At 52.7% G+C, this 60,948-nt stretch overlaps 3 protein-coding genes and 1 pseudogene across 6 annotated transcripts; 2 read left to right on the top strand and 2 right to left on the bottom strand.

Annotated features, from left to right (window-relative positions):
* The first annotated feature begins 7,935 nt into the window (after positions 1-7,935).
* On the top strand, positions 7,936-9,269 carry LOC311585041 (farnesyl pyrophosphate synthase-like; annotated as a pseudogene). The gene is made up of 2 exons: positions 7,936-7,980; positions 8,361-9,269. The product of its transcript is annotated as a farnesyl pyrophosphate synthase-like (transcript).
* Positions 9,270-13,352: 4,083 nt separating this feature from the next.
* CIB3 (calcium and integrin binding family member 3) lies at positions 13,353-22,177 on the top strand (the record flags this gene model as incomplete). 2 transcript variants are annotated; one of them, XM_084759264.1, is made up of 6 exons in its annotated part: positions 13,353-13,403; positions 13,602-13,636; positions 16,589-16,700; positions 19,358-19,505; positions 20,622-20,817; positions 22,156-22,177. In XM_084759264.1, 6 exons carry the CDS (start codon positions 13,353-13,355, stop codon positions 22,175-22,177), a joined length of 564 nt encoding a protein of 187 aa, XP_084615390.1. The 2 variants fall into 2 exon arrangements, with proteins under 2 accessions (XP_084615390.1, XP_084615391.1); XM_084759265.1 differs by lacking the exons at positions 13,602-13,636; positions 16,589-16,700.
* A 2,332-nt stretch (positions 22,178-24,509) lies between these two features.
* HSH2D (hematopoietic SH2 domain containing) lies at positions 24,510-32,518 on the bottom strand. 2 transcript variants are annotated; one of them, XM_084759206.1, is made up of 6 exons: positions 32,381-32,518; positions 31,500-31,646; positions 29,194-29,283; positions 27,628-27,793; positions 27,186-27,317; positions 24,510-25,443 (listed from the first exon to the last, which is right to left on the bottom strand). In XM_084759206.1, the coding sequence occupies exons 2-6, from the start codon at positions 31,622-31,624 to the stop codon at positions 24,940-24,942; spliced, it is 1,017 nt and encodes a 338-aa protein (XP_084615332.1). In that variant the 5' UTR covers positions 31,625-31,646; positions 32,381-32,518; the 3' UTR covers positions 24,510-24,939. The 2 variants fall into 2 exon arrangements, with proteins under 2 accessions (XP_084615332.1, XP_084615333.1); XM_084759207.1 differs by having other exon boundaries at positions 24,512-25,443; positions 27,195-27,317.
* An 8,952-nt stretch (positions 32,519-41,470) lies between these two features.
* On the bottom strand, positions 41,471-59,990 carry RAB8A (RAB8A, member RAS oncogene family). Its single transcript, XM_084759250.1, has 8 exons — positions 59,832-59,990; positions 52,988-53,048; positions 50,364-50,424; positions 46,685-46,762; positions 45,313-45,402; positions 44,835-44,900; positions 43,644-43,694; positions 41,471-42,632 (listed from the first exon to the last, which is right to left on the bottom strand). Exons 1-8 carry the CDS (start codon positions 59,953-59,955, stop codon positions 42,540-42,542), a joined length of 624 nt encoding a protein of 207 aa, XP_084615376.1. The 5' UTR covers positions 59,956-59,990; the 3' UTR covers positions 41,471-42,539.
* Between the last annotated feature and the right edge of the window lie 958 nt (positions 59,991-60,948).

Genomic DNA, 60,948 nt, shown 5'->3' with positions numbered 1-60,948 from the left:
GGGATTAACGGCGTGTGCCACCACGCCCGGCTTTGATCCTGCTTCTTTGGGATTCCAGCATATACTGAAGACCAGCTGAGACATCCAGCCTCATGGACTGAACAACTACTGGATTCTTGGACTTTCCATTGTCAGACAACCATGGTTGGACTAGCCGGACCACAGCCTGTGAACCACTCTAAGAAATCATAGATACATATAAATATATACATATACATGGATTCATTCCATCAGTTCTGTTCCCTGACTAATACAATATATATGTTAACAGTTCCCCAGAACTTAGCACAATTGATGCCATGCTGAAAGCATTGCTCTAACCTTAAATCTCGCACAGAGGCACCAACACCTGGCAGAACAGGAACAAAGCCCTACTCCATCAAAGCCTGGCCCGTAGTTCCAGGATCCAGGAAAGTCCCTAAATGTACTAACCTTGCTCTTTTCACTTCTGTAGTTTTGCTGCTTGCTGTTCCTGCTAACTGAAGTGTGTCAACCAGGAGTGGGTTTTTTTGTGCATAAAATATAAAGAATAGTGAGACTTGGGGCTGTATGCAGCCTTCTTGCCAGCAACACTTTCTTTTTGGCTTTAAGAGTGCTTCTGTGCGTACTCTCTGGTTTTATATATAAAACATATATATGTATGAGTGTTTTGCTTGCATGTGTGTAAGTGATGCCCAGGGAGGCTAGAAGAGGGTGTTGGATGCCCTGGAAGTGGAGTTACAAATAAATGCTTGTAGGCCGGGTGTGGTGGCGCACGCCTTTAATCCAGCACTCGGGAGGCAGAGGCAGGTGGATCACTGTGAGTTCCAGGTCAGCCTGGTCTACAAAGTGAGTCTAGGATAGCCAAGGCTACACAGAGAAACCCAGTCTCGGGGGGGGGGGGGGGGAGGGGGAGGAGAACAAAAACAAACAACCAAAAATCCCAAATAAATGCTTGCGAGCTGCCATGTTGGTGCTGGGAATCAAACCCAGGTCCTGCAGAGCCATCTTTCCAGCCCCATGGTGTGTGTGTGTGTGTGTGTGTGTGTGTGTGTGTGTGTGTGTGTGTGTTGAGAACCCTTAAAATCTCTTAAATCTCTTTTAAAAAAATTTTTAAGACTAGAGGCTGGAGAGATGGCTCAGCACTTAAGAGCACTTCTTGCTGAGGACCAGGGTTCAGTTCCCAGCTCCCATCCCCATCCATGGCCGTTCTCAGCCATCCGTGAGCACACAGGCGGTGCACATCTTAAAAAGTAAAGCAAACCCAACAACATGCAATAAAAATTTCAAAAGTAGCCAGGTGTGGTGATCCTGGCCTGCAATCCCAGTATTCAGAGGATCAGGAAGAAGCAGGAGAATCAGGGCACACTCACCAACCTGGTCTACATAGCAAGTTCCAGGCTATAAAGGACTACAAAGTCTGGGCGTGCTAGTGCACGCCTTTAATCCCAGCACTCGGGAGGCAGAGGCAGAGGCAGGTGGAGTTCTGTGAGTTCGAGGCCAGCCTGGTCTATAAAGAGAGTCCAGGACAGCCAAGGACACACAGAGAAACCCTGTCTCGAAAAACAACAAAACCCTGTCTTAAAACCTCGAACAACAAGTGTGGAGGTGTGTACCTTTAATCCCTGCACTCCAGATGTAAAGGCATACAGATATCTCTATAAATCTGAGACTGACCTGGTCTATGTAGCAAGTTCTATGTCAGCCAGGGCTACATAGACTGTTTCTTTCTTTCTTTCTTTCTTTTTTTGGTTTTTGAGACAGTCTCTCTGTGTTAGTGTTGGCTGTCCTGGACTCGCTTTGTAGACCAGGCTGGCCTCGAACTCACAGCAATCCACCTGCCTCTGCCTCCTGAGTGCTGAGACTCTGTTTCAAAAACAAAAGCTAAGTATCTATTGTCATCAACTTTAATCACACATTGTGCCACGGATCTTCCCCTCACCCACCCCCGCCTCATTGTTGTTGTGGTTTTTGAGAGAGAGTTGTAAATGCTTTGGCTGCCCTGGAACTTGTTCTGTAGACCAGGCTAGCCTTGAACTCACAAAGATCTGCCTGTCTTTGCCTCCTGAGTGCAGAGATTAAAGGCGTACATCAACACTGCCTGGCTGCCACAGACCTGCAACGTTGAGACATTTAGACTCTCCCTAGATCCTCCTCCTCTTCCTCCTCTTCCTCCTCCTCCTCCTCCTCCTCCTCCTTCTTCTTCTTCTCTCTGTCTCTCTCTCTCTCTGTCTCTCTCTGTCTCTCTCTCTCTCTCTCTCTCTCTCTCTCCTGCAGCCTTTGCTGTCCTGGACTCCCTTTGTAGACCAGGCTGGTCTCGAACCCATAGCGATCTGCCTGCCTCTGCCTCCCAAGTGCTGGGATTAAAGGCATGCACCACGTTCCAGGCTCAGATCCTTCTTCTGCTGCTTGAAGGAGTTCAACGTCTCCCTCTGTTACCTTTCTTTTCTTTCCCTCAGTTCCCCAAGTTGGGGCTGGAGAGCTGGCTCCACAGTTAACTCTGTTCCCAGTCCCCACACGGTGGTTTGCAAGCACCTGTAACACCAGCTCTAGGCGGCTGGGGAGATGGCTCAGTGGTTATGAACATAGCTTGTTCTGGCAGGGAACCAGAAAACCCGAAGATCCAAGTTCGAGTCCCGGTGTCCACATGGGTCTCAGTGGATGCAATCTCTCAGAAATCCAGGGAAAACAAACAAACAAACAAACCAATGTACAGAAAAGGAGGAACAACACCACCAGCTCTAGGTGATCCAACACCCTCTCCTGGCCTTTGCAGGCACCTGCATGCACACACACTTAAAAATAAAACACACCTTTAATGAGTAGACCCTTACGAGAAACTGCAGCACAAAATGAGGAACTTTTCTGATGATTTGTTCAGAGCTGTGAGCCCAGGCTCAGCGAGGCCTGGTGTCTTACGGGTCTTCAGCAAGTGAAGGCAGAAACCACAAATGGGGAACTGGGTAGTGTGGGGCATTGCGGAGGTGTTTTGTAAGGTCAGTTGGGTCATTTAAAATATATGTTTTAAAGCAGTTTTCAGAAGTGGGGCGGGAGGAAGAGAGTCAACCACTGTGTGGGGAGGAATGGGGCCTGTCTGTGTGTGCTGCATGCTTATAATCCTAGTGCGGAGGAAGCTGAGACAGGAGAATTCTGGGCCGTTCCAGACCAGCCTGGGTTACAAAGTGTCTCAAAAGCCAAAACCAAAGAAAGTAGGAAAGTGTGGGCCTGGGGCTTTGTTGGTGCCACACAAAATAGGGAGAGATACACAGGGTTTCTCTGTGTAGCCTTGGCTGTCCTGGACTCTCTTTGTAGACCAGGCTGGCCTCGAACTCACAGCGATCCACCTGCCTCTGCCTCCCAAGTGCTGGCATTAAACGTGTACACCACCACGCCCAGCTTAAGTCTATTTTATTTTGGATTTCTTATGTCTCTTTCTCCCTTCTCTACCACAATCTTTTCTGACACCCGAACACCAGGTAGAATTCAGTTATTCGTGGCTACTTAGTGCATTTGAGGTTAGTCTGTACACCTGGTGTGTGTGTGTGTGTGTGTGTGTGTGTGTGTGTGTGTGTGTGTATGTCTTCATAAGTATTTTATATTGGGTATGTTGTTACAGTGCAGGAAAGTAACTGAAATACTGAGTTGTGGTTGATGGCTTAGCAGTTCAGAGTTCAGAGCACTGGCTGTTCTTCCAGAGGACCCAGGTTCAGTTCCTGGCACCCACATGGCAGGCAGCTGACAACTCTCTAACTCCAAGATCTTATGCCGTCATGCAGACATTGATGCAGGCAAAACACCAATTCACGTAAAGTAAAAATAAGTAATTGTTTTAAAAGAGAGAGCTTGTTGCTCAGCACCCACATAAACTCCAGTTCCAAGCAATCCTGAAGCATATATATTTTTTAAAGATTTATTTATTTATTATTTATACAGTGCTCTGCTTGCATGTACACCCGCAGGTCAGAAGAGGGCACCAGATCTCATTACAGGTGGTTGTGAGCCACCATGTGGTTGCTGGGAATTGAACTCAGGACCTTTGGAAGAGCAGACAGTGCTCTTAACCTCTGAGCCATCTCTCCAGCCCTGAAGCACATATTTTAAAACCTATGTTATTGGGTTTTTTCTGCCTTTTTCTCCCTCACAACTTTTCCAATTGTTCAACCATTCTCCCAACCTTAAAAAAAAAAAAAAAAAAAAAAAAAAAGGAATATAGGAGACAGAATAAGGAAAAACAATCTCCCCTGGGAGCAGCGGGAGAAAACCCAGGGGTGGCAGCTGCAGTATAAACCTTTGTCTGACAACTGGAAAGAGTGTGTCATTCTTTCCTCTGTGGCATGAAACTCAGGTTTTCCATGGTTCCAAGCCCTACGTCTGGGCGCAAGTTGTTAGCACCTTTATTTATTTATTCATGGTGTTTTGAGACAGGGTTTCTCTCTGTAGCCTTGGTTGACCTGGGTGCCTTTATTTTTTCAATTTTTTGTGGATCAGGGTTTTTGAGACAGGGTTTCTCTGTTTAGCCTTGGCTGTCCTGGACTCTCTTTGTAGACCAGGCTGGCCTCGAACTCACAGCGATCCACCTGCCTCTGCCTCCCAAGTGCTGGCATTAAACGTGTACACCACCACGCCCAGCTTGTCTATTTTATTTTGGATTTCTTATGTCTCTTTCTCCCTTCTCTACCACAATCCTTTCTGACACCCGAACACCAGGTAGAAGAGAAAGAAGGGCATAGGTCTCTTAGCTACTTCCTGCTGGTTAGGGTCTTTGGGGCAAGTCCAATCTTTGATTCAGGATATCTCTGACTTCCTGTCAAACTGCATCAACAGCGACCAGGAGCAGCAGGGGGAGCACCAGCAGCCTTCTTTCTTTCTCAGAGTCCCCCCTGCCTCCCCCTTCTGGGCTCTGGCATTTCCCCCCCCCCCCTCTCCAGAGTCCTCATCTGCAGCTGGCAAAGAGCCCCTCTCAGATCCCGCATAAAGCAAATAGTTTGCTGCTGTGGACAACCTGAATCAGCCCCATATCCCACACCTGGGATTAAAGCAAAAAAACATGCTTACATAACATAACTGAGTTTTTAAAGACAGGTAAACTTTCCACTGCAGAATGCAGCTCCCTCTTCTGGCCTCCATGGGCACTGCATGCAAATGATGTACATTCGCATGCAGACAAAACACCCATGCATAGAGTAAAAAAGTAAATATTTTTGTTTCTTGGTTTTTGAGGCAGGGCTTTTCTGTGTAGCCCTGGCTGTCCTAGCACTAGCTCTGTAGACCAGGCTTGTTGGAGGATGGTCTGATGGTTTTTTGATGCTGATTTACTGCTTGCTGTCTCTGTGACCTGTCTTTTGACCAATATGAGATAGATGTGGCTAAGGTTCCTGGGCCTTGGAGAGACAGAGGGAATCTTGGGAAGAGGAAGAGAGGCCCGGAGGAAGAGAGAGGAGAAGCAGGCTGCCATGGGTTAGATGGAAGAGAAGCACATGGCCGGCATGGATGCAGATTTGGCCCAGATGAAGAACATTAGCAAGTATATGGGATTATGGATGGGAGGGAGCTTGACAGAAATTATTAGAAACAGATGGCATGGGATTGAGGCAGGTATGGGATACCTGCCCCATTATAGGAAGTAGTTTAGAGGATTGATGTCTGCTCTGTCCCAGGTTAACTAAGGCTATTTCAAAATATAACAGGTGGTGTCTGTGTCTTAATTGATTGCTAGCAGGCTGGGCTGCTGTAATAATATTTATATGCCTGATAATTAACATTATTAGGCCATACTGGTAAATTAAATAACAACAAGTGGTGCCCAACGTGGGGCAATTATTAGGTAATGCTGGCAAATTTAACCATAATAAATTGACGCCCATCTAAATTCAGGTATCTATACCCTTAAAAATCATATTTTGTCATAGTCTGAAAGGGGGAATAGCTCCCAGAGAGCGCCCATGGGCAGGGCATTTCACAGGCACCGTGCTCCCGGCTGCCTGTGGGGCTCAACTCTTACAGAGCAGGGATGGCTGCAGACATGTGGCTGGCTGAAGGAGCAGACCTAGGAGGCTGGTAGTCTTCTAAACTGGTCTAGGGAATGGAGTTAACTGCCTAGAAAAATAATAAAATAAAAACCGCCATGGCGCCTTGGAAAGAAAATACTGTGAAAGGAAATGTCGATGTTTTCCTTTATGTAGTCTTTCCTTTATCCCTGTCTCCCTGCTTTCTTCTTTTCCTTTCTTTTCTGGTTTTTTTTTGGGGGGGGTTGTTTGGTTGGTTTGGGTTTTTTCCCTTGGTTTTTTTTGAGACAGGGTTTCTCTTTGTAGCCTTGGCTGTCCTGGAACTCACTTTGTAGACCAGGCTGGCCTCGAACTCACAGAGCTCCGCCTGCCTCTGCCTCCCGAGTGCTGGGATTAAAGGTGTGCGTCACTACTGCCCGGTGTTACTTTCTTATTTTCATTACCACTTATTATGTTTTTACAGTGCTGTAGAGTGAATTTAGGGCTTCTTGCATGCAAGGCATGCAAACTATGTCCTGAGGCTTTTTACAAACAAAACAAAACAAACACAAACCCAATCATTACTTCTCACTAGTGTGTGTGTGTGAATGAGTGTGTGTGTGTGTGTGTGTGTGTGTGTGTGTGTGTGTGTGCTGTTTGTCTACTCCCACCTTTATGTATATCCTAGAACTATAACTCAGGATGTCACACCTAGTAATACTGTAACTTGCTTAGCCTGCTTAAACTCTATCCCCCCTCTGTTGAGGCTGCTTTAGTTCCTAGCATAACCGCAGTTTCTCTGTTGAAACCTGTCAACTTTAGCCAATCCGAAGCCTTTTTGCCTTCAAATCTCCATTTGGATCATAAGGAGAAATTAAGTTCAAGTCCTCAGGCCCTACATCCCTAACACCCGCAGAGTTCGATACTTGTTGCTTAGGATAAAGCAATAGGTGATAAATGCACGTTCTGCTCGAGTTGGAGATAGATGTGTGCTCTGTTAGAGCTAAGATGGAAACATCCTGCTTTGTTCCCTTCTCTTGGAATGGTGGGAACTGGAAAGTCCCCAAGCCCATGTCCCAGCCCATCACCTTAAAATGCTTTGCTGGCCACCTGGATGCATCGCGCTCAGAACAAAATTGATTATTCTTATGTTTAGCTAATCAAAATGACATAATGCTGCCCCCCCCCTTGCTTCCCACCTGGTTACCTGCTTATGGTTTCTCTTATAAAAAGCCTGCTTTAGAGCCAGCCATGATAGCACACGCCTTTAATCCCAGCACTTGGGAGGCAGAGGCAGGTGGATCGCTATGAGTTCGAGGCCAGCCGGGTCTACAAAGGGAGTCCAGGACAGCCAAGGCTACACTGAGAAACCTTGTCTCAAAACAACAAACAAACAAAAATAAACAAAACCCTGCCTTAGAAACAGATCAGCATCACAGTCTGGCTCCTGAGCCCATATTATGGCCCTGACCAGTCAGTTTTTGTTGAGCTTTCATAAACTTCCACTAGTCTGAGTCTGGTGGTCGAGTGGTCAGTGTGTGGCAGCTCCTGAACCCATAACTTTAGCACCTTCACTTGCTGTGTCACTGGCTGGCTTCTTTCAGGCCAAAAAGCAAACAAACAAAGCAGATTCTTAGGTAGCCCTGGATGTTCTTTACCTCCCTAAGTAGAACAGGTTGGCCTTGAACTTGGAGAGACCCACCAGCCGCTACCTTCTGGGTTCTGGGTCTAGAGGCGTGTGCCACCGCCAGGCCCCACTCCCTTTCTTGGTTTCTGATCTCACTGAGTTGTTACTCCTGGACTGTCTCTGCGTCACAGGCTGGCCATGGACCTGCCATCTTCCTGCCTTTGTCTCCCAGCTGCGGCAACGACAGGCACACAGCTTCTTTCACACTCGGGTAGCTTTGCATGGTGGAGAACAGAGACCACATCTACAGGAGGGAGGCAGGGCATCTACAGGGCGCCCGGGCTGATGGGGCCCCAGGGAGGACTGGAGATGTCGCAGCTGGCAGGATGGGTAAGTAAGTGTCACACTTGCCACCAAGGCTCATGACCCGAGTTCCATCCTTGGGAGCCACGTGTTGGCAAAAGAGAACCGACATTCTGCTAGTTAGTTTTTGTCAACTTGACACAAACCAGAGTCATCTGAGAGGAAGGAACCTCTATTAAAAAAAAAAAAAACCACCCCAAGAGTACACATTAAGAAACAAAGCATGGGGCTGGAGAGATGGCTCAGACGTTAAGAGGACTGACTGCTCTTCCAAAGGTCCTGAATTCAGTTCCCAGCACCCACATGGTGGCTCACAACCATCTATACTGAGGTCTGATGCCTTCCTTTGGCCTGCAGGCATACACGCAAGCAGAACACTGTATAAATAAACAAATACATCTTAAAAGAAAGGAAGAAAGAAACAAAGCATTTTGCTCCTCTCTCAGAATGAATGGGAACCAGAAATTGGAAGCTTCTCCCAGATCACCAAGGTGCTGACCGTGGATGAGATAGGACACCGAGAGACGCGGGATGCTATTATCCGGCCTAAGGAGGTCCTGGAGTACCGTGCCGTACAATCGCGAGCAGTCACGGAGCTGGTGCAGCCAAGGAAGCAGGACGCCTAGAGTCTCCGGCGGGCTGTGGAATTGCTCCAGGCCCTTCTTCCTCGTGTCAGACGACATCATTTTAGATTCTCCCCTCACTCGCCAGGGGTGCGGGGGGTGCGGGTTAGATCTGCCGATATCAGAAGCCAGGCATAGGCTGGGGCTCTATCAACGATGCCCGGCTTCTGTGCCCCTGCATCTACCACACGCTCAAAGTTCTACTGCAGGGAGCAGCCCTGCAACCTGAACCTGCTGGAGCTTTCTTGCAGAGTTCCTGTCGGACCGAGACTGGGCAGACGCTCGACCTCATCACGGCCCCCCAGGGCTATGCAAATCTTGGTAGATACACAGAAAAGAGGTACAAAGCTGTTGTCAAGTACAAGACTGCTTTCTATTCCTTCTGTCCACCCCCGCCACCCCCACCCCGGTTGCCACGTGCGTGGCAGGCATTGGTAGGGAGAAGGAACATGCCAATGCCACTGAGATGCGGCTGGGGATGGCCGAGCTCTTTTAGGGTCAGGACGACCACCTTGATCTCCTTGGAGACCGCAGTGTGACTGGAAAGTCCCCCATGACATCCAGGACAACAAACGCAGCTGGCTGCTGGTTCAGTGTCTGCAACGAGCCACTACTCCCCAGCAGCACCGAGTCTCAGAGGAGAATTACGGAGAGAAGGACCCAGAGAGGGTGGCGCGCGAAAGCACTGTATGAGGCTTGGGGTCTGCAAGCTGTGTGCTTCAAGTACGAGGAAGAGAGTCACAACGCCTCAAGAGTCTCATCGAGAGCCCAGCAGCGTGGTGGCGCAGGTCTTTAACGCCAGCACTCCGGAGACAGAGACAGGTGGTTCGCTGTGAGTTCAAGGTCAGCCTGGTCTACAAAGCGAGTCCAGGACAGCTAAGGCTACACAGAGAGACCCTGTCTTGAAAAAGGAAAAAAAAAGTCTCATCCAGCAGCACTTGGCGCCCCAGCCCCCTACCATCTTCTTGGAACTAGCAAAAAAGAACAACAAGAGGAGAAAGTGACCTTGAGATTGCCATTGCTAAGGCCTGGAGGGCGGGATCTCAATAAATTATTGTTCAATAACAACAACAACAAAACAACAACAAAACCCACCTCTGTCAGACTGGCCTGTAAACAAATCTGTGGGGTGTTGCCTCGATGTGAAAGGACTCGGCCCATTGTGGGTGGCGCCAGCTCTGTGCCACAGGACCGCAGGCTCAGGCGTCAGGAGCACTTGTTCTTTCAGAGGATGGCGTTGAATTCCCAGCGCCACACAGTGGCTCACCGCCATCTGTAACTCTAGTTTCAGATAATCCGATGTCCTCTTCTGACTCCCATGGGCACCAGGCCCACACACATAGTGCATGTAAATATATACACATTATAAAATAAATCAGAGGGGGAGGAGGAGGAGGAGGAGGAGGAGGAGGAGGAGGAGGAGGCAGAGGCTGAGGAAGCCCAGGACCGAGCCAGAAAGCTCCATCCCTCCACTGTCTTTCCTCCAGTTCCTGCCCCTGAGCTCCTCCCTCACTTCCCATCACGATGCACTGTAGCTGTGAGATGAAATAAACTGTTTCCTCCCCAAGTTATTTTTGGTCATGGTATTTATCACAGTTGTGAAAAGGGCAGACCTCCCCAAACAGACCCTCGAGTTCTCTCTCTCTCTCTCTCTCTCTCTCTCTCTCTCTCTCTCTCTCTCTCTCTCTCTCTCACACACACACACACACACACACACACACACACACGGGAGTCCTGCTTGGCTTAAGAGGTGAGTGTGAGCAATTTTGGAGATCTTTACCTGCGTACCTGTGAAGCTGTGTGTCCCTGAGGCAGTGTGTCTTGACTTCTCGGAGCTTCTGGTCCCTTCTTTATAAACTAGGCATGTTGACAAGATGACAGTAGCAGTGACTGGTGGTCTGAATGGATTTATTCGGATTGATTTCTTTCACAGTTGCAGACATTTTTTTAGGTAGAGCAATCTCATTGTAGAGACGGGGAAACAGAGCCACAGAGTGTTATCCAGCCTGTGCTTTGGGGTGCATTATTGGTTCTGTCAGTGCCTTCATTAAAGTTGGGACCAAGCAGGGACTGGGACAGAGTCAAAGGGGGGAGAGTTAAGGAGGAGGGAGAAGACGGGGCAGGAGGAAAGGGAAGTAAGAACAAGAGCATGCGGCCGACAGGAGTGTGTGGCCCACAGGAACCTGTGGCCTACAGGAGTGTGCGGCCTACAGGAACAGGTGGCCAACAGGAACGTATGGCCTACAGGAGTGTGTGGCCTACAGGACTGTGTGTCCTACAGGAGTGTGCGGCCTACAAGAGTGTGCGGCCTACAGGAGTGTGCGGCCTACAGGAGTGTGTGGCCTACAGGAGTGTGCGGCCTACAGGAGTGTGTGGCCTACAGGAGTGTGCGGCCCACAGGAGTGTATGGCCTACAGGAACAGGCGGCCAACAGGAATGTATGGCCTACAGGAATCTGTGGCCTAACTAGTCCACGTAAATAGTCCACATAACCAGTCCAGCTGGTCAGTTATTGGGGGGCCGAGGGGGGTCGCAACCTGTGGTTAAAGATATGGACGAGAGAGACGCAGGGCTCAAGCGAACAGTAGCTTGTCAAGAGCCGTTTATTGAGGGTGGGGGCAGGCTTTTTAAAACCTGCTTTAGGGAGGGCGGGGTAAGCAGGGAGAGTAAATGGAAAAGTACAAAATCTTCTGGGGTTGAGCCCCGGGAACATTTGCAAGGTGAGGGGTCTTCCTAGGTGAGACAAAGCAGGATGTCTCTGTGGTTATCTCAGGATAACCACATAGCAAACATCCTGCTGCAGATGCTGAATGGGTGGGGGTCGGCCACAGGCCGTTTGGTCCCTGGCAGTGGCCTACAGGAGTGTGTGGCCTACAGGAGTGTGCGGCCTACAGGAACCTGTGGCCTAAGGAGTATGCGGCCTACAGGAGTGTGTGGCCTACAGGAACAGGCGGCCAACAGGAATGTATGGCCTACAGGAGTGTGCGGCCCACAGGAACCTGTGGCCTACAGGAGTGTGTGGCCTACAGGAGTGTATGGCCTACAGGAACCTGTGGCCTACAGACCATCGAGCATCCAGACAATGCATTGACACTGGAGAAGGCTGCGTGTGGAAAGAAATGGCTGCAACTACAGGTGTAATATCCGACTTGTCAGGTGTACCCTAGCATGACAAAGGAGAGCAGCAGCAAAAGATGGGGATGTGGGGATGGCCATCCAAAATAAGCTCTGAGTGTGGACCCTACTCAGAGACCTGCTCTACTTTGTTAAGCTAAAAGAAAGAAAAATGAGCTATTGAATCTTTTACCACAAATCTCCCAAAATTTAGTACAAAATACAGCCCAACAGCTTTTTAGAAACAGCTTGTTACCCCCACCAGAACTAGACTATCAGACCCTATTGCTGAAGAGACTTTCTAGCTGCAGAGGACAGAGAAATCCAGCGGGAATCTTCTGGGAGCTTCCTCCTTGCTGGCCAGCCCTAATCATTCCAGACTATGCCAGGCAGGCAGGTCAGCGTGGGGGAGGAGGCAGCAACAGCTTCACTGAGCTATGGATGTTGTGTGCACTGCTGCAACAGTGGCACAGCTATCAAGGGGTAAACCAACCACTTTCTGATTGGAGTGGACTCATGCTTGGCCTTGTAAACCTGGTCTGGTCAAAAGACCATGGCACTTGGGAGGCAGAGGCAGGTGGATGTCTATGAGTTCAAGGCTAGCCTGGTCTACAAAGAGAGTCCAGGACAGCCAGGGCTACACAGAGAGACCCTGTCTCAACACCCCCCCCCAAAAAAAGCCCATCTTAGCATTTAATCAGTTGTGGTTCCTTCTTCCCAGATGACTCTGGCTTGTATCAATTTGGCAAAGACAGCATAGCACACTGTTTCTCAGCTTTAGACACTGTGTCTCTTTCTTGGTTTAACTCAGCACTTAACTCACTTTAACTCATGACTGCTATGCTCACCACCGCATCTGCTCTTTCCTGCATTCCTAGGGCCTAGAACAATAGTCAGTTAACTACCCCTCACTCTCCTTGCTTTGTGTGTGTGTGTGTGTGTGACCTTGTATTGTCCTCTAACACTTGTCATCTTTTCTTTTTGGGATAAGATCTCTTACTAAACACAGAGATCATTGATTGGTCAGGCAGGTAGACCTGTGAGCTCCAAGGACCCTCCTGTTTTCACCAACCTCCTCCTTTTCCCCCTCCATGCTCTCTCTTACTTACTCTCCCCCCCTCTCTCCCTCCCTCCCCCCCACCTCTCTCTCTCTCTCTGTCTCACTATGCAGCTTCAAGCTGATCTTGAATTTATGACCCTCCTGCCTCAGCCATAGGCGAGCACTGCCACACCTAACATAATGTCTGTCACCCTTAGACTGATCCCATGACACAGATGTTAATGTCATTTCCATTTCACAGGCAATAGACAGGTCAGACAATTGCCCACGGCCTCACAGCCAGAAGGGGAAAGCTGGGATTGGAGTTAGGGTGTGTGTATGGCCTTTGCTTGAAGGTGTCCCAGACCCCAAGCTTCACCACATGGGGACGGGCATGGCTCCTCTGTGACCTCCCACACCCTCCTTCCTTGCCTGTGGACACATTCAAATGGTTGCCCAGAGAGCCAGGCTGTAACCTGAGCTTCACTAAGCTTGGGGTGACTAGATGGGTGGGCAGGTGACAGCCAGGGCAGGGACGTCTGCTCCGACACTATGTGCATGGGTGCCCCTGAGAAGCCACCTGTAATTTCACTTCCAGTGGATTCAAGGCTGGGGTCCCCAGTATGGGCAACAAGCAGACTGTGTTCACCCATGAGCAGCTGGAGGAATACCAGGTGGGTGTGGGGGGCGGTCCTGCTACCAGGTGGGCGTGGGGGGCCTTCCTGCCGAAGCGGCACAGCTGGGTCGGGGACACAGGCCCCCAAGCGTCTCCGCGGAGCGGTGCTTGGCATCAGGCTGTGTGTGTAGGTTTGAAGTGACTGGAGAGACGACCCAGAGGCAGATCCGCGGCAAGCTCGTTTCTCTCCCTACAGGACTGTACTTTCTTCACGAGGAAAGAAATCATGAGGTCAGTGGGGAAGAAAGAAAAGTGGTACCCCAACACAACTCTCTCGTTACTGCTGGGCCTTTCATTTGTTTGAGAAGGAGCCCAGGCTAGCCTCAAAAATACCTCTGCCTTGTGGGAACTGGGATCACAGGTATATGGTACTGTAGCTGGCTGCAGGTTTTTAAAAAACTGTATTATTATTGTGGGCAGTGGGTGACATGATTTGTGAGTATGCAATTGTGTGGGCACAAGTGCCATGTTGCATGTGTAGAGGGTAGAATCTTTTTTTGGGGGGTTGGTTTTTTGAGACAGGGTCTCTCTGTATAGCCTTGGCTGTCCTGGACTCACTTTGTAGACCAGGCTGGCCTCGAACTCACAGCAATCTGCCTGCCTCTGCCTCTCGAGTGCTGGGATTAAAGGCGTGCGCCACTAGGCCCAGCTGTAGAGCTGATTCTTTTCTGCCTCCTTTAAATGACTTCTGGGGACCAACTCAGCTTGTTCAGCTTGCAAGTTTCTGTTTTCCCCATATGGGGGTTCACAGGGGTCAAACCCAGGTCACCAGGCAAGTCAGCACCTGTCTATACCAGATGAGTCATTTGTCAGCCTTTGGTCTCCTCTCTCTCTCTCTCTCTCTCTCTCTCTCTCTCTCTCTCTCTCTCTCTCTCAGGTTTTGAGACAGAGTCTCTCTGTGTAGCCTTGGCTGTCCTGGACTCGCTTTGTAGACCAGGCTGGCCTCAAACTCACAGCAGTCCACTTGCCCCTGCCTCCTGAGTGCTGGGATTAAAGGTGTGCGCCACCGTGCTTGTGTCTTTTGCAATGTGAAAGAAGTCAAGGCCATCAAAGTTAAAGCTCTGGTGTGGGTGTTGCCTGGAGGTCAGTGGACTAAGGCAGAGGCGTTTGCCCGAGAAGTCACATCCTATAACGAGGTAGAGGTCTTGTACTGAGGGACTGAGACTTCCACCCAAGGGTGGCCGGGAGCCAAGGAGCACTTTGAGGCTGGAGAGTTGAGACCCAGCTCTGAGCTGTGAGTATCACGACGGAGATTGTGGCTGCAGGTGGGTGGCCCTTGGTGGCTTGAGCCCATCAAGATGAACGCAGATGAACCTCCCTTGACACCTTCTGTCTGTTGGGCCATTTTCCATGAACTTGGAGCCGTGAAACCCAAGCCGGCTGGGGTTCAGCTGTGGGGCGCTCAGGCCAAACCCCTCTTGTGTGGGCACAGGGCATCCATTATTGATGGGCACACCTCTCACCCATCAGCCCATTGTCTGTGAGGACAGCTGGCAGGGTCATGCTGGCCATCATGATCAGATTACTGGTGGGGAAACTGAGGCTTAGACAAGCAGGACTTCAGTGTCCAGGGCAGATGGGCAGAGTTCTGGTGAGTCTGGCATTTTTGACTGGCTCAAGCTTCCGGACTGTCGAACAGAGGCTGGAAAGAGAGGGGATGCCACAGAGAAAGACAAACTCTGTGGGTCCTCAATATGGCTCAGCAAACAAAGGTGATTGCTGCTAAGCATGAGGACCAGAGTTCAAACCCCAGGAGTCACATAGTAAGAGAGAATTCATTTTGATAAGTTGTCCTCTGACCATGCGCTGTAGCGTGCACACACACCTATACACAAATAAATACATAACTGTAAAACTATTTGAACCACTCAGGGCATTCCCCGCAGGACCCCTGATGGGGCATTTGGGACTGAGCCTCACCAGCCATTCTCAGGTATGTAGTCACGAGAAAACCCAGGACATCCATGTCCCTCTGAGATAGTGGCTGCTTGAGGATAGCAGAGGTATCAAAGATGGTCTCTTTGAGGCTTTTTGTTGTTTGTTTGTTTGTTTTTCAAGACAAGTTTCCTCTGTGTAGCCTCAGCTGTCCTGGACTCACTTTGTAGACCAGGCTGTCCTCGAACTCGCGGTAATCTGCCTGCCTCTGCCTCCCGAGTGCTGGGATTAAAGGCGTGCGCCACCACGCCTGGCTTTCTTAGAGGCTTATGACGAACCCTAAGGAAGGTTCAGCATCACTGGGTGAGAAATTTGTATGGAGAGGCTGTATGTATGGTGCTCAGCGCTTTGTAGATTCCCCTTTAAAAACCCAAGCAGAAGTGGCACAAGCCTGCCATCCCCACTCTTGGGGAGCTGAGGCAGGAGCGGCGTGAACTTTAGCTGCTTGTCCCTGCCCAGCCCGTTGGAGGAAACCTGCCTGCTAGTGCAGAGAGAGAGGAGGAGGCACCGGGCTGGGCGTGGAGGGTCAGTAGAAGCAGGGTCCTGCTGAAGTAATAATGGAGTGTGTAGTGTACACATCCAGGGCCTCAAACACAGGCTGCAGAATGATTGGCCATTCTAAAAGCACCTCATCTTCTAGCTCCATTTTCTTTTCCTTTCTTTTTTTTTTTTAAAGATGTATTTATTTAATGTGTATGGATACTTTGTCTACATTACATCTATGCACCAGAAAACGGCATCCGACAGTTGTGAGCTGCCATGTGGGTGCTGGGAATTGAACTCAGGACCTTTGGAAGAGCAGTGAGTGCTCTTAACCACTGAGCCATCTCTCCAGCCCCTATCTAGCTCCATTTTCCTGGTGAACTCCTACTCCTACTTTTAAGCCCAACTCCAATGGTCCCTCTTCCAGGAAGCTCTTCTTCTTCTTCTTCTTCTTCCTCTTCTTCTTCTTCTTCTACTACTTCTTCTTCTTCTTCTTCTTCTTCTTCTTCTTCTTCTTCTTCTTCTTCTTCTTCTTCTTCTTCTTCTCCCTTGTTTCTACCTCCCCTCTCTCCCCTGGCCTCGTCTGTGAGGAGGGAGACAGTGGCTTCTGGCTCTGTGTGCTCATGACTCAGACTCAGGCCTGAGGCTCCTGGGGACACAGCATCCTTCCTTGTGGAGGGAGTGACTGCAGGCATGCAGGAAGGGGGGCAAGTCTCTTCTGCCTCTTGGCTCCCAGATTTCCTGGCTTCTCTCTCCCCAAAACAGGCTCTTCTATCGCTACCAGGACCTGGCCCCTCAGTTGGTGCCTCTCGACTACACCACCAGTCCTGAGGTGAAGGTGCCCTACGAGCTGATTGGCAGCATGCCAGAGCTGAAGGTACAGCGGGCTGTGAGGGAGGAAAGCGGGAAAACAACGAAGATGGCTCCATTGCACGCCTATACCAGACAGAAGCTATTGGTACCCTCACTTTACAAAAAAAGAAAATGGGCTCAGAGACACACGGCTGCAAAAACAGAGACAAGGTTAAGATGCAACCATGGTCTGTGGCATGGTGGCACTCGGATCTCTTGCGAGCAAGTCTCTGAGTTTGAGACTAGGCTGGGCTACAGAGCAAGTTCCAGGCTAGTCAGGGCTACACGGTAAGCTGCTGCCTCAAGATAGATAGATAGATAGATAGATAGATAGATAGATAGATAGATAAATCATAAAAACCAGAAAGACACAGCACTCAGGAGGCAGAGGAAGGCAGAGCTCTGTGAGTTCGAGGCCAGCCTGGTCTACAGAGTAAGTTCCAGGACAGCCAGGGCCACACAGAGAAACCCTGTCTCAAACCATCCCCCAAAGTTACATTGTATTATGCTTAGGGCCATCACACAGTGCTCACACTGTAAATCCCTAAGTATGGTCCTCAGCCTGTCTCCTCACAGCTGCTCACCAGGGTGACGTGTCCTAGCTGAAGGTCAGGTTCAGACTCTGACAGAAGCCTCTGATTGAGGGTCAGGATCCTGGGGACACCCTCCAGCCGCAGGGCGGGGCAAGGTGGCGTCTCTGCAGACATGCAGAGCAGAGCACGGCTCTTGGTCTCTGGTTATACGCTGTCCAGCGGGGTCATGGCTGCTAGGACTGTGTCTGGTTATCTTGAGTGAGTGATGTCGCCGGGTCCTGGTTGTAGGGTGCAGCCTTGGGTGCAGTGAGGATGCTGACTGACGTAGTTCTACATGTCTAAAAGGCATTTTACTATGTTTACTACAGGAGAACACGTGTGTGAGAGGAATGGGGGGATGGAGGTGTGTGTGTGTGTGTGTGTGTGTGTGTGTGTGTGTGTGTGTGTATGGGATGTGGGGGAGATATGTGTGGCAGATATGCATGAGTGGGGAAAGTGGGGGGATGTGGGAGGAACATGTATGTGGGAGGATATGTGTGTCAGGGGGAATGTGTGTTTGCATGGGAATGTGGGGAGGAGAATGTGGGGGTGATGTGGTGGGGTGGGGGTGTGGTGGCAGCAGTGGTGTGTGTGAGTGTAGGGGGAATGTGTATGTGTGTGGGATGTGTATATGTGCGATGTGTGTGTGTGTAAGGAGCCATTTGCACCTCCAGCTCCAGGGGAATCTGACACGCTCTTGTGGTGTCCCTCAGGGGTGCTGTGTGACGCCAATCCTAGGGACCCATAAGTAAACACCTACTCACCCCAGGCCACAGACCAAAGCCCAGCTTCATGAGCAAATGGGCTCTATTTGGGTTCTGGTTTGGTCACTGTTCTACTGCTGTGAAGGGACACCATGGCCACAGAGACTCTTAGAAAGTGTAGTTGGGGGCCAATCTCAGAGGCTTAGTCCATTGTCATCATGGCGGGGAGCGTGGTGGCACACAGGCAGACATGGTGCTGGAGAAGGAGCCGAGATCATCCAGATCTCCAGGAAGACAGAGACACCAGGCCTGGCCTCTGAAACTTCACAGCTCATCCCCAATGCCACCCTGCCTCCAGCAAGGGCACACCTTCTAATCCTTCTTCCGCAGTGCCACCCCTGATGACTATAGACTCAACTATATGAGCCACAGGGGCCTTCCTCTTCAAACCACCTGTGCTCCTTACAGGAGCAGCAGTGACTCAAAGGCAGCCACATCACTAAAGCCCACCCCAGCACGGGCGACAGGTCACAAAGTTGGGGACGTGGAGCTCACTGCACAGCCCGCAGGCAGCTCGGTGGATTACAGTGTCCTTTCCAGGCGCCTCAGCTGATCCAAGCCGCTTCGGGTCTGAGCGTCTTTTAAGCAGGCCAGCCTGTCTGAGAGCCTCTCTTAGTCGTCCTTAGGGCATATGTACTCATAGGGAAGAGGAGGCTAGTGAGTCTGCTCAGTTTCAGGGACTTCCTGAGGCTATTTTGAGTTGTATGCTTCGGGTCCTGTGCCCCCCCCAACCCCCAACAGGGAACACATAGGGTTTCTCTGTATAGCCATGGCTGTCCTGGAATTCTGTTTGTAGACCAGGCTGGTCTTGAACTCACAGAGATCCGCCTGCCTCTGCCTCCCGAGTGCTGGGATTAAAGGCGTGCACCACCATGCCTGGGGTTGTTTTGTTTTGTTAAGTAATTTATTGTATATGAATGTTTTGCCTGCATGTAGGTCTGCGCACCACATGCGTACCTGGTGCTTTCAGAGGCCACAAGAGGGTGTTGGATCTGAGAACTGGAGTTCCACCCTGTAGGTGCTGAAAACGGAATCTAGGTCTTCTGGAAGAGTAGTCAGTGATCTTACACACACACACACACACACACACACACACACACACACACACACACACACACACACACACACACACACACACAGAGTAGTCATGGAAGGCTTGCCCAGCCCTCTGGCAAGATCACCAACCTTCCCTCTGGAAAGAGACATAAGCTGATTGGTTAGTTTGGGTCACATGCCTCTCTAGGTCGGGTATGGCTGCCAGGTGAATGTCAGCTTCTGATTGGCTTCCTTGGGGGAGCGGCACGGATGACACCCTGCCGAGCAGATACTTTCCGTCCTGTCCCCAGGATAACCCTTTCCGCCAGAGGATTGCACAGGTCTTCTCTCAAGATGGGGATGGTCACATGACCTTAGAGAACTTCCTGGATATGTTCTCGGTGATGAGCGAGATGGCTCCACGGGACCTGAAGGCCTACTACGCCTTTAAGATTTATGGTGCGTGCGGGGCCCTGGGGTGGAACCCACATACCGCTCCTCTCCGCAGGGACTCCACAGGCCACCCTGCCCTGGCCTGCACCCTATCCCAGACCTCCTTGCACACGATTCCAGCCACGTCAGGCTCCTCTTTCCTCAGAGTCATCAAATGCTCCTCTGTGCTCTCTGCTGACGGCCCCTCGCTGGGGGGACTCTGGGCAGGGGCTCCACCCTGAGCCACATCCCCTCGGCGGTTACGATTTTCTGAATGACGGCACGTGGGACGGACCGCAACACTTTTCTCAGGGCCTGGCCTGTAGTAGGCATGAAACACTCAGAAGGGAGTCACTGAAGAACAGTTGCTGTGATACCCAACACACAGCAGGTGCTCAGTGAGTGAACCAATAAAACTCCCCCAGGCCCACAGGTAATGAAGTCACTCGTGCTCCTGGGCATGCGCGCAGTGTCCTTGACCTCAGCACGTCCCCTGTGGACGTCATCAGCAGAAGAGGCAGCTCCGTGAGCAGGCGCAGGTCTCAACACTTAAAACAACTTTTCCCCCCCCTGGTTTTTCGAGACATGGTTTCTCTGTGTTAAGCTCGGCTGTCCTGGGCTCGCTTTGTAGACCAGGCTGGCCTCGAACTCACAGCGATCCACCCCCCTTTGCCTCCCGAGTGCTGGGATTAAAGGCGTGTGCCACCACGCCCGGCACTTAAAACAACCTTTTACATTATGTTTTTATTTTAGCATGTGTAGGGGGAGTTAATGAATGAAAAGCGATGTCCACCGTGTCTGTAGGTATTCAGTAAATACTTGATGGGCCCGTGAACGAATAAAAAGCGACTATCATGGGCCGGGCATGGTAAACAGAAGGCGCTCGATAAATGTTTGCTTCAGTAAGAGAAAATCAGTCACCTGGGTGCCTGGCGTGCGATAAGTGTTGTATAAGTAAAAGGAACAGCTGTACAGGCGGGGATGGCTGTCAGTTCCTAGGGCAAGACGCTCTAGGGGTAGTCAGTAGGTGCTCAATAATGGCTGAGTGAGTCCTGGGCATCCATGTTAGTTCCAAAGCACAGGGACAGACATGTCCTCCTGCCGCCTGGGGACCCCAGCCCTGCTATCTACTTGGCCCCCCAGACTTCAACAACGATGATTACATCTGCGCGTGGGACCTGGAGCAGACGGTGACCAGGCTGACCCGCGGGGAGCTGAGTGAGGAGGAGGTGACCCTGGTCTGTGAGAAGGTGCTGGACGAAGCGGATGGTGACCATGACGGGCGGCTGTCCCTGGAGGACTTCCAGAACATGATCCTGCGGGCACCAGACTTCCTCAGGTGCAGGTTCAACGCCCGGCCTGGGAATTCCCGCTGCGTTATTGGAAGCCTCAGGGAAGCTCCCCAGCTCCTGTGGCTTCAAGCCCACTCTGTCCAGGACTGTCCATAGGAGGCTGTGGGCGTCCCCTGTGGGCAGAAGCGGCGTTTCCATCAACTGTTTTGCTGTGAAGCATCCACATAGCTGTCCTTGGCAGCCTGGGGTAGGGTCGGAGCCCCAGCTGCAAGGCTGCGCTGGGTGCAGTTAACATGGCTGGTAGACCATGGCCCAGGACCACGCCCATTTATTTGCTTATTTATTTGGTCTGGTTTTGCTCAGGAAAGGTCTTACTCCTGGCTGGCCTGGAACTCTCTATGTAGGCTGGTGTTGAGCTCACGGAGACCCGCCAATCTCCGCCTCTGGCGTGCTGGGATCAAGGGCAAGCACCACCACTTTAAACCTAGCCACTCCTGTGTATCAGAGGAATAGGCTGGGGCTCACAGGTGACCAACTACGAGATTTTAATCCCACGGCCAGTCTGGGAAGGAGCTGGAATGTGAATGCTTATCCAGATAGTTGCTTACAATCTCCATGGAAATCCATGGCACTGGTAGTTGAAGCACCCAGGAGTCCAAGGCAGGGGGATTCCTGTGAGTTACAGGGATGCCTGGGCTACAGAGTGGGCCTGTGTCTTCAAAACCCAAAACCAACCAGATGAAGATCAGGTGTTGGGGGCTGGATTGGAGGTTGGGGGGCTCAGTGTTTAAGAGTGCTGGCTGCTCTTGCAGAGGATCTGGGTTCTGGTCCCAGCACCCACATGGCGGCTCACAGCTGTCTGTAATTCTGGCTCCAGGGGACCTGGAGCCCTCTTCCAGCCTCTGGAGACCCCTTTACATAACATGCTATATATACACACAACCAGGTGCGCATGCACACACATGCATGCATGCACACACAAATAGGTAAATAAAGAATATAGTATAGGCTGGGCGTCGTGGTGCCTGCCTTTAATCCAGCACCTCAGTGGGCCAGAGGTAGGTGAATCTTTGTGAGTTCAGGGCCAGCCTGGTCTACAAAGCGAGTCCAGGACAGCCAAGGCTATACAGAGAAACCTTATCGGGGGGGGGGGGGGGGGGGGGAGAAGACCATAGTGTGGAAGCCATCTGAGGCTGACCCCTGACCCCTGAGGTTGACCTCTGACCTCACACCTCAACCCTAACAAGTCACATAGGGCAGGAGAACTGCGATTTCTTGCCTGTCCATGTCCCAGTGCTCACCTCTGGTCTAGAAGACAGGGTGTTGGGGACCTGGTGGGGTATTGTCTGTGAGCTGTCAGTGACGCCCCTGCTTTCTGCACACAGCACCTTCCACATCCGAATCTGATGTGCTCAGAGGACGAGGCCTGGCCAGCACCCGTCTGTACGCTGCTCTCTCTGAATAAACAGGCGTTAAACCTGCCTCGGACTCTTTGCCTTTGCTGTGTGGACTGACTTCAGGACCTCAGTCTAGAGGGACGGAGGGGCAGAGGGGCAGGGACTTCACAGTTAACTATGGAGGAAGTCCAAGGCCACACCACAGCTCCTTTCCAGAGGCCTGAGCCTGGGACTGCCTCATTTTTGACTCACACATCCATGTCTTGCGAATTGCAGGAGCCCAAGGTTGTCCCAGGGCCCTTGCTTAGGGCACCCACTTGCCAGAGAGGTGGTTATCCCAGCATGCAGCCCAAACACCGGAAGTCTTCCCAGACCTCTCACCCCAGTGATTAAAGGCACCAGGTTCTGGGGCTGGAGCGATGGCTCGGCTAGTGACAGCACCTGCTGCTCTTGCAGGAGGACCTTGGCTTAGCTTCCAGCAGTCACGTGGTGGCAGGGGCTCTCAACGGCCTGAGGCTTCCATTACAGCAGACCTGGGACCCTCTTCCTGCCTCCGTGGGCAACTGTACGGATGTGTACACATCCACACACTCACACACATATACGCACTTGAGAATGAAAATAAGTCTGGTCGGGCACGGTGGCACACACCTGTAATCCCAGCACTCAGGAGGAAGAGGCAGGAGGATGGATCTCTGTGAGTTCAAGGCCAGCTTAGAGAGACCCTATCTTAAACAAAACAAAACAAAATATAACAAAAATAAAAACAGGCCAGCCTTGGAGGAACACATCTTTAATCTTGTCATCCAGGAGGCAGGGTTTTTTTGTTTGTTTGTTTGTTTGTTTGTTTGTTTGAGACAAGGTTTCTCTGTGTAGCCCTGGCTGTCCTGGACTCACTTTGTAGACCAGGCTGGCCTCAAACTCACAGCAATCCGCCTGCCTCTGCCTCCCGAGTGCTGGGATTAAAGGCGTGCACTACCATGCCCGGCTCAGGTTTTTGTTTTTTTAAGCCCTTCAGGTTTTTATTTTTTGTTTTTTAAAGCCCTGGTCTGGAATTCAGTAAGTAGGCCAGCAGGCCAGTGAGCTCCAGGCATCCTCCTGTCTCCACCTTTCCTGCCCGGGATTACACACTTCCACTGTGGTGGTTTGAGGGATGGAACTCAGGACTTCCTGCCGCACACAGTGTTCTACCCATGGAGCCATCCTCCTAGCCTAACCGGCTTCTTAGAGGGCCTCAGATGTGTAGCCATGTTCCTCAAGGTTGATAGTGATGCCCTACTGTGTGCCAAGCCCCTGGCACAATTCTTTGACTTCCTAGGAGGGGAGGGCTATCTGACCAGCCAGGTTACAAGGCCAGCCAGTGGGTGTCCAGCGGGCTGAGGGATCTTGACTGGGTTTACACAGAGCACACTCAGATTAACAAGAGCTAAGACTCCTCTCCCAGTTCGGGGCGACACCCTAGAGTCTTGGCCAAGTCGCTTCAGCACTCTGAACCTCAAGCTCTTCTTCAAAATGCTAAAGATCACCGTATGTGACAGATTTGCTCAAACACACGGAAAAGCCATGTCCAGTTGTCCCCAGGGGTGTCAAGGTAGGCGGCCCCATGAAGGAAGCCAAACTGCAGGGGCGCACGGGACCCACCCAAGCACAGCCTTCCATAGACCTTAGATGTCTAAGTGACTTGGAATAGTGCTGCAATGTAAATGTCTTTCACACTGGACTTTTAGGGAGCTGTGACAAGAGGAAAAACCATGTCACATTAAATATAGATGCATTTCACTTTGGTTTTTAATTATTTAGACAGGGTCTCACTATGTAGCCCTGGCCATCCTGGAACTCACTACAGAGACCAGGCTGGCCTCAAGCTCACAAAGATCCTCCTGCCTCTGCCTCCTGACTGTTGTTATGCACCACATACCTGTCTCACAGTTTTTTTTAATGTAGCCCAAGCTAACCCCAAACTTGAGGTAAGCCAAGGCTGGCCTTGGGCTCCTGGCCCAAGTGCTGGCCGCAGGTACAGTAGTTTGCACCCCTCCCCTCCCCTTGCTGTGTGTGAGCGCATGCTCCAGGGTGTGACTGTGACAGGAGCATGTTGTGTCGGTGTCCCTCTTGTCTGTCATTTGCACCAGTGCTGCTGTCTAATCAGGAAGCACCCACCTCACATCTCCTTGTAGTTGCCCTGAGGACACAGATGTGCACTGCTGCAGCAGCTCTATGTGGACTCTGGGGATTCGAACTCAGGTCCTTTCCCTTGCATGGCAAACAATTTACCTACTGAGTTATTTCCCCAACCTACAGATGCAAAGTTTTCAGAAAAATATTTTTTAAATTTATTTTTATTTACATTGGTGTTCTGCCACCAGGTATAGATGTTGGAGGGTGTCAGATCCCCGGTAACTGGAATTTCAGACAGCAGTGAACTGCCAAATGGGTGCTGGGATTTGAACCCAGGTCCTCTGGAAGAGCAATCAGGGCTGTTAACCACTGAGTCATCTCTCCAACCCCAGAAAAATATTTTTAATTCAATGTGGCTGAATGCGAGCTATGGAGCCCATGGATACAGAGGGATGACACTTGATCAGAGAGGTGATACCAGCATGTGCTGGGCCCACCACCCACTGCAATAATCTTTTGAACTTATGTTTACTTAATATAAGTAGGTCGGAGGTCCTGAGGAGCTGGTCCTCCCCTCCCATTTGTAACCTCTTTAGCAGGACTCCGGTGAGGACTGAACGGGAGAGACCGTAAATACCCAAGATTCAGGAGGCATTATCAGTATCCGGGGGCGAAGGGCGGCGGTCGGAGGTACTCCTCGGGTAACCAGTCCTGGGCTTCAGGCAAGTCTGCAGGCTCCGGCATGGTTGCCTGGGCCGACAGGGCCCTCACTAGCTTTCCGCGCCAGGCTCTGATCCCCGAGACGGCCTCCCTCCCGCTGGCAGGCCTGAAGGTGGCTTCTCTGCCTCTCCAGCCCTGCGGATCTGCTGGGTTTTGGAGAGAGGTGGCTGCACTGGGGTCTGTGGTGTGGCACATGCCATCCCAGCTGGACGCTCGAGTCACGGGGCTGCAATGCTGCTGTGCCACACGCCTGGCATCCCCCAGCAGGTTTGTGGCCGACAGGTGTGAAGCCAGACGCTGTTTCACCCTCAGGCTAGTCTGAGGCAGCGACCTCAGGTTCTTCCACAGTCTCTGTCCTGCCTCCTGAAAAGGCCCTTTTGGGGTGCAGGGAGCTGATGCGAGCTCTCCATCAGTTGCTGTGGATGGCTTCCCTTCAGAAGCCTGGAACAGATATGGGGAGGCCTGAGGCTCCAGGCTTCCCCAGAACCTCATCTCAGGGCCCTGGAGCCCCAAGCCCGACCCATGCCCCATCCTGCCCACCTCTTTGCTCCTGGTTTCAATACCTCTCCCAAGGTTTGGTAAATTCTCCCTCCCTCCTTCCCTCCCCCTTCTCCCTCCCTCCCCTCTCTCATTATGTACAGTGTTCTGTCTGCATGTACACCTGCAGGCCAGAAGAGGGCACCAGATCTCATTATGGATGGTTGTGAGCTACCATGTGGTTGTTGGGAATTGAACTCAGGACCTTTGAAAAAGCAGTTCAGTGCTCTTAACCTCTAAGTCATTTCTCCAAAAGAGCCACTATTGAGCCGGGGTGGTGGCGCACGCCTTTACTGCAGCACTTGGGAAGCACAGGCAGGCAGATCTCTGTGAGTTCAAGGTCAGCCTGGTCTACAAAGTGAGTCCAGGACAGCCAGGACTACAGAGAAACTCTGTCTCAACAAAACACACACACACACACACACACACACACACACACACACACACACATACCAAAAAACAAAACAACCACAGTTGGGCTAGGGGTGTGGCTCGGTGGACTTATCCCACATGCTTTGGGGGCTGGTTTCCATTGTTGGCATCTGCCCTACCCTTGTCATTTTGTGGGGAGGGGTGGGTCACAAAGGACCCTGAGGCCCCTATCCAGAATGGTCCATATATTGCCTTCTGTCATCTGTTGTGCAGACAGACACACAGAACCCTTGGACCTTTGCACATGCCTCCCACTCCCAGAATGCCCTTCCTGCATCCCTGTGTCTGGCGGTTCCTCATCCTCACCTCCCAGCTCCTTGTCTAAAACACCAGCTTGCTTCATGCCCACACAGGAAGCGCGGAGTCCGGGGCGTCAGCCCCACTGGCCTCAGGGGTCACAACACACATATGCATCTAACGAAAGATTCCTTAGCCAAGCTCCTCCAATAAGCTCGAATCCCAACACTCTGGGAGGCAGAGTTTGAAGGCAGCCTAGACTACACAGGGAGTTCAGCGTGCGCGCGCACACACATGGACCATAAACAGCCTGAGAGGCAAAGGAGCCTACATCTCCTCTCTCCATCAACCGTCTTTCTCTCTCTCATAACCTAGTGTTGTTGGGGTGTCGGTAGAGGCAATAAGTAATTCAAATAAAACAGAATTTAAAAACTAGTGTCCCAAGAAGAGATTTGATACCCTATATATAAAGGGGAAGGAAGTCCCCCTCAGTCACAGTCATAGGGAAGGGGAGTAAGGGGAAAATGGGAGGAATGGGAGGATACAAGGGATGGGATAACCATTGAGATGTAATAGGGATAAATTAATAAAATAAAATTTAAAAAAAGAAGAAGAAAAAAATAAAATAAAAACTAGTGTCGCCAGGTGTGGTGGCGCACGCCTTTAAGCAGGGGAGTCTCTGTGAGTTCGAGGCCAGCCTGGTCTACAAAGCGAAAGGCAGCTGAGGGTCGGGGAGTTGAGTTTGCAGACACTTAGCAGTTGCTTCCGGAGCGGCTGCGATGGGACCTGGAGCCTTAGTGTATCTGACATGCACTCTACACGGGGCTACCCACAACGGGAGCCTGGAACAGAGTCTAATCTCAGAGTCTGAAATCGCTGCAATTTCTTTCTTTTCTTTCCCCCTTTAATTACATAGCTACAAAAGAGAACTCTTTCTAGAAAGGCCCTGCTCTAGCAGCATGTTTCTGCCTGCTTACCGGGCTTACCCCTTCAGGTGGGCATGAAGAAGGCCTCTGAACTTCCGGTCTCTGAACTTGGCTTTCAGCATCCTGAGCCAGAGCATTCCAGTACAGGAAGAGATCTTCGTAGTCTACATTTGCGGGATCCTCCTGCAAGACATGGAAGAGATCCCCAGCTCAGAACCCAGGCCACGCCCACCAAGCCTCAGGGGAAGAGCCCCGCCCGCACTGCCTAGGCCACGCCCACCAGCCTCAGGGGACGAGCCCCGCCCGCACTGCCCAGGCCACGCCCACCAGCCTCAGAAGGAGGGCCTAGGCCACGCCCACCCGCCGCAGAAGGAAGCTATCCATTCCTATTTCTGAGCCCCTGTGAGTTCCATGCAGGGGGCCAAGGGCGGGAAGGTCGGTGGGCAGTGGGAGCGGCACTTCCTGGCCTCTGGCTGAAGTCCCCTTGCCCCACCTGCCCGCAGGCCTGGGTCAGCAGCTCTCCATAGGGTCGAATAGGCTTCTGCTGGTGGAAGGTGACCAGGGCGGTCAGAGAGGCGTGGGTCACGTGGTCCCCAGCGAGGGTGACAGTCCCGTCATCAGAAAGCTTCACCATGAAGTGCCGGCAGCAGGTCTGGGCTCTGTGGAGACACTACTGGGGTTCGGACGCTGCCCTGTGCAGCCACAGCCGCTGTGCCTCAGTTTCCCTGGTCAGCACACAGAGTGACTAAGGCCCACCTCAGGAGTCCTTGGGTGGATGTGGATGAAATAAGCGGATACAAGCTAATTCTGGTGGTGGCTGCCTCCTGTCCCAGAGGAAGGCGCCGTGGAGGCCAGCCCTGCTACATAGTGAGACTTTGTAAGAACAGAATGACAGTAATCTATTCATTTTAAAGACGCCATCTTTCTTGAGGAAATGTCTAACCAATGCCTGGCCCAACCTGAGACCCACCCCATGGGAGACAGCCAACCCCTGACATTACTAAGGATAACTCTATGGCTGCAGACAGGAGCGTAGCTTAGCGGTCCTCTGAGAGGCTCTACCCAGCAGCTGATGGAAACAGATGCAGAGACCCACAGGCAAACATTGGGTGGAGTGCCGGGAGTCTCGTGGAAGAGTTGGGGGGGGGGATAGAAAGACCCAGGGGACAGGAGCTCCACAAGAAGACCAACAGATTGTGGAGACTGGAGCTCCACCCAAGGAGTGGACTGGATCTGGCCCCTGCACAGATGTGGCAGATGTGCAGCTCAGTCCTCTTTGGGCCCCCTAGTAAGGGAAATGGGGCTGACTCTGTTTTGTTTTATGAGACAGGGTCTCTGTGTAGCCTTGACTGTCCTGTACTCACTTTGTAGACCAGGCTGGCCTGGAACTCACAGCAATCTGCCTGCCTCTACTTCCCAAGGCGTGCACCACCACGCCCAGCTTAATGGGGCTGACTCTGACATGGACTCTGCTGCCTGTTCTTCCATCACTTTCCTCTGGTGAGGCTGCCTCGTCAGGCCACAGGGGAAGAGGATGAACTCAGTCCTGATTTGACTTGATATGCTGGAGTGTGTGTGTGTGGCTCCCCTTCTCTGAGGAGTAGGGAAGGGGGGATAGGGGAAACGGAGGGAGGGGGGCTACGACCAGGATGTAAAGTGAACTAAAAAAAAAAAAGACACCATCTCACATAGTCCAGGCTAGACTTAATCTTACTATGTAGCCAAGGATGACCTTGAATTCCAGATCCTCCTGCCTCAGCTTTCCCCATGCTGGGTTAATAGGTGTGCAAACCCACACTACATAGCCAGTTCAAGGCTAGCCTGGCTATGAGACCCTCTTCCAAACAGAAAGACAGAGAGAGAAGGAAGGAAGAATGGATAAAAGGAATGGGGGAAGAAGGGAATGGGGGAAGGCTTTGCCTTGAGTGTTTTAAGATGCCAAAATCAAACTTTGGGGACCCAGGAACCCGCAGCCCTGGCTTCCCCGTCCCAGACTCATGTCACTGATTTGAGGGTGAAGGAGGCGAGTCCACCCTCAGATCCCTCCCCATGGCCTTACTTGTAGGAGAGGGTGTAGCCCACATGGCTGTGGCTGACTCGGATGAGAAAGGTCCCCAGCGGTTGTGACTCCAGCAGCTTCTCAGCGGCCCTGGAGAGGCACAGGGAAGGAGCCTGGGTGGGTGCGGAGGCAAACGAGCAGAGGGGCTTCCGTTTGCTGTGACTCCCCGTAACAACCACCACAGTTGGTTTCTATTCCAGTGTAGCTAGGACAAAGAGGTGAAGGGCTGATCCCCTCAGATGGCTCAGAGGGGACAGGAGCTTGCCACCAAGCAAGCCTCTCTGCCTGAAGCCATCCCTGGAACTCACATGGTGAGAAGCAAGGAAAGCGATTGTCACAGGCTGTCCTCTGACCTCCACACACACACTGAACAAATGAAATATAATAAAAACGTAAACATCTCGCTACAAAGAAGGAAAAGGTCTGACCCAGCCTCAACTGGTCTTGGGAGCATGAGCCGTCAGGCAGACAGTGTCCTTCAAGAGGGCTTTTGGAAGCCAGGTGTGGTGGTGTACATCTGTAATCCCAGCACTCAGGAGGCAGAGGCAGGCGGCTCTCTGTGAGTTCCAGGCCAGCCTGGTCTAGAAAGCGAGTCCAGGACAGCCAGGGCTACACAGAGAAATGTGGGAAGGATTGTAAACTTTGTCACAGGTGAAAGCAGTCTTGGCAAAGCGGACCTGGGGACTCCACCTGGACTATTGTGTTTCTAATCGACCCTCAATAGGAGAGGGAGACCGCCCCTTGCACGTGAGACAGGCAAGCGGAGAGGAGAGAGGAGCAGTAGGGTCAGACTTGAGCATTAGTGGATCGGGAAAAGGATCAGCGAACTGGCCAGACCAGCACGCAGGCCAGAGGCACCTAGGGACCCATCCTGTGGAACAGATACTGGAAGGTTCACTCTTGTTTCCCTTTAACCTTTTTTCCCTTTCGTGTAAGCCAATTGGGTTGTATAATAAAGTTTAATTGTTAAGAAACAGAGGTAACAGAGAAACCCTGTCTCGAAAAACATTCTTTTTTTTTTTTTTTTTAAGATTTATTATTATGTATACAGTGCTCTGCCTGCAGGTACACCTGTAGGCCAGAAGAGGGCATCGGATCACATCACAGATGGTTGTGAGCTACCATGTGGTTGCTGGGAATTGAACTCAGGACCTTTGAAAGAGCAGTCAGTAAGTGCCCTTAATCTCTGAGCCATCTCTCCAGCCCCCTCGAAAAGCATTCTTTTTTTTTTTTTTTTTTTGTTTTTCGAGACAGGGTTTCTTTGTGTATAGCCTTGGCTGTCCTGGACTCTCTTTGTAGACCAGGCTGGCCTCGAACTCACAGCGATCCGCCTGCCTCTGCCTCCCAAGTGCTGGGATTAAAGGCGTGCGCCACCACTGCCCGGCCCCGAAAAACATTCTTCTCCTGTGTTTCCATGGGCAAATGTGCGGACACATTCAGAAGTCAGAGACAGCCCACGAGGTGCCTTTCTCTTCCTGCCATGTGGGTGGGTTGTGACGCTCCGGACCCCTGCTGTGCGTCTTGGCCCTCTCTAACCTGCACTGTTTCTTTGCTCCTAACTAGGCTATTTTGTTGCTTTTTGCAAATCCATGTGAGCCCTTGTTTTCAGTTTCCTGCTTTTAAGAAGCCAAGGACCTGGGACCACCAGGACTGAGACCCTAGAGCCTGTAGGCCCCCACTTTCAGATTGCCTTTCTTTTCTTGGAAAGGGTCTCATGTAGCTCAGGCTGGCCTCCCACCCACTGTGTAGCTGAGGATGACCTTGAACTCCCCCGGATCCTTCACCCTCCCCCCACCTTCTGAGTGCTGGGATTAGTTTACACGGTTTGTGTGGAGCGGGAACTGAACTCCAGGCCTTGTGTGTGCCAGGCAAGCACTCCTCCAACTGAGTCACAGCCACAGCCTCCAAATGAACAAATAACAGCCAGTCTCTCTTGGTGGTTTGAAGGCTGTTCAGGACAGGTGTCACTTGGAGACAGATGATACGACCTTGCAGGAGATCTCCTCCTACAGCCCTTGCCTGCCTGTCCCAGGTCTGAAATCCTCTTAGGTGTAGTACAGTGACCCTGAGTCAAAAAGCGGGGGCTGTGGTCTGCAGTCTAGCGCCTAGCTGTGCTGTGCTTTTGCTGTGTGACCTTACTGGGCGCGTATCCCTATCTGATCCTCACCTTCCCGTGCCTGGAGCTAATCTGAGACTTGGTGTGAACAGGGGCCCGCCGCCTGAGTGCTCACCCCGATGCTCACTGTTAGGGGTGAAGGACCAGGAAGCGGGATGTGGTGGGATGGAGGTTATCTCTACGTCCTTACTCTCGAGAGATGGTGCCGTGGAACCACTCAGGGATCCCAGATTGGGTCAGCAGGTCCACCTGGGTGTGCACAAACCAGTCCAGCCGAGGGGCCAGCGGTGGAGGCAGCTTCCAGGCCTCTGCCATGGCATCCAGGGGAGGCGGTCACCTGTGGGAGGAGGCGGGAGAGGTGGGTATCTCTTGGCTGTAATATTCCAGAGCATGGCTGCCACGTCCTGAAGCCCCCCAGGTGGCTGGAGTCGCGGGGATTCCTATGGACACAGACTTGCTTCCTGGTGACTATTGTGTCCCAGGCTGGCCTCAGACTCATAGACATCCACCTCCCTCTGTCTCCCAGTGTGCCATCACACCCAGCTAACCTGAGTGTGTGTGTGTGTGTGTGTGTGCAAGTGTGTGTGCACATGTGCACGCGCCGCCACCCACCCACACGTGCACGCGCATCATAGACATCCACCTCCCTCTTGTCTCCCAGTGTGCCATCACACCCAGCTAACCTGAGTGTGTGTGTGTGTGTGTGTGTGTGTGTGCGCGCGCGCGCGCGCAAGTGTGCGCACGCCAACCCCCCCAGACACGTGTGTCTCCAGATGCTGGAGGAGGGCGCTGGATGCCCTGGAGTTGGACCCCCTAGTGGTTGTGAACTGGGATTCTCTAGAAAGAGCAGCGAGTGTCCTTAACGGCTGAGCCACCTCCTCAGCCCTCACCTTACATTCTAAGACGACATTTCCCAGCCTGGGCTCTGTTTTGCTCTGCTTGGCTCTGTTGTCTCCATGCCTGCCAAAAGGGCAAGTTTGACCTCAGGCCCTTCCGCTTGCATAGGAAGTGTTTTACTGACCGAGCAGACTCTGGGTTTGGTTTCTGAGACAGGCTAGCTTTGAAACCCACCTCTGGCCCAGGCTGGCCTTGAGTCCCCAATCCTCCTGCCTCCACCTCCCTAGGTGACAGCTGTTCGTGTGAGCTGTTAATTCACACTCATGTCAGTTGATTTACACTCTGGGGGCCGTTGACCTTCAGGGGCTGGTGACACAGAGCTGGGCAAGTGACCTGGTCCTGAAATGCAAAACAGGATTAAGGATTGTTTTGTTTTTTTCTTTTTGTTTTTTGTTTGTTTGTTTGTTTGTTTCTCGAGACAGGGTTTCTCTGTGTAGCCTTGGCTGTCCTGGACTCGCTTTGTAGACCAGGCTGGCTTCGAACTCACAGCGATCTGCCTCCCTCTGCCTCCAGAGTGCTGCTGGGATTACAGGCATGCGCCACCACACCCGGCCCCAGGATTAAGTTTTGAGTTGAAGGACCCCCCCACTGCCCCCACCCCCCACCCCGCATGGCCCCTCAGTCACTCCTCATTCAGTCCCTAGACCTGAGCTTAGAAGAAAGCCTTTGGCACCGCACTGATCCCACAGGGAAGGCTCTGTTGACAGAGGGTGGCGATGCTGACCTTCTCCACAGAGAACAAACTCCTCTCAGGAGTATGGCCCGAAGTTCCGCAGAGGAGAGTCAATTAATTGAATCCATTAACGAACCCTATAACCAAGCTCACACTGCGTGTCTCCCCTAGCCTTCCAGGTCGCTCCCACTCAGCAGGGGTTCCATGGAGGTGAACCCCTTTGTCTGGTTCTGTCTCTTCCAGGCTGGGGTCTCCCCAGGATGAGGCCTGGGACGACAGGTATCAGAGAGTCTGGAATTAGAGGCAGATGGTCTGGGTTCAAAGTCTGTGCTACACAGCTGCTATGTGATGATGTCGCAGACAACCTCTCTGGGCCTTAACTTCTGTCATTAAGAGACATCTTTGGAAGGGGATGACTGAGACAGAGTACTATAGAGTCAACACATTACACACCTCTGTATTTGAAAAGAGGTGGGAGGGCCTTTCTTTCTTTCCCCTTCCTTCCTTCGTTCCTTCCATCTTTTTTTGAGACAGAGTCATGTAGCCCAGGCTGGCCTACTATATAGCTGGAGATGACCCTGAACTCCTGGTCGTCACACCTCCCCCTCCTAGGTGCTGGGGTGACGGGCATATTCTACTGCTCCCTGTCTACACTGCGGTTGGATCTACCCCAGGCTGTTGCCACATACCTGCAATCCAGCACTTCAGAGGATGAGGCAGGCCTGCATGAGTGCGGAGCTGGCCTGGAGATGCTGATTTTATATTTATTTATTATTTTGTCACCCATTGTCTTTAGTTTTTCTTTTCTTTTCTTTTTAACCCCCCCAGAGCTGAGGACCGAACCCAGGAATCTACCACTGAGCTAAATCCCCAACCCCTCTTTTTGTTATTTTGTCTTTGGTTTTTCAAGACAGGATTTCTCTGTGTAGCCCTAGCTGTCCTGGAACTTGCTCTGTAGACCAGGCTGGCCTGGACCTGAGGGATCCACCGGCCTCTGCCCCCCGAGAGCCAGGATTAAAGGAGTGCGCCACCACATTCGGCTTACTTCCCTTTTTTATTTCATTATTCACTGTGCTTCACAGGCACAGATGGCACAGTGCTCCAGCTCTGACAGCAGCTTAGAGTCCAGACCCTCAGGAGTGCAACAGACAACCCTATCCAAGCTGTCCCCTAGCAACACACATCCCAGAGTGTGCCCCCAGGAAAGGGCTCCACATCTGCCTTTGTAAGATACAGCTGAACCCAGTCACAAGCAGCAGCTAGGTCTCTTAGTTTATTCTCTTTCTACCTCAGAACACTCCTACACATCTTTCAAGACCCAATGCCAATGCCCCTTCCAGCCAGCCTCCCTGCCTCCCCTGCCCAAACAAAACCCTGGCCACATTCCCTTCCCTCCTGCTGAGCTTCTACCCTGCTCCTCTGGTACCTCTAGTGGGACCCCCAAGGACCCAGAGAGGTTGGTCTCTGTCTGCCTTCCCCTGGTGGCTTTCTTGGGACACTTGGTTTGTTTGAAACAGATCTTATTATGTAGCTGAAGGTGGTCTCCAACTGCCTCCGCCTCCAGAGTGCTGGACCGACAGGCGTGGGAGCCCATGCCAGAGCTTGTGACGGTTCCCACTGGTAAGCCCTTCCCTTAGCCCCGAGCCACACCTCACCCAGTGCTGGAGCCCCAGAAGCTCTGCAGCTGCCACATGCTGGGATGCGGGGATGCCGGCATTCTAGATGGGGGCGGGATGCAGGATGTAGGATGCTTACCTTGGAGAGCCGGGCTGTGTTCTGACTGTGGACTTCTGAGCAGCCGGTGGAGCCTAAGTTTCGGTTCAGGGTCTGCACGTCAGAGGGGTAGGGCCGGCAGCCCGGAGAAGTTCCTGTTTCCTCCAGCAGGTGAAAAGGGCGGGACCAGAATGGCTCTCAAGGGTTCTGTCTGTAGCTGAAGCTGACACTGCTTCCTGCCAAGCCTTTACTCAGTACCCATCCTCTCCCAGCTCCACGCAGCCTTGAGACGGCTGCAGCCCTCCTTCCCAATATCAGCGTTCTCTTGGTTTTTGGAGACACAGTCTTATGTACCCCAGGCTGGCCTGGAACTTACTATGTAGCTGAGGATGACCTGGACTTCCTACCTCCACCTCCTGAGTGCTGGAGGCCTGTGTCATCATGCTAAGATTATGCACTGCTGGGGATGGAACCAGGGCTTCATGCTTGCTAGGCAAGCTCCCTGCCAACTGAGCTAAAAGCACCCTGCCAACTGAGCTACAAGCACCCTGCCAACTGAGCTATAAGCACCCTGCCAACTGAGCTATAAGCCTGCCAACTGAGCTAAAAGCACCCTGCCAACTGAGCTACAAGCACTTTGCCAACTGAGCTATAAGCACTCTGCTAACTGAGCTAAAAGTACTCCACCAGCTGAACTACGTTCCCAGCTTTATTGCAGCCCTGAAGTAGTCATAGGTCAGGAAATGGGAGTATGGCAGTCAGAAAGTGAAAGGGGATGAGTAGGAGAGACTAATGGGGGTACAGGAACAGTGTGTAGACAGGGAGCAGCATGCGCAAACGCCCTGAGGCTGCACAGACACTGAGAACAGACTCCGTCTGCGCGCACACAGTTCTACCATGCCTTCGTTTGCAAAAACATGTCTGAACAGGCATTCTACAGTTGTGTGGCCCACTAGGCCAACATTAGCGTGACGGCTCAGGCTTGTACCCCAGCACTCTGAAGCTTGAGGCAGGAGGATTTGGGGTTCCAGACTAGCCTGGGCTACATAGGAAGACTCAAGCCCAAAATCCAAACAAAACCAAGACAAGAAAGCGAAACTGGAGTGAGGCAGGGCTCTCATCTATTTCCTTCTGGCTTTTGTTTTTCTAAGACAGGGTCTTGCTAGCACCTTTTTTCCCCCCGCTAGCTTTTTATAATCTATTTTATTTTGGGTTTCTTGTATCTCTTTCTCCCTTCTCTACCCCAATTCACTCCGACACCCCAACACCAGGTAGGAGAGAAAGAAGGTTGGTGGGGGCCGCGTAGGTGTCTCAGCCACTTCCTGCTGGTTAGGGTCGCTGGAGCAAGACCTTTTCAGGACATCTCCGACTTCTCTCCGCCTTCCTCTCGTCAAACTACATCAGCAGCAACCGGGAGCAGCATGCTCCTTTCTCAGGGCCCCGTCTCTACTGGCTTTGGCATTTATTCCCTCTCCAGTCCGCAGAATTAAACCATCTGCAGCTGGCAAAGAGCCCCTCTCAGAGCCTGCATGAGGCAAATAGTTTGTTGCTGTGGACAGTCTGAATCAACCCCATACCCCACACCTGGGATTAAAACAAGACCATGTTTACATAACATAACTGAGGTTTTGCTTTTTAAAGATTTATTGCCGGGTGTGGTGGCGCACGCCTTTAATCCCAGCACTCAGGAGGCAGAGGCAGGCGGATCGATGTGAGTTCAAGGCCAGCCTGGTCTACAAAGCGAGTCCAGGACAGCCAAGGCTACATAGAGAAACCCTGTCTCGAAAAAAAAAATTTTATTTATTATTTATACAGTACACCTGCAGGTCAGAAGGGGGCACCAGATCTCATTATAGATGGTAGCTCATTATGAGCCATCATGTGGATGCTGGGAATTGAACTCAGGACCTTTGGAAAAGCAGACAGTGCTCTTAACCTCTGAGCCATCTCAGCCCAATAACTGAGTTTTTTGTTGTTGTTGTTGTTGGAGGGTTTTTTTTTTTTTTTGGTTTTTTTGTTTTTGTTCTTTCAAGACAGGGTTTCTCTATGTAGCCTTGGCTGTCCTGGACTCACTTTGTAGCCCAGGCTGGCCTTGAACTCATAGTGATCTGCCTGTCTTAGCCTCCCAGCTGATGGGATATCAGGCGCTCGCCACCACGCCCAGCTCCCATAACTGAAACCGCCACTACAGGGTCTCACAGAGCCCCAGCTGGCCAAGGATGCTGGTGAAGCTCTGCATCTTCTGCTTCTGCCTCCTGGGTGCTGGGATCAGGGAGGAGACTATTTTCTGTGGCGCTGGGATGGGGCCCAGGGCTTCCCTCACAATAGGTGAGCACCCTGCCAACTGAGCTGCAGGCCCAGTCCACGCCTGACTTTTTTTCTGATTTTAAGATGAATTAAAATCTGTGTGTGACTCCTGTGCACACCCTGAGACCTGGTGATGTGTCCCTGGGCCTAACAGGCAAAGCTGACTCAGCTGTGAGCTGCCTGCCCCACCCTCTTTTGCCTCCTCTAAAGTTAACACCTTCTAGGATGGAGCTAGTGTCTCTCGGAGCCCTTGCTCCTCTGAAGGGGGGTGTGGGAGCTTTTGGGCTGGCAAAGGTCCAACAGAAGAGGAAACCAGCAAAAATAAAAAAAAAAGAAAAGGAAACTAACATCAGGCCGATGATAGACCACCTCGGGCAAGGGAGGGACTCAGATGAGTCAGCATGTCAGGCATGTGTTGACTTAATTCAAGACTGTTGACTTGGCTCCAGAAGTGACATGCACTCTGATGTCACTGGCTGGGCCAACTTCAGGGAGCTTGACATCTCCAGTCCTCCTCACATTCACACTGTTGCTCAGGGCTGGTCCCAGCCTCCATGGTAAAGGACAGAAGAGCCCAGAAGGCACTAGGCCCATGTTGTGTCAGGCCTTTGGGGTTCTCATTTGCATGTGGCTGTCTTGAACATGGCTTAACTCTACCCTCCCACCTTCCTCTGAGCTGCTTGGGGGCTGTGGTCCTCCACAGAGTACCATCTTCCTGTCAGTTTGTCAAAGGAGAATTCCCCCACCCTCATGTGGTCCACAAATGGACACAGCCAGAGCCCCCAGAGGAAGTGAAAGGAAGAGTTTGGGTTCAGGACCCCAAGACCAAGTATTCAGCACAAAGGAGATTAGTTTCCCCTGAGGGACAGAGGACAGGGGTAAGGGACAAAGATGGGAGACAGAGGCAGAAGGGAAAGGAGAAAGGACAAAGGATTGCCTCGGGACAGAGGAGACAGATGTGGCCCATAGGCAAATGATAGTTTATAAAAGTAGCCAGGGCGTGGTGGCACATTCCATTAATCCCAGCACTAGGGAGGCAGAGGCAAGTGGATCAAATTCAAGGCCAGCCTGGTCTACAAGGTGAGTCCAAGACAGCCAAGGCTACATAGAGAAACCCTGTCTCGAAAAATAAAACAAGAACAAAAAGAAGCCAAAGGGTAAAATCCTGTGTATAAGTTTAATTGGACATGTTAACTAAGTGAGCCAAAGGGGACTTTTGGTTGCTGGATGTCAATACTTTGATAGCTGGAACTTGGTAGTCAGCCTCAGGAGGAGGAAGTGGCCAGATAACGGAATAGACCTCGGTGGCAAGCTTTATGAGTGTAATCTAACGGTTTAGCAAGGCAGAGGGAACTGAGAATGGCCAGGGCAGCCAAAGCCATGCTTGAGACGATGGAGCTTGCCAGAGACCCTTCAGGAAGGAAGGGGCAGTGGTGGCCACCAGGGCAGGGGACACGGGGTCCCTGATGGAAGAGAACAGGCAGCAGGGGAGGGGGGAGGGACCTAGGTCCTTCTCCCTCTGTCAGCTTCTGCTCTGACATGTGAGGGTGAGCAGCAGTGGGCAGCCCTTAGGGTAAGTGGCTGCATCTGAGCTACATCAACCAGAGGCCGAAGACTGGGGACGAGGGGCCGGGCCCTATTTTATTCTTCTCCCTGCCTAGGACACTTGCTTCTCTCTGTTCTTTCATTCACTTATTTCACAAACCCTGGCCGCCTCCGGTTCTGTACGGCTACCATGCTGGGCGTCAAGGCTAAAGCAGGAGGGACGATGCTGTGCCTCTCACCCTGTAATGCAAACGATGCTGTGCCTCTCACCCCAGAACTGAGGCTAAAGCAGGAGGAAGGCTGGGTTTGGGCCATCAGGGCTGTATCCTAGCTCACTCAAAAAGGGGGGTGAGCAGCAGGATGGCTCAAAGGGCAAGACACTTACTGCCGAGCAAGATGACCTGAGATCGATCTCCAGGGATCACAAGCTGCCCTTTGACCTGCTACACACACACACACACACACACACACACACACACACACACACACACACACGGGGGTGGGGGGGCTAGAGCTGTGAGCCTAAGAATCTTGGAAGACAGACTCAAAACATGGCACCACACAGTGGAATATTACCCAACAATGAAAAAGAAGGAAGGACTGTTCCAGGCTATAATTGCTAATAAACCAAAAATTTGCTGCTGGGTATGGTGGCCCTCATCCTTAACGTCAGCACTTGGGAGGCAGAGCCAGGTAGATCTCAGTGAGTTTAAGGCCAGTCTGGGCTACATGAGACCCTGTCTCAACAACAACAACAACAACAACAAAAAACCACCAGTTGTTGCTCAGTAACAGCACCAGGCACAGAAGGGTGTGTGTGAAATTACATTGGCATCCAGCCTGGGCAGGCAAATCCACAGACCAGAGGAGATGACAGGCTGCCAGGGGTAACTCACCACGGGGGTGGGGGTGGGGACAACAGGAAGTAGTGGCCTGGTCATGGGGACTGGGTGATAAAAACACTGTAAATGCAACGTTGGGGAGAATATTTTAAGTTTATGATTGTGTGAAACACCTTCCCAAGGGCTGGGCAGACAGCTCCGTGGTTAGGAGCACGGGCTGCTCTTGCAGAGTACCAGGATTTGGTGGGGGCCCCCCAACATGGTAGCTCCAAGGGATCCAATGCATCTTCTGGCCTCCATGGACACCAGGTACAAATGTGGTGCCGTCATACATGCAGGGAACACGCAAACAGAAAAAAAAATGGCCTCCGCCAACTCCATATATAGCCCACACTGGCCTCCCTAACCCCAGGCCTACCTTCCTCAATCGTGGGGAAGACCTGCAATGGCTCCCGTAATCTGCTCCCCAATGCCCTTTTCAGTTTAGTTTTTTTTGGGGGGGCTGTGGGGGCAGTTCAAGACAGGGTTTCTCTGTTTAATAGCCTTGGCTGTCTTGGACCCTCTTTGTAGGTCAGGCTGGCCTCAAACTGACAGAGATCCACCTGCCTCTGCCTTCAGAGTGCTGGGATTAAAGGTATGAGGCACCACACCTAGCTAATTTTTTTTTAAAATTAGGTTTTTTGAGACAGGATTTTGCTGTGTAACAGTCCTGGATTTGCTTTTGTAGATCAAGCAGGCCGCAAACTCAGAGATCTGCCTGCCTCGAAAAACCACACACACAAAAAAGTGATCTTAACAGCGGAGTCTTTTTTTCAGCCCCTATGGAAGTATCTTCAAGTGTCTTTGCTCACCTATTGGCCATCGTCCCTACCCCCATCTTCCTGGCTCTTCCCGCAGACCTGTGCAGCGGGACCTGGGATTCCCAACATGCAAGGGAGTGGTGGCCCATGACACCAACTGGCAGCTTTCTCTTAAGCTACACATTAAGGGCTCAGAACAAAGCCAGCTGGGTTTGGTGAAGACTTCCTGTCACTGCAGCACCAAAGAGGCTGAGTCAGGAGGATTGCTGCAAGTTCAAGAGTGGCCCAAGATACATAACGATCCTCTGTCAAAAAACCCACAAAGCCGGCCATGGTGGTGCACGCCTGTAATACCAGCACTCGGGAGGCAGAGGCAGGTGGGTTGCTGTGAGTTTGAGGCCAGCCTCGTCTACAAAGTGAGTCCACGACAGCCAGGGCTACACAGAGGAACCCTGTCTTGAAAACCCAACAACAACAACAACAACAACAAAAAAACCACAAGCAGCAGATGCAAGCAAGCCCTTCCTGGGTGGCTTGGTGTGGTGCTGGTTATCTGCACAAGGCCTGGCTTGTGCTGTGCATGCACAATGCTCACTGGGAAGGGGGTGTCCTGTGACGCCAGAGGGCTCCCTGTGATTGCCCTGGGTGATGTGGAATTAAGTGTGATATGGAACTGCTCTGGCAGAGGATTCTGAAAGCTTCTGCCCAGTTTCTCCCTTGCTCACCCCATTAACTGCCCCCTCACCCCTGGGACAGGCTATCTCTGTCTGTCTTGGAACTTGCTCTATAGGCCAGGCTGGACTCAAGGAATCCTGCTTCCCAAGTGCTGGGACTAAGGGCGTGTGACACCATGGCTGGCTTCCTTGGCTGAGTGGGTGGTAGGGTGTGGCTGAGGCTTGTGGGCAGAAGGCTCAGTTTGGCTCTCAGTGTGAACATAAGAGGTGGTGGGACCTTTAAAAGGCTGGGCCTTTGGGGCGAACAGTGAGGTACTTCCCAGTAGGAAGTAGGCAGCAGAGCCTGAGGGGAGGAATTGCCAGACCTGACAGGGTTGCAAGTACCTCACAGCTGCTGTGACTGCAGGAACAAGAGACCACGCCAGCCAAAATTCCAGCACAGGTGGGGGACGGGATCCTCAAGTGCCCCCTGCTGAGCAGATGCCAGCAGTAGATGGCTGCTGGGTCCTTTGGGAGAGCTGCAAGTGCTCAACTGCGGAGCCATCTCTCCAGGCCGCAGGCCACTTCTACTAAAAGGCATTGAAGCTGCCGCTGCCACTGTGGGTGCTGGGTGGGCAGGGCTGCTTCTTCTTGAATTCACTTTAATGTTTTTCTGAGTGTACTGGTCAGTGTAAACAAGGTACATTAGACTCCAGGGGAGGGCAGGCGACTACTGCTGGTACGTTGGTTTTAATTTCAAAAAAGGGAGAGAATCCGGTGCTGACAGCTTGGACTGACAGCAGCTTGGGAAGGGTTAGAGTAAAAAGAAAGGTACTCCCAGACGACACCCCTCCCACCAGGCCATCTTGTCCCAATCAGTCTCTCCAGGAGGACAGAGCTGTCAGAACACAACCGGGTAAAGGCTGCAGGGTGGCGCTGTGCCACGGAATGCCTGTCCGGGTCTCAGGGACCAGGTGCCCCTATGGGGGCAGGGCAGTCACGCTGGTTCCCCATCTCCCGGGTATGCTGCTAGAAAATCAAAGACGGAATCATTTCATGTTAGGAATCTGGAAAAATAAAAAATCATCTTAGCTAGAAAAGGAACTTCCGAGTAGAGCCAGGCAGAAGACGAGAAGAGCAGGGAAGCGGTTTTGGTGCCACTGAGGCAGGTGGCCCAATGACAGTGGGTCGTGGGTGAGTGGCGGTGATACTGGGGTCACCTGCTGTGGGTACAATGTCCCCTCAGTGCTGACTGAAGGCTCCCATTCTGCGCTGGCCATGAGAGCTGTCCACTTCTTCCAAAATCCTCTGTGTGGGTTTTCCTTAGTTTATGCTTCCCTTTGGTTTGACACGTAAGGAGATGGTGGGCATGGTTCGTTGTCACTTGTCCAAAACTGAGAACAGGTGAAGGCGGGGGTCAGGCTTCGCCCTCAGTGGCCCTGGTGACAGTGCTCAGAGCACGGGGCCAGGCAGCCTGGACAGTGCCACTGGCCTCACTTCTGTAGTGGAGGGACAGGGACAGAAGGCTGGAGATGGCAGCTGCCGTGCCCCCACCCAACCTCTCCATCTGTGGCAATGCGACAAGGGGACGGATAGGCCTGACTGGCAGATGACACAGGAAAAACAGCAAAATTCTAACTCGTTCCATCTCTGAAGGTGGAAAAGATCAGATGGTTACTAAAATAATCAATTTCTCAATTGTGTCCGGGCGGCCGTATCCGAGCAGCTGAGGTGGAGGCTTGCCCGGGGCAGACACAGTCAGCTGGGCTGAGCCAGGCTCAGGATGGGCAGCGCTCGTCTTCACAGGAGACTGCACCGGAAGAAGCTGGTCCTCTTCTGCTGCTCCACTGTGATCTTGACCCCATGGCTGCTCCCCTGGGGGCTGTTCCCTTCCTGAAGTCACAAGTTTGCTTTGTTACTTACTGAGGGTTGTTGGCACCACCTACCAACCGCGGGCAGCTGTCAGTCACACAGTCTGTCCAGCACCATCCAACTAATTATTCAGGATCTATTACCACAGACCCCGTCACCCACGGCCAGCCAGGCAGCATCTCCCCTCCTCCTGCCACTCAGCTGTTCCCTACTAAGCCCACCATGAGCATCACCTGAGCGCGCTCACTTGCTGCCCACACAGTCCTCTGACTGCCCACTACGCAGCCCGTCCTCCCCTACACTCGCCGGCCACTGATCACATCCACTCAGACTCTCGTGGCCATTCACCCGCATAATCATGCACCCTTTTCCAAGAGCTCCCCGCAGTTTCCTGATGGTTTCATTTACTTTCCACAACTCCCCAGGCCTTCACCCTTCCCCCATCGATACCCACATACCCCACCTGACACCCACACCCCCCCACCGACACCCACACACCCCTCCACACACTTTTCTGTTCCTTGCAGCCACCGGGTATTGAACTGAGGACCTCATGGATGCTGGTGAAGCGCTCTACACTGAGCCAGTGGTATCCCCCAGTGGTACAAACCATCCTTCTCTCTCCTGCGCTCTTCCTTCCTCCCCACCTCTTTCCGTCCGTCTACCCATCCATCTATGCTGAACATTCCTAGTGTCTATTATGGAGACAGTGTCCCTTAGGGCCCCAGCTCAGAGCTGTCTGCCTCTGGTGCCCCAGTGGTGCCGAGGGCCACCTGCTGCTAGAGACGCAGGACCCAAACTCTAATCTTTCCTATCAAGAAAGCTTTTAAAAATTACATTTACTTATTTATGTGTGTGAGAGTATGTGCAGGTCAGAGAACAACTTGTAAGAGTCAGCCCGCACACACACACTCACAAAGACACAGACACACAGGGTAGGATGACTGGCCTGGGAGTGATGTGCTGCCCTAGTCAAGCATGGCTGCATCTTACAGAACCCCGTGTGGAGACCTAAGAAGGACTCGGACTCACCAATTTTTTGTCCATTTTTGCTTTGATATCCCTGGCGAGAGTGAAAAACGCCTGTGGAAAGAGCAGGCAGTCAGAGCCCTCTAGTGGCGAGATGTGCTTGGCTGGAGGTGAGGGCTCCAGGTAGGCCCCAGCTGTCACCCTCCGTCGTGTGTGCCTTGGGACAGAGGCCTGCTGTGTGGCCCTGACTGTGAGCAGGCATTATACTCAGTGGGTCCTTGGTGACACGGAGGTGCGCAGACCATGTGATTTGCCCAAAGGTATTCAGTGGTTAACTGGTTCAGAAAGGTCTAGAAGGAGTAGCTATCCCTGGCTGAGTCCTGTCCATGCCAGTCCCCCCCTCTTTTATTTTACAGAGGTTCTCTTTTAGCCCAGGCTGGCCTTAACACTCCTGTAGCTCAGGATGACCTTCATCTCCCGTTTCCCCTGACTCCGCCTCCAAAGTACAGGGACAGTAGGTGTCACCACCAAGCCTGGCTTCCCCACTCTCAAAAAAACAGCTGTAAATTCCAGGACCCATGGAGGGGACATTCTGAGGTAGTAGTATTGGTGAACTGGAAAGTGGTGCCAGGGGAGAGGGGCACGGAAGGGTTGGCCATGGGTGGTACGAGGTGGGCTGGCCTGGCCTAGACAGGGGAAGAAGAATTTGATTGCAGGAAAGGGAGGAGAATGCAGCAAGGGCTGCGGAGGGCACGCCAGGTGACTTATGGGAGGAATTGAGGTGAAGGCCAGTGAATGGGACAAGGGTCTTGGCCACTGTCCTCTGGGTATCTTGTGGGGTGATGTGGACAATTTAGGTTTTTGCCTGCCCTCCCCCCCAATATGGTCTTGATGTGTAGCTTAGGTTGGTCTCGACAATCCTGACTCAGCCTCCTGAGAGCTGCAATTAGAGGTGGCTTTCTGCAGGTCTGTTTCTGAGGGTCACTAGGGCCATATGGGAGAAGTTGAGGGCCAGGTGCCAGGCTGGCACTGCTTCAGGGACAGGGTGAGGATCGGGGCACAGCACCAGGACCTGGTTCCCCACTAGGGCTGTGAATTAACGGGATGGCGGAGAGGAACCAAGCTGGGCCTACGCAGTGGGTTGGCTGAAATCTGAGCTTCAGTTTCCCTCAGCTGCTGAGGGCCAGGGAGAACGTGCCCCGAGTGCCCGGCAGAGGGCGCCCTGCAGAGGCCCCAGCAGCAGCCCGGACTCACGTTCTCCACATTGATGTTGGCCTTCGCACTGGTCTCCATGAACTTGATCCCATAGTCGAGTGCCAGCTGCAACAGAGGGGTCACATGAACACAGTGGACTCCCATCTGATCCTGAGGAATGGAAACTGGGGCGAGGCTGGTACCAAAGTCAAGTAGTGATAGGCCAGGCCAGGTGACAGGCATCACCTTTGTTGTGTGATGGTACTGTAGCAAGTGGGGACAGAGCTGAGGGGAGGAGGGCAGAGGTGGCCCGAGGGAGCTCTGCTCCCTGCTGTGGCGCCCTCTGTGCCTGGCCTCTGGTGACATGATCAGAGCTCATTGCTGATTCTGTTAGCCATGAGCAGCCTCTGTCCTGCCCAGAGTTATCGCCCCACAAGGGTCTCTCCTCCAGCCAGGATGGCATGTCACCCTCTGCTCAAAAGACTAGGAAGGGGCACCCCAAGCTGTACACGATCACATGGGTCCCCCTGGCACCCACCTTTTCTCCCCGCTCCTTGGACACCTGTCTCTTGTCGTTCACATCACACTTATTGCCCAGGATCATCTTCTCCACATCTGCAGAGGCGTGCTGAGGAGAACGGGGCAGGTCAGGGTAAATGTGGTGCTCGGTGGCTAAGCAGCTCACGCCCCTAGCTGTTGACCCCTTCTTGACAGTGCAAATAGCTTCCATGGGCCACGGTCACCAGGCTCCAGGGCCATGACTCCCAGAGCAGGCACCAGACACCTTACCCCATACCATCCCTAGCTGCTGTGTGCACATGCGCGCGCACACCATGGCACAGGCAGCACGCCATGTGGAGGACAACTTGCAGTCAGCCGTCTCCCTCCACTATGTGGGTTCGAGGAATTACAATGAGGACATCGGGCTTGGTGGCAAGTGCTTTGTCCACTGAGCAAGTTGCCAGGGTAAGCCCAGTGCCTGCTTGGATCTTTCAACTCTCTCCTCTCTCCTCTCTCCAGGCACAAGGCTGTGCCTAGAGCAGCCCAAGCTCCTTGCTAAGCTCTTGGCTAGCACCCAGGCCTGGCTCAGCTCTGACTGCTTTCCTAGAAATGGCTCTGTCGTCAGCCCCAGCGCAACTCTCTGCAGAAGGGGCCGTGCTTCCCAGGAGAGAGCGTCAGAAAGCAGCCGTGCTGAGGGAACTCACTTCTCCACTCTCTGCCACACCTCCCGTCCACCAGAGGACCACTCAGGGTACCCCTCTTTGGACCAAGATGGGTTCTACGGCAGGGCAAGGCCTGGCACTTCCACAAGCCCAACACAGCTGCTCATAACCGAAAGGTTTGCCTCTCAGCCTGGCCTGGGTGCCCACCAGTCCAGGGTCCACAGTGACAGGCACTCCTTTGTGGGCCTTATAGATGGGTGACGTCCTTGACGCCCTAGACCCGATGCCCCACCTGCTTAGTCATCAGGAACACAGGTGGAGCTGGCCAAGAAGCGGATGGGCGTGGCTAGCACCTGAGCAACTGGACAGAGGACAAAGTGGCTTCGGGAGGGGAGCCCGGGCTGCCTGCCTCCTTGTCCCTTCACCGGTCAGGGTCTCTTTCTGTGAGTAGCTGTTGACCTGAACATGGACCTGGGCAGGCTCACAGCACGTTGCGCTGCAGCTTAAGGTGTTTGTCACATGCCTGCTGCTCCAGAACCTTCTTTCTCTATAAAGAGCCAAAAGCTCATGTGACCTCAAGCAGAACCCACCACACGATCAGCTAGACATCACTGTGTAGGTCCTGGGCCAATGATGATTTTGAGTGGGCAGCAGGTGTCTTGGGTCTATCCCTGTCTTTCCACCTGTCCCCCATGTCCCTAGCTCTGAGGCACAGCCCCAGGAGAGGAAGCACAAAGGTCTCCTCACCTCCTCAATGTTCCGAATCCAATTCCGGATGTTGTCGAAGGACTTCTCATTGGTAATGTCGTAGACCAGCATGATACCCTGGGTGGGGAGAGAAAGGGACATGAGCTTTGAGGGGCACCCAGCAGGAGTGGGCGTGGCCAGCCTGTCAGTTGTCACCTTTCCCATCACCATGGTGACCCGACTCCCAAGCTAGACCTTGCCACCCTGTCACGAGCCTTGCTGGCTCCCTATGCCTCTTCAGGACCTGGCATCATGTCTAGAATGTGCTAGGCTTTCAGCAGGTAGGAACTGGACGCTGGGGTGTGCGCTCAAGTCCTTCCCCTGGAGGGTCAGGACCCCACTGTGCTTGACCCCATGTGCCTTTCAGTGACTTCGAGCCTAAATCTGATTTCTGTTTGTTTGTTTGTTTCTTGATTTTTCAAGACAGGGTTTCTCTGTGTAGCCTTGACTGTCCTGGACTTGCTTTGTAGACCAGGCTGGCCTCAAACTCAGAGATCCGCCTGCCTCTGCCTCCCAAGTGCTGGGATTCTAGGCGTGAGGCACCGCGCCAGGCTAGATCTGCTTTCCAGAAGAGACCAGGATGCCTAAGGAATGTGAGAGGACACCTGACAAAGTACACAGGCTCAGGAGTTCCAGAAAGCACCCTCAGCCCGGCCTGTGTCTACTGCCTCATTGCTACTGTAGAAAGGGGAAACAGCTTTTTGATTAAGATAGAAGTCATGAGACCTGAGTGCTGGCTCAAACCTGAATCCTGACACTCAGGAGGCTACTTCCCCCACCTAACCCCATGTTTGTCTGTCTGTCTGTCTGTCTCTCTCTCCCTCCCCATCCCCCTTCCTCCTCCCCTCCCCCCCTCATACACACACACTCTCACACACACACACACACAGATCAAAGGCAATTTGCAGGAGTCTGGTATCGTCCAAGATTTCCTATGTGGCGAATGGTTCACTTGGGGGCACCATCACTAGCCCACACAGGACCAAGCACACTGGGCTTCCAGGCTCATCATCAGCTCAGGCCCTGCTTGCTCCTCTCCTTCAGGCATCCATTACAGGCACAGTACAGTCTTGTGCAGAACGCAGCACCCCATCTCTAAGGCCACCCACAGTCAGCAGGGGCACAGCTCAATGGCAGCTGTGTGTGAGGGTCTGGGTTCCACTCCCAGCACTGAGTGGAACCAGCACCCAAGAAACACCGGGTAACATGAGCTGTCCGTGCAGGCTGTTACCAACTGTCACTGCAGCACTCAGGAAGGAGGTTGAAGCAGAGGCTGACACAAGTCTGAGGCCCAGAGTCAGCGCCAAGAGAACAGTCAGCTGGGGCGTGGTGGCGCACCCCTTCAGTAGCGACACTCAAGAGAGGGGTGGTCAGGCGGGTCTCTACGAGTTCAAAACCAAGCTATCTACACAGTGAGTTCCAGGCCAGCCAGGCTACAGTGACACCTGTTTGGACTAGGATGAAGTGCAGTTGAAGAGCATTTGCCTAGAATGCACAAAGCCCCGCGGCGGCACCCCCCCCCCCCACCCCGCCCCAGCACCCTGTAAACATGGTGGTACAGGCCTCACTGCATACTCCGGAGGCCGAGGCAGAAGGACTAGAAGTTTCAGGCCAGCATAAGCTACACAGTGAGAACATGTTTCAATAGAGCAGACAACACTGAAGGACGCTGCCACCATCTTGGTGCTGGCTTGAGGCCCACCATAAGTGCGTGTGTGAACTCAGGCAGGCTGGACAGCCACGCCTCAGGGTCCTGACTTCAGAGCATGCTCACATCCACACCTGTACGCAGGGTCCTGGCCATGATCCAGGGAGATGCCAGACTAACGCTGAGGGCGCTGTGTGTGGGGGGCCTCTCAGAGACGTCCAAACAGCTCTCTCCAGAGGGCAGAGGTATCCTTGGACCCCAGTGCCCTCGAGGGGCCAAACAGGTGAGTTTTAACGAGGATGCTAAGGTTGCAGCCCACAGGATTGAATTTCCCATGTTGGCTGCCCTTCCTGGGACACTCTAAATACTTAATTTAACGTTGCCATTCATGCCCGTCGCTCCCAGGCTCCTCAGGTGTCCCCATGAGCTCTCAGGCATCAGGTCTGTGCAAGGACTGAGACACACACTGTCCTCAGTGTAGACACCCTGCTGGGAGGAACTGGGGTCTCTGGGCCCTGCTGACAGGGAGCATAGGACTCTGGAGGCATTTGTTGTTTACAGCAGCCTGTTCTACTTTCTCAGAGAGGAGGTGGAGCTGGAGTGTGAGGCAGGGTTCTGGTCAGGACTGGGATTGCTTCTCCACGCCCTGTTTTACATAGTCTCACACAAGCAGGACCTGGCCAGGCGGGAGAGGGGGGCGGGAAAGAACCCATCCTTTTCCGCTGCCTCCTCCATCTCCACTGGGAAAGTATGTGGGTTAAGTTTGCCAGTGCAGGCCCAGGTGCAAGATGGAATGCTAATCCCAAGTAAGTCTAGCTAGCCCTCAAGGTGTTCCAGCAAATTCTAGGGCACTGGTGTGGCCCACGTGGCCCTTCTCAGCGTTGGGAGGCGGGCCGGGGTGTGTCCTCTCCTGGAGGATGGGCTTGCTGGTGCTCCACTCATCCCTGCACGGGTCGAAGGCTGGGGCAGTGATGCATGTGGGGATGACGTTCCGGCGAGCCCACAAGGGAACACTGACCTCTTTAAAGCCACTGGGGTCCTGGGTTGCCTAAGGAGCTGGAACATAGGCTCCACAAGACACGAGGCTTGGCCAGGTGTGCTGGCACATGCCTGTGATATGCTGGCCTGGGGAGACTAAGGCGAAGACTTGGGAGTTCCTGGCTAGCCTGGGCTACATAGTGAGTTCTGGGCTAGCCTGGGTTGCACAGAAAGCCTTGTCTGAAAACCAAGCCAAAAAGGGGGCTGAGGAGATAGCTCACATCTGTAAAGTGCTTATGACATAAACTGACTTTGATGCCCAGAACTCACACGGTGTTGCATGCACTACAATCTCCATACTGGGGAGGCAGAGGCAGGCTGACCCTCGGCTACCTGGCAAGTTCCAAGCCAATGAGAAGCACTCAAGAAACAATGTTGGAGGGTGAGCTAACCACTGATTTCCACACTCATGTACATGCATACATGAACACACACACACACACACACACTTTTTAGAATGCATAAAACAACCTGGGTGCATGGTACACACCTACCATTCCAGCATTTGGGAAGTTGAGGCAAAGGATTTTTTTTTTTTTTTTTTTTTTTTGGTTTTTCTGAGACAAGGTTTCTCTGTGTAGCCTTAGCTGTCCCAGACTCACCTCAAACTCACAGTGATCTGCCTGCCTCTGCCTCCCGAGTGCTGGGATTATAGGTGGGAGCCACCACACCTGGCTGGCAGAAGGATTTTTGAGTCCCAGGACAGGTTGGGCTGTATTTTGGGTCTGTTGTTTGTTCGTTTGTTTTTTGAGACAGGGTTTCTCTGTGTAGGCTTGGCTGTCCTGGACTCACTTTGTAGACCAGGCTGGCCTCAAACTCATAGCTATCCACCTGCCTCTGCCTCCCAAGTGCTGGGATTGAAGATGCGCACCAACTGCGACTATTTTGGGACTGTTTTAACAAGATGAAACAAAACAAAGTCAACTATAGCGGCCTTAATACTACCACTTGTCTCCACTTTGAAAGAAACAGAAACAATGACAAAGTCAGTACCATGGCGCCCCTGTAGTAGGCTGTCGTGATCGTCCGAAACCGCTCCTGGCCAGCTGTGTCCCTAGGAAAAAATAAGAAGGGTCTTAGTGACATCCATAGCCTGCTGCACTTCTCCCCCGACCCCTCAAGCAGCGCTACTCGGTTCCTGTGACCACACAGCAGGGGACTGTGGAATCACAGGGTGAAGCTCTTCCAAGTGCCCTGGCTGGAGGTGTGGTCCAGCCACAAATGCTCCACTGGATTGTGTCCCCGCTGTCCTTCCACATATTGGCTTCCAGGTATTGTCCTGGGGTCCCTGCAGTTGATGCTGAGGACAGGGCTACAGCTCCGATGTTAGCTCTGTCATCCATGAAGGAGGTGGTGCCTGAGTGAGTGCGGTCATGTCTGGACCAGTACCAGGCACACAGGGTGTGTGGTGTGTGCTTTACAAACAGGAGTCTTACAGAGCTACATGCCTGCCTGTCATGCGGTCACCGGGGACCCTAGGCAGGACTGTCACAGAGTAAAATAAGGACAGGTGTGCCTGGCAGTCCAGTGTCTGCCTAGTGCATACATGGTCCTAGGTCCATCCTTAGGGCTGGGAGGAAAGTGACGAACTCTGGACATCCAAGTCACACAAAAAAGGGTCTAGTGGCAAGTCTGAGTTGTACGCTATTTAGTTTGATTGTTTGTGAGTGTCGCAGCACACATATAGAGTAACTCGCAGGAGCTGGTTTTCTCCTCCTGTGGCTTGGGTCCTGGGGACTGAACCCAGGTCATCAGGCTTAGCAGAAGGCACCTTCACCTGCTTAGCCTCTGGCTGACAGATTGGCTTTGATCTTGTCTTACTGTGGCATGGGGGATGGGATTCAGCGTCTGTGTGTGCAAGTGCTCTGTCACCGAGCACTGTTCCTAGCCTAAAAGCTCTCATTTTAATGCTATTTTTAGTTCTGAGATGACTTGCTGGTGGCACTTACAGGGGACACACATGGTGAAGAATGTGAATCGCAGCCCAGCCTTCTAGTGACTCCCCCTTGGCTGAGGATGCTGAGGGGCGAGGTGAAAAGGGAGGAGCCTGGGCAGGAGGCTCGGCTTGCGGGGACAGTGTCACTTTGGACTTGGGCACAAAGGCTGCCGCGTGGCCACTGTGTTGGAAGTGCAGGACTTCTGTACCTCACCATGGGGCCACGACTGATGATCAAGCCTTGACAAGGATTCTCCTTCCTCCAGCTCAGGGTCTGAAGTCAGGCCAGGGGGTGATGATGAGCTAGAGGCCAGGGCACCCTGGAGGCTCCCCCAGAGATGCTGACTAGCCGGGTGATGGCTCGTGTGAGCATGCCACAGGGGAGGGGGAGCTGGCTGGCTGAGTGTTTGGTTCTGACACAGGTTCTCACCATGTAGGTCAGACTGGCCTAGAGCTTGCAGTGACCCTCCTGTTGCTGCCTCTTGAGGGCTGGGATGACAGGTGTCCCACTGGAGCACGTTCTTTGATGTTACTTGGATCTGTTTGCTCACAGCTCCTCAGCATGCTGCGTTTCCCCCAAGTCCACTCCAGTGATGGGGCCCTAGATGCTCACACTTCCCAACGTGACCTTGGCTGCCAAGGTCACCCCCAGGGCTGAGGAGTGTAAGTACCTCTGGCCACTGGGTCTGGCCTTAGATTTAAGGTTGTTTGTGGGTTTCAGGTCCACACACCAGGAAGTGAGGCCTGGGCTCTCCTCAGGGGAGAAAACAGGAAGTGGTATGAGGCCTTTAAAATTTGGGGTGAGGCCATGGGCTCAGAGGAAACTCCCAGATGGGTGTGGTGGTGCACACGTGTCATCCCAGAGCCTGGGAAGCTGAGGCTAAAGGCTGAAGTCCCAGGTTAGCTTGGGCTACATGGTGAGATGTCACAACAAAAGGGACAGAGGAGATTCACAGCCCAGGTGTCTTACACTACCACCTCCACTACTCCCCAAGCTTCTTGGGAGGGCAGAGCCACCAGCCCGAGCTGGTGACAGGGGCTATGGCTTATATGCTGGGATCCTGCCCACTCCCACATATGGAATCTTCTGGAAGTATTTTCCCTATCTCTGCTGTCTCTGTGCCTCCCTGGCATATGGAATCTTCTGGAAATATTTTCCCTATCTCTGCTGTCTCTGCACCCCCCTCTGGACATGGAGGGTTCTCTCCAGGTTCAATGTGATCCTTGTGCACCCTGGGACACTGAACTCACTGGACATGGAAGCTCTTCCCCACACGTGTCCCCTAACACAACAATTAGGCCCCAGCGGTCAGCAGAGCATGGCTGTCTGGGCTGGGTATAAAACTCTGGGATCTTCTGAGGAAAAGGACTGTTGTACCAAGGAATTTTACTCAATTGGTAGAATGCTTGCCTAGCATGCATGGGGGCCTGAGGTCACCTCATTACTGCAAAAACCAGGTGTGTGGCATACACCTATCACCTCAGCACTCAGGTGGCAGAGGCAAGCCCATCTCAACGAGTTTGAGGCCAGCCTGATCTACACACATAGTGAACCAGGGCTACACAGAAAGTCTGTTTCAAAAAAAGAGGAGATCAATGTGTATGGGCAGAGGGCACCAACAGCTCTGCTCCACATGTTGAGCCCAGGGCAGGGCCATGCTACAGGGCTACGGGCACTCACCATATCTGTAGCTTAATCCTCTTGCCATCCAGCTCTATGGTCCTAATTTTAAAGTCAATTCCTGAAAGAAAAATAACAATAAAAGGAGTTAACAAAGCCAGGTGACGCCCCTGGGCTGCCAGTCTGGCTGCTGAGGGGGCAGCGGCCTGTGGAGCAGCAGCTGCGTCCTCAGGAGTTCAGAGTCCTCTCTACCAACAACTGGAAGCTTCTAGATGGATGGAAGCTGGAAGGTGGGCAAGGCCACTGGAGCTGGGGGCCAGGCCTGCCTCATGCCAGCCCCGCCTTCCTACCATGCAACCCAGCCTCACAGCGAGCTCCCTAGAGACTTCGCCAGGCCGAGTCCGAACACCAAACAGCCAGCAGCTGGGCTGCCATGCCAACGGGCCACAGCCTCTCTCCCTTGCCAGTCACACGTTCAGTTACTTACTTACTGACAGTTATATCTGAGACACAATCTCATGACGGCACAGGCAACCAGGAACTGCTGATCCTCCTGCCTCCACCACCGGGGTGCCCTGTGCCTGGCACGGTCCCCCACACTGCCGTCTCCCTGCGGCTCTGGCTGGACCTCAGGCCTCGCTATGGATGGTATGCAAGTAAAGCCCAAGGCTAGGAAAGGAGGCACAGAAGGAACAGCGTGTGCCAGAGGGGACACCGACAGTGAGGTGGCAACATCAGGAAGGGGTCTTAGGAGGTGACACTGGGGCGGGGCTGTGACAGGGGCTGGACAGTCATCTGTGCAGGAGGAAGCCAGGTGTGCTGACAGCCGGCTATAATCCCAGCACTTTGGGAAGCAGAGGCAGAAAGATCAGGAAGTCAAGGTCAGCTACACAGTGAATCCTCGGCCAACCTATGTGATCTCAGGTCTCAACAGCAACAAACACTAAAATCGAACAAGGTGGCCTCAGCTCAATTGCTTCCGGGGGCCCACCTACAGGCAGAAAGACCAGCAATGGACCATCGCTATGGTGGGTACTGCTTAGTCATTGAACTGAACGGAGAACTCACACTGTAGAGGAGCCTCAAAACCACAACGCTGAGCAAGAGACGCCAGACAGAAAAGGGCACACACTGAGTGACTAGTGTCCAGAGACAGGACTGTGCCTGGGGTTGCCTGGCTGGGGCATGAGGATGCTGGCGTTTCTTTTTGGCACAAGGAGACATTCTGAAATTTATTATGGTGATGGATGTACAACTGAAAGCACACCAAAAGGTGCTGAGCTGTGTGCTTTAAGTGGGTGGACCAATGGGATGTCAGTTAGGGTAAAGGTTTTGGGTTGTTGGGTTTTTTTGTTTTTTGTTTTTTTTGAGACAGGGTCTCTCTATGTAGCCTTGACTGTCCTGGACCCGCTTTGTAGACCAGGCTGGCCTCGGACTCACAGCGATCCGCCTGCCTCTGCCTCCTGAGTGCTGGGATTAAAGGCATGTGCCACCACAGCAGGCTAAAGGTTTGTTTTTAATGGTTTGTTTGTTTTTAATTAAGGGCTGACAAGACAGCTCAGCAGATAAAGGGGCTTGCTGCTAAGCCTAATGACTGGATTCGAGTTGATTTCTGGGGCCAACATGCCACTGGCCCCCAAAGGCCCATGTATTTGAATGCTTGGTCACCAAAGAGTGAAAGTGTTTGAAAGGATTAGAAGGATTGAGAGGTGTGTCTTGTTGCCACTGGGGGTGGGCTCTGAGGCTTCCACAGCCCACCCCTCACCCAGTCTCTCTCTCTCAGCTACTGCTTCAGCGCCATGCCTGCCGCCATGCTCCTTGCCATAATAGACCAAACCTTTGAAACTGTAAGCAAGCCCCAACTAAACGTTTTCTCTTATAGGAGACACCTTAGTTATGGTGTCTTTTCACAGCAACAGGAGAGTGAGCAATACACCGGCCCTCTGTGTGGCCATGCTGGTCCCCTGGCAGTTCCCTGCACATCCCAAGTATCCTTGGGGCTTTCATACCTGCTCTTCCCTCTTCTGGAATGGTCCCTGCTTCTTCAGCTACCTGGTACCTCTCTCCTGCTCAAATAGTTGTTCAAAATGGCTTTGTGGGGAACTTCCCCCACCATTACCACTCCACATTAGACACAGCACACACCCCCATCCCATGATGTGCGAGAGAGATGCTCAGGACCCTCCACCTCCACTCAAGCCTGCTGATGCTCAAATTCCTTTCAGACTACGATAGGTGTTTACACAGGAGCCCTGAATATATTCCATAGATTATTGGTTTTTTTGAGACAGGGTTTCTCTGTGTGGCTGTCCTGGAACTCTCTTAGACCCACAGAGATCCACCTGGCTCTGCCTCCTGAGTGCTGGGATTAGAGGCATGCACCACCACACAGGGCACTCATAGGTTTTTTCTAACTTATTTTTTGGGGTGGGGTGGGGTGGGGATGCACTTTAGAAGGCAGCATTCTCTTTCTCCACCAGGTGGGTCCCAGGAATTGAATTCAGATCGTCAGGGTTGCTTGAGCCATCTCATTGGCCTGCACTTTTTTCTGTTTTTAGACAGGATCTCACAGTTTCATGAACTTTCCTGGAAACAGGGACAGGTGTCTATTCAAGTTCTAACAACAGACCACAGGACCAAATCCACGCATGCCCTGGGAGGTGAACCACGAGGACTTCGCTACAGGAGCATGGGTCATGGGGTCACCGAGAGCTACATGGAGTGCGCCCACCCAGCCTCACACACCACGTACAATTGCACACAGCGCGGCCATGTGAAGTGGGAGCAGAACTACTGTGTGCAGGGAGGGAGGCGCAGGAGGGAACAGCAGAAAGTACAGGCGAAGGTCTGCTGAGCCTCCCCATGCCACGTCTAAGGAAGCTGGGAGCCAGGTATGAATGTAAGACAAGCCATGGACGCGTAGGGGGTAGGGGTGGCGGAGAAGGAGAGAGAAAGAGAAGCAAGGAGGGGGTGGTTTTTACACTCAGAGGACAGCACCACAGCAGCTTAGGAAACTCAGTGACTTAAGTTCAATTCCCAGGATCTACACAGTGAAAATAGAAAACCAACCCTAGGGCTGGAGAGTTGGCTCAGTGGTTAAGAGTACTGTCTGCTCTTCCGGAGGTCATGAGTTCAATTCCCAGCAACCACATGGTGGCTCACAACCATCTATAATGAGATCTGGTGCCTTCTTCCGGAGTTCAGGTGTACATGCAGGCAGAATACTGAATGCATAATAAATAAATAAATCTTTATAAAAAAAAGAAAAAGAAAACCAACCCTACAAGCTGTGTACATGTGTACTTACTCTCTCTCTCTCTCTCTCTCTCTCTCTCGGACCCAGTGAGATGGCTCAGGGGATAAAGACACTTGTCACATAGCCGGAGCTTGATCGTGACAGAAGGCCAAGTTGCCCCCTGACCTCCACATGTGCACCCACACACAAATGAATGTGATTAACATTAAAAAAAATCAGTCCAGGCAGTGGGGTACAGGCCTTTGATCTCAGCACTTGGGAAGAAGAGGCAGGCGGATCTCTGTTCGAGGCCAGCCTGGTCTACAAAGAGAGTCCAGGATAGCCAGGGCTACACACAGAGAAATCTTGTCTCAAAACAACAACAACAACAACAAAGTTTTTTGAGCAGGAGTTGACTGGTAGACTGTTCATCAGCAATATCCTGGGATCTTTCCCCAGCACCCAATACACTGGGTGTGCAGGTATACCCCAGGAACACCAGAACTCTGGAGATGGAGGCAGGGGGATTAGGAGCTCATGGCCATCTTTAGCTACCTTCGAGGCCCCATCTCAAACAACAAAAAGATGGTCAGATTACCAGCTTCAGTGTCTGAGGAAGTGGCCAGGCTCTGAGGCTGGCTTAAGAACTGATTTCAGGGTGCTGCAGGGCAGTTCCCACCACAAATAATTCACAGGGCTGTGGAAAACAGCCCATCACACAGGCACAGCTCCCGGAAAGCACACAGCACTGAGTCCTGTCCAACACGAACACAGTGAGGCTGCTGGCTGCCAGTGTGCCTGGACCTTCCTGCAGGATTTTAGGACTAAGCAGCTGGTGCAGGCTCTTCCAGAGACACTCCCCAATATGTCACACATGCTCAGCAACTCACACAAGTCCAGGGTCACTGCGTAGCCAGCCCTGGCCATGCGTCTTGCTGAGGCCTAGAACCCTCCTGGTTTTTATTAATGTATGAGTTGAATTACAAACTGTAAAGTTTACACGGCTTCAGAATTATGAGGCTACAGCTTCAAGGTCAAGGAGAGCAACTTTCCTAGAAGACAAAGGTCTGTGGAATGAGATGCTGATAGGGAAGGAGGGCTCCTGGGTTCAAATGCCACCTCCACCTCCTTGGGTGATCTTGACAGTCACACCCACCTCACTGCAAAGGAGGAGGCCAGTCTCCTGAAGGGCAGAGCGGGCTTTCTGGTAAATTCTAAACCAGCCAGATGGAGACGGTCAGTGGTCAGATGTGGCTGACCTGTGTGACGTGAGGCCCTGGAATCCATCCGCAGTACTTCAAGAAGAAAACCTGATCATATGAGATGTAAAAGAAGCAATACTGGCCAGCGAGATGGCTCAGCAGATAAAGGTGCTTGCTGCCAAGTCTGAAGACCTGAGTTCAATTCCGGGGTCCCACATGGTGGAAGGAGAAAACTGACTCCTACAAGTTGTCTTTTGACTTCGACATATGCACACACACGCACACTAAATGTAATAAAACCAGTGGCACATGGTGGCTCATATCTGTAATTCCAGAACTTGGGAGACAGAGGCAGGAGGATTTCCTTGAGTCCCAGGACAGGCTGGTTACATAGCTAGCCTGTCTTAAAGAAACAAACCAAAAGAGGGTTAGGGGCATGGACTTGAGTTTGACCCCAAGCACCTGAGCGTGGTGCAGGAACTTACAATCCCAGCCCCATGAGACAGAAAAAATGGTCCCAGGGCTTGCTGACCAGCCAGTCTCGCCACTTTGCTGGGAGAGCCCCAGCAAAGATGGCTCAGTGGGTAAAGCCTGACAGCCTGCGCTCAGTTCCTGGGACCACATGGGGGAAGGAAAGACAGACCCCACAGCTGTCCTGTGACCCACACATGTACAGTAGCACGATGTTCTCTCCCAATAGAATAACTGCAGCAGCAAAGAAGCGAGGTGGAGAGAGCCTTAGGAGCAACTGCCTCCTGTCAGCCTGCAGCCTCCGGCATGCACACAGGAACACACTTGTGCACACACAAACACGCCAAAGCAAATGAGAACCATCCCTGAACCAATATCACCATGTTGGCGTTGACTAGAAGTGTCTGCCGAAGACCACGGGAAACTGAGGTCTGTGTAGCGAGTAAGCCAGAGCCTGCGGGCACGCAGCTATTGTCACTTCCTGCTTTGTCCTCACCTGAGGGTGACTCCAAAGCGGGATGTTTGGTGGGGGAGGGGAGACGCTTTGAGATGCACCTGTGCTCAGAGGAGCCTGAACCATCTGCTTCCTCCAGACTGACGCCTTCACTGGTTGCACAGATCTGATCCTCAACCACCCAGGGCACCAGCCAACACAGACAGCGCCACATCTACTGTAAATAAACCCGGATCAGAGAGGGCTAGGGCTTGCTCTAGGATGCACAGCACCTGGAATCCAGGTCTGATGACTTTCTGTTCAATCCCCCTGCACTTGACACCTGACAGGTGACTGTTTTCAGAGGGCCAGCTGGGAAGGAGAGCTTGGACAGCGCTAGCACATGATGGTCAGAACACAGAGACAACATAACTTAGTTGTCATTACACAGAAATCATCTAAATTCTCTTCTTTCCAGGGTCTCATGGAGTCCAGACTAGCCTTGAACACACTGTGTAGCCAAGGATGACCTTGAACTCCTGACCCTCCTGCTGTCACTACTGGTGTTCCCCAGGGTTCCAACAACGGAACTGCATCCTGACTAGGGATAAGCCAGGCCCAGTGACCATTCTCTTGGTCCAGGGCCATATAGCTTCTAGGCTTGACGGGACTTACTTCCAGGAAAGGTCTTGATGCGGGCCGTGACTATTCATGGCAGGGAGCATGGTTAGCACCATTTTTGACGTCAGGACTGGGGCCATCACAAGGCAATTCTGTTCAACTGCACATGAGGCAGCCCTGGGGAAAAGCGGCTCAGAAAGTGACAGGTGGAGTCCTGTCAGGGTGGCAGCAGGTATAGCTGAGCTTAGCTTTTCATTGAAACTTTTAATCTTGTATTCCCACCGGGATGACAGGTGCTGTCACCACTCCTCAGGGAGAGCTTTGGGTTGAAATCCTGACTTCCGTGGTGCTGGTCCCTTGACGGTTTAATCTGACACCTCTCTGAGACAGCTGGGCCTTGAATTTTGGGGTCGGACACACCTGGGTTCAAATCTCATCCCTGACACCTGTAGACCGTGACCTTCAGTGCGTGCCACACCCTCCCTCAGTTTCAAATTCCTCCTCCAGCGACACAGCACCCAACACGAAGAACACTACAGAGTCTGACAATGCACAGGCCGAGCCTGCCATATAGGAAACGATGCACGACGCCAAGTGTCACCTCCATGCCTCAGTTTCCACTTTCGTGGGAGAGGGATCTCTCCAGAAGAACAGTCTCAAGGGCTGCCTTGAAGCCACAGAGAGTTGACAGGCGCCGGGACCCCAGCCCAGGGCAGGCTCTTCCTCAGACAGCAGCCCGCGAATCCCCGTCTGCACCTCGGGCCCCGGCGTCCCGCCACGGCCCGGGCTGCCGAGGGGGAAGGCGGAGACCGCTGCGGTTCTCCCTCAGGCCCCGCTACCCTCCCGGATCCTCGGCCCGGGTGGATCCTGAGTCGATCCCTCAGCCCAGCCCCACAGGGGCGCGCCCAGCCCGGATCCCCGACCGCCCCAAGGCCCCGCTACCTATGGTGGAGATGAACGTGGAGTTGAAGGCGTCCTCGGAGAAGCGGAACAGGACACAGGTCTTCCCCACCCCCGAGTCCCCGATGAGCAGCAGCTTGAACAGGTAATCGTAGGTCTTCGCCATATTACACTCTGTCCCCGACGGGAAGTACGGCCGGCGCCTCGCCACTGGTCGCTGGACCCGTCTATCATCTCAGATCCCGCCCCCTATTGGCCCCCAGCCCGCCGCGCGTCACCGAGGCCGACGCCCGCCACCCCGAGCCCCGCCCGTCGCAGGGAGCCCAGGGGACGAGGCGAATCCGGCGCAGAGCCGGAAGCAGCCGGACCGCGCAGCCCATTGGTTGACGGTTGGTAGAGGGAGGTTGGTGATTGGCTAACGGTGGAGAGTCGGAGGGTGAGGGCGTCAAATGACCGGCGATGGGTGTGGCCACGTCCTGGCCCCGCCTTCTCGCCAACCCTTCGGCGCCCTAGCCCCGCCCCCTGCGGGAACGGGGGGCCCCAACAATCCGCGCGCCCGCGGCTGCGGGAGACTGGGGGGCGCGGGCTTGGGGAGAGGACGCCAGGGCCGGGCGGTTGGCTCCGGCAGGGGGCGCGCGCGCGCGGAGCTCGCCTCGGGTTTCCCGCCTTCGCAGCCCGCGCAGGCGCAGCCGGCGCTGAGGCGGAGCGCGGGAAGTGCCGGGCTAGTGCCTCTGCGGAGACGGCGGCGCCGCCTAAGGTGCGCAGCAGCCTCGCTCCCCGGCCTCCCGCCGTCGCCGTGAGCGATCCCAGACGGCTCGGCGCGGGCGGCGGCTGCGTAGGACAGTGTCAGTTCCGAGTAATGGCAACTTTTTTCTTGTGCCTGCGGGTGCTTTCCAAACAAACAAATAAACGAATGAATGAATGAACGAATGAATAAATAAATAAATAAATGCAAGAGCTGTCACCCCACAACAGCCCGGTGAAGTAGGTAGATTTTTTTCTCGGCTTTCTTTATTATATTTATTTATTACATACAGTGTTCTGCCTGCATGTACACCTGCAGGCCAGGAGAGGGCACCAGATCTCATTATGGATGGTTGGGAGCCAACCTGTGGTTGCTGGGAATTGAACTCAGGACCTTTGGGAGAGCAGCCCGTGC

This window comes from Acomys minous (assembly GCF_964271855.1).
Source record: "Acomys minous genome assembly, chromosome: 15".
NCBI classification, from domain to species: domain Eukaryota; kingdom Metazoa; phylum Chordata; class Mammalia; order Rodentia; family Muridae; genus Acomys; species Acomys minous.
The sequence above is the reverse complement of the archived record's forward strand: the minus strand, read 5'-3'. Positions and strand labels throughout refer to the sequence as shown.

What these genes read in the sequence shown, in the direction of transcription:
- HSH2D (XM_084759206.1), bottom strand. Translation starts at nt 31,624, where the DNA reads ATGGCAGAGGCCTGGAAGCTGCCTCCACCGCTGGCCCCTCGGCTGGAC. An exon ending in CACGGCACCATCTCTCGAGA is followed by an intron (nt 29,284 to 31,499) that starts GTAAGGACGTAG and finishes GTGCCTCTCCAG; the next exon opens with GGCCGCTGAGAAGCTGCTGG. An exon ending in TGACCCAGGCCTGCGGGCAG is followed by an intron (nt 27,318 to 27,627) that starts GTGGGGCAAGGG and finishes CATGTCTTGCAG; the next exon opens with GAGGATCCCGCAAATGTAGA.
- RAB8A (XM_084759250.1), bottom strand. Translation starts at nt 59,955, where the DNA reads ATGGCGAAGACCTACGATTACCTGTTCAAGCTGCTGCTCATCGGGGAC. An exon ending in AGGATTAAGCTACAGATATG is followed by an intron (nt 50,425 to 52,987) that starts GTGAGTGCCCGT and finishes ATTTTTTCCTAG; the next exon opens with GGACACAGCTGGCCAGGAGC. An exon ending in CCAAGGAGCGGGGAGAAAAG is followed by an intron (nt 44,901 to 45,312) that starts GTGGGTGCCAGG and finishes CCTCTGTTGCAG; the next exon opens with CTGGCACTCGACTATGGGAT.